The sequence below is a fragment of the Elgaria multicarinata genome, chromosome 1, assembly GCF_023053635.1.
Source record: "Elgaria multicarinata webbii isolate HBS135686 ecotype San Diego chromosome 1, rElgMul1.1.pri, whole genome shotgun sequence".
NCBI lineage: Eukaryota > Metazoa > Chordata > Lepidosauria > Squamata > Anguidae > Elgaria > Elgaria multicarinata.
In genome coordinates, this window is record NC_086171.1 from 87,960,349 (window position 1) to 88,032,437 (window position 72,089).

General features: G+C 44.7%; 1 protein-coding gene across 1 annotated transcript; it reads right to left on the bottom strand.

Annotated features, from left to right (window-relative positions):
* Nucleotides 1–4,172: 4,172 nt before the first annotated feature.
* On the bottom strand, nucleotides 4,173–47,077 carry LOC134402092 (transmembrane protease serine 11C-like). Its single transcript, XM_063131425.1, has 10 exons — nucleotides 47,006–47,077; nucleotides 31,334–31,455; nucleotides 29,996–30,114; nucleotides 23,440–23,507; nucleotides 18,740–18,903; nucleotides 16,893–16,931; nucleotides 12,458–12,626; nucleotides 11,448–11,713; nucleotides 8,027–8,169; nucleotides 4,173–4,394 (listed from the first exon to the last, which is right to left on the bottom strand). Exons 2-10 carry the CDS (start codon nucleotides 31,452–31,454, stop codon nucleotides 4,233–4,235), a joined length of 1,251 nt encoding a protein of 416 aa, XP_062987495.1. The 5' UTR covers nucleotide 31,455; nucleotides 47,006–47,077; the 3' UTR covers nucleotides 4,173–4,232.
* Nucleotides 47,078–72,089: the final 25,012 nt, after the last annotated feature.

Sequence of the window (72,089 nt, forward strand, 5' to 3'; positions counted from 1 at the left end):
TTTCCAGTCTTTTACTTTCCTTCCACTTCAAGTAGCAATAGAGTTGCAAAAAACAGCAGATTCATGGCATTTCTCCATTGTTACCAAGGAGAAACGCCGCAAACCTGCCGCTTTTAGCATGAGGTAGCAGCATTCCCAGGACTATTCTTAGGTTTGTTGTTGCTGTTTTTTAAAAAAGATGGCTTGAATGTTTTAGTAATTAATCCTACATGTGGAAAGCAACTCAAATGATGTTTCTGTTACAGACTCTTTTTCATTATTAGCATGATAACAAAGAGCAACTAGAGCCTTTGCATTAACGTGAAGAAAACACCCTTTTAATTTGCACCACAACTGTAGGAAATTCCTATCTTCCACTAGAGGCATGAATGCTAAGGCAGCATTTGATTGGGCTGATAAGAGATGAGAAAGACAGAAATACCTGATACAGGGAGCAACATTATGAGTTACAGCACATAAACAAATCAAGAAGGAAACTAATGATTTTCCCAGGCACTCTATCTCCTGATAAGCATGAATGAAGGGCAGGAGTATTTGCTTTAATAACCATTACTATTTGATCTGCTTAGATAATAAAATAATAACCTCTTAACACTTATCTGGCATTTTAGAGTATTCAAAGAGTTTCACCTACTGTATCTCAACAATCCCGACAAAAGCCTTTGTTAGGTCAGGATTATTATCCCCATAGTGCATGTAGATACTTGTAAGTTTGTGGCCAAAATAAGTTTTGAATGGGAGAATTCCCAGTGTAAGGGTGGGCTGACTTCACGTTTGCTGGATCTGCTTTGGTGGGCTGTTGGGTTTTTTACAAGAACTCCAAGATCCACCACCCAGAGTCAGGTGCAATAAACATACATTTAAAATTAAAGAGCAGGGTGCCTCTGAACGTATTCTGAGCCTAGGAACCGGACAAAGCTTGCAGTCCTTTCACACAACGGTAACTCCTGGTTACCCCAAGCTTTCTTTATTTCAGTAGCCAGATTTAGGAGGTAAAAGTCATATTGTTCAAGCTGTCATTAGGCACTTGAGAAAACACTTCCCAAGCTAGTGCAACTCACCAGAGCTCTACCAGTAGATATTAGTCTACATGTGCCAGGATTAAACCTAGGGTTTCAAAGCATGTTCTGAATCTGCACCCTCACTCAAATTAAGTGTTTCACCAAATTACTTTGGGGACGTGATTGCAGAGTATTATCTAGGTCAGTGGTACCTGCATTTGCCAATGTGCATCCAGACATCTCTCTTGACACCCATCAAGGTGCACCACCCCTCCCATTTAACCATCTAACCAGATTACTTTGTGGATGTGATTTTATCAAATTGTCAAATATTCCCATAGCCAAAAAAAGGTTGCCTGCCCCTGGTCTTGCTGATACATTATGGACAGTGTCCTAACAGGAAAGAGTGCCCAAATTAAAAATTAATGTCTCTTTGTATATCATGTGATCAGCTGCAACTATTCATGTCAACACTCTATGCAGGTCTGCTACAGCTGCACAGCCCTTTTGGAGGTTCCACATTTTTAAGGACCTAAATTTAAAAGGTACAGTGTGTATATTTCAAGATTTCCTTCCTGTCCTACTAAAACGATGGCTCATAAGAGTGCAAATGGCTTCCCCATAGACACCACTTTCACTAAAACCATATTTGTTTATCGTTCATTATAGCTGAGCACCAAGTGAATGTTTTGTTGTACAAAGGCAGTCATCAAAGGAAAGCATTAAAGTGACAGTGTCTTATTCCTAGAATATAAAGTCAGAATTACAGTGCAACAATAGGTCCTGAGTCTTCATTTCAGTCTGCAGTGGCAGAAAAATGTGGATCAACGACAAACCTATGCTTCCATAGATGTGAGCCTGTAAACATGTACACAAAGAGCCAGAGGCATCCAAGGCTGTTTTTGCTCTCCTAAGTCAAGTTCTTCTTTGGTTAGTTCTTTGCTGAGGTCTACTTTTCCTTCATTTCTTCAACTAGAATGCCCTTGCAGAAGTCCATTTACCAGCTCTAGTTTGTCTCATTGTGGAAAAGGCATCACTGGGACATCTGACAAGCAAAATGTTCATCGAGAGGGACATCTAATTCTGACCATGAAGGATGATGGTTAGGTGATGAGGCTAGGGAGTTGAATTAAGTTGTAACCTTGGATCTAGACTAGATCAAGATGAGACTGAGTGCCAGGGATTTGGTTGATTTGGGCCACCATGTTCGCACTGAAATGGAATGGAAGTCCAGTAATCCAGCAGGGCAGCTTTCTTGATTCCTTCTTGCTGTTTAACTGCAGCCCAGTATATTCAAGCATCCTGGCCATTAACATTTGTACGTTACACAACTACGGCAGTTTTCAGCAGGCTGAGAGGCACACATTGCGAAAAGGGCACATACAATAAGTGAGAAGCTAGCCTGTTCAACCTTAATTCTATCGCATCAGATGAAGAACTTAATGTGCAACTTGAATTTTAGGTCATATTTGGAGAATAGGAGACAAACAAGCAAGACAAAGGATCTTAGGTATACAACCCAGCAAATGAACACCCACTGAAAGCCATGAGAAAGGGAAACCAGGCTTAAATATGCCTCTGAGCCAGCCACTGTCCTATTTATGTGAACACAGTTTAATGTAGAATAGAGAGCAGAAGAGATGCAATACGGAGATGAATATTCTAACCAATGTAACTTTCATTCACCCTACAAAACTAATTGAAGCAAGAACCACATTAAATCTTAATGTGTGAAAATTGTCTTAGTTCAGTGGGTCTAAGAGTGAAATCCTATGCATGTCTGCTCAGAAGCAAGCATTACTGGGTTCAATGGGGTTTCTCTAAGTAAGCGGGTAGAAGATTTCAGGATGTATACGTCCAAATGACTTCAACATCAAGGAGGAAGATATATGAAAATGTATACTTCTGCTTCCTTATGTACCCTGAGTCTGCTTTGTTCCAGGCAAAAGGAAATGCAAAGAAAAGGACAATCCTGTGAGGGACAATCCTTTGTTTCCAAGTACTTCAGCAAAGATATTCAAGGTTGTTTTTTATAGCTATGCTGGCTATGGGGTTATTGAAGTTGTAGTTCAACATATCTGGAGGGCACTGAGTTTGGGAAGGCTGCCCTAGGATTTGGGAAGTTTAAAATGTAAAGCATGGACGTGGTCACAACACAATGCCCTTCTGCAGATCATGAAGGTCCAGCATGCCACAGATGAATGGCAATGTTGGCAAGTGGGATCTGGCACTTGCATTGCTGGAGGAATCAATATCCTTGGCCCACAAAGGGAAATAGTTGGCCCCGCCTACATGCTGTCCAGTTCACTGAAGGGTTGGACACAGTCTGTGCTCTGAAGCCCCCTTTTGTTAGGGCTGGCCTGGTCAAGCACTTGTCAAGGCCTAGAAGACTGTAAGGTGTCCCACCAACCCTATAGGAACCCCACCCACCCACCCAAACATGCTTGAATAAGATCAGCAAAAGCACTATTCTGCTTGGGTCTTCACAGGCTCACCACCACACACCAAGAAAGATGGTGTTCACCTAGAAACCTTTGTGACACTTTTGGCTGCAAGGACAGAGGATCAAAGGGGAAATACAGCAGGTTGGCCAACACCACAAAGGACTCTGTCCTTTTCCAGTGTGTGTGTTTGTAGGCCTCTCTCACCTCCACTGTTCCTGGGTTAAGGAGAACCGCTGATGGCCTCTTATTCAAGCCTCCCACCTCCACCCTGAGATACTGGATGGATACTGGTGACGATGCCATTTAGTCTTGAAAAAGAGAGAGGTCATAAATTGGAGTACTCCCAATTCCTGAAAGAGGATGTGAAGCAATTCCCCTTGTATGAAATAGTGAACTTTAACATATTGTCAGCCAGATTATCAAAACAGGTATGATAGTAGAAGGTCCATTGTAATCAAACAGGGTCCCAACAGTGCAATGGTTTTAAGGGTGGATATCTTAAAGACAACAATCAAAAGCCTTTTGCTGGCTGGGACTGTATGCCTCAACCTATTCCTTCTTTGTACAAGAGAGCAGTAGGGTTGATCATAGAATGAGGACACAACATAATCAGCAAGAAATGAAATTGATGACTCCAACAAAGACACCTGCGCCTGATCTGAAACCAGAACTGACCAAAATGGTTGATCTATCTGTATGAAAAATATATATATTTATATATGTATAGTCCAAATGTCTTGTGTTCTAGGCTCATATATTGCCTGTGAAGTTAATCCTTCCTGTAATTTCAGACTCCAGTACGGGCAGCAATCCAGTTTCGATAGTAAGTCACTCGGGTGTAGACCCCAGGCTTGTTTGGCTTTGCGCATTCATCTCCCCAGCTCACTATGCCAACAAGGTACCATATTCCTCTAGAATCAGGAGTCACCAATGGACCGCCAGAGTCACCCTAGGAGAGGAAATAAGATTGTTTTAGATATACAGAAAGGAAAATAATGTTCTCTGCAAAAAGCAGCGTGATAAGCTGAGCTATGTACAGGGCCGGCGCTGCCATAGAGGCCAATCAGGCAGCCGCCTACAGCGCCAAGGTAAGGGGGGAGCTGAACGCCATGCCCAGAAGTCGCCCTCCCACTCCCAGAGCCACTCTAGCCAAGCTAGGGCAGCTTCCGGGTGTGCCATTCCGAAGCTGCCCTTCCGCCCCCCACCCCATTGTCTCTGGCTTGGCTTTGGCTGGGCGCTCGCCCAGCCAAAGCCAAGCCGGGACGCTGGGGTGGTGGGCGGTTGGACGGCTCCACATTCTGACTTCCGGTGCGTGCCAGACGTCGGAACGTGGAGCCCTCCAACCAACCACCCCCCAGCATCCCAGCTTGGCTTTGGCTGGGCAGGACGCTGGGGTGAGGTGGGGTGAACGGACGGCTCCACATTCTGGCATCCGGGCATGCCAGACGTCAGAACATGGAGCCGCCCGCCCCACTACAGCGTCCTGCCAAGCCGGGACACACGTTCTGACTTCGGGCAAGGGAAAGGTAACGCAGCCTCCATCCCCGCCTGTCTCTGCGTACCTGGGACGGGGGTGGGGGGGGTATGCTGGGTGGTGGTGGGGTGAAAACAGCTCACCTTGCCTAGGGTGCAAAATAGCCTGGCACCGGCCCTGGCTACGTATACCAAAACATGTACCAAAGAAAGCTGACTTCCACCACCAGTGCTTGCTTGGAGGGGATATGAGAGAGCCAGCTGAAGACCCTGCCCTCGAGATGCCAAGCTCTTATTCAAACAAGCCTCCTGTCGCTCCTTGATGTGAAGCAGGACAAGCACCAGCAGTCTGTGTTTGTGTAGAAGGAGGCTGGGAAGCTACCTCTGTTTTGACAGTTAATTTTGAACTTGAATTGAGCAAATTAGCTTAACATTTTATTTTGCATAACGTAGTCTGCTTTTGCTAGTCACAGGTCACACAAAGAGTTATGTGAGCTTCTGAAGGACTGGAAATCTTTCTCCATCTGCCCTCTGGGGCTTTATTTAAATGTGACACCAAGTGCGTAACAAAAGCATTCTGTCTGCCCACCATCCTGTGCAAACTGGGTCATTTCATTTACAAGTGCATTGTTAAGGGCATGCCATAAATGTGTGGCCTCCGTGAGTGCTGCTTTCATGTGCTAATGCAGCATGCGTAGTGGTGGAGGGCCCAATTTAAACATAACATCGTGTGGTAGGAATGTGTCCTGCGTTACTTTTTGTGCTGCATTGACTGTAACGGTTAAATTAGGCTGGGGATTTCACCAGAGATCACCCACATTTCTAAGCATATTGATGCAACTCTAAGGGCTAGAAATTTGTTTTGAAAGGAAGGGAAAGGAGGGGAGGCATTCTGAGGAAGTTGAATTCTATGTTGCAACATAATTGCAACATAGAGCCCTTCTGATAATGACAGCAGAAGAGAAGGGACATCAGTGCTGGTATTAACATTCAAAGCCCTAAACGGTTTGGGGCCAGGTTATTTGAAGGAACGCCTCCTCCCATATGTGCCTGCCTGGACCTTAAGATCATCTACAGGGGTCCTTCTCCGCAAGCCCCTGCCAAAGGAAGTGAGGCAGGTGGCTACCAGGAGGAGGGCTTTCTCTGCTGTGGCACCCCGGCTGTGGAACGAGCTCCCCAGAGAGGTCCGCCTGGCGCCTACACTGTACTCTTTTTGTTGCCAGCTGAAGACCTTTTTATTCTCTCAGTATTTTAACACTTAATTTTAACTTACATTTAAATTTTACTGTTCTAACTCTGTATTTTAATCTTATATCAATTTTTGCTGTGTGGTTTTATCCTGGTTGTGCTTTTTATACTGTATTTTGTATTTGTGTTTTTAGACTGTTGGTTGTTTTATTATGGTTTTAATTTTTGTGAACCGCCCAGAGAGCTTTGGCTATTGGGCGGTATAAAAATGTAATAAATAAACAAATAAATAAATAAGTGTTTCACAATCAGACATTGCTGTTTTGAGATAGAAAAATCCTCTTTTTACACAACATGAACACGCACATGTCCTCATTGCCTTTCCACTTTCCCACAGGGTTGACACCCTGTCCTAGACAGTAGCTGAGAGTAAGGGCATTTCTACATGAGGCTTTTATCCCACAGCTTTACCTGGGCTTCTGCTTCCAGATTCTTCGTAGGCTTAAGAAAGGCTCTTTACACGTGACATTTTTTCTTGGTTTTTTTTTTTTCCCTGCCTTTTTATATGTTCTATTACACAACCACTAGAGGGCACTACTGGTATTTCAGAATTAGGGCTTCATCACACCAGCGTTATTATGCTCCACAATCCCAGCGAGTTCAATGCAATCGGCTCACATGACGCTTGCCCTAAAACCTGCATTCATGGTGAAGAACTCCGATGTGCCCTGCCGTGATTGCGCTTGAAAAACCCCCCAAAAAATCTGAACGAAAAAGGGAATGCAGAAAGAACGATTCTCATTAGACCTCGAGAGGCCACTGGGGGCGCAGAAGGATGATGTGGGGCAGAGCCGACCAGCTGCCTCCCTTGGTAGCCCCCAAGTGAGTGTGCCCGGGCCAAGCCACCGCTGCTTGCCCCAGTTCTGAGCAGGGGAGGTTGTGTTCAAATCTCCCCCCTCCTCCCCTTCCCAGCCCTAGATCCGTTCTCCTTCAAAGAGAATAGTGTGAGGGACAGCGCGAGATCAAACTTCCCCAAGTCTGGCAGGGCAGGCTGGCACCCTGTCGGCATCGAGGGCTCTGGAGAGAGAGGCCATGATTCACCCCCACCCCACCTGTGCACCCCCTGCCTCGATTGACAGCGTGCGCCAGAGACTTTGCCCGAGGCTTCGCTCCCTCTTCCGGCTCCCTCCCTCTTCCCCAGCAATTCTTCCAATGGTTTTGTTCGTCGCGCCCATGACAGTGCCGTGGAGCCCGCCCCAGCCCTCCCGGGTGTGTGATGGAGCAGAACAACAACAACTATAACAACCACAGGTTTCTTACGCTATGGGATAGTTCGAGGGGAAACGGGAAGGTGTGATGAAGCCTTTACATAGGGCTTTATAATGCCATTCAGAAAAAAATGTCACACTTTCCTTAGGAAAAAGACTCCCGTTATAATGGTTACAAAGCACTGGAGAGGCCCTGAAAGTCATGTAAAGGACCCGGAAACTACTGTGAGCTTTCTGTTCAGGGCCACATTCCCTTGTAGGTAATCTGTTGGGGGCTGTATGTCAGTGGAGAGTTGGGCCAAAGACAGCAGTGGGTAGGGTCAAAGCCAGAAGTGGGCGAGTCACCGCTTTTTTCTTTCCTTCTACCACTCCCTTTATCCCCCCCACCATATACATCGCTCCTTCCCAGAGAAGGGAGAGATTGTTCTTGTCTGAAGTCTGAACTGATTGCATGCAGAGGGATGTTGAAATTAGGCTGAGGGTGGCAGGTTACTCATGCCTGTTTCTAGGGCAATGTAGTTGGGTAAATAAGTGGCAATTGCCCCCAACTTAATGCTGTAAAGTCAGAATGTGTACAGAAGCCTTTTGTGGAGGTGTTTAACCCCCTCACGTTTAGTACTCATTCAGCGATACTTTGAGTTATTGCACCTACTTGGCAAGCATCATTCCCTCCTTCCAGGTATCCGGCACACAGCATCCCAGGTGAAATTACTCCATTGTACACAGTTCTTCTATTACAAATCTCATTACCGATAATTTTCACTTCTGTTTGACGAAGCTCACTGACACTTGGACCTGATTTTGAAATAATAATAATAATAATAATAATAATAATAATAATAATAATAATAATATAAATGAGACTGGTGAAATTTCACAGGAAGGCTATATTGTAACACCACAGCACACCCACCCCACCCCATGTCACACACAACACCAGGCATAACTATTTGAGTCACAACCACATAGCACTCGTTCATCCACAAAAGCACCCCATTCTGTCCAACCACTAATGCCTACACTGCACTTCATCTCCTTTCACGGGATGGAAGAGACATCAGCTGTGAACCAGGAAAATCTGGGTCTGATGCTTGGACCTAGCCTAGTGAGTTACGTTGGCTAGTGTGTGCTCCTGCCTGAGAAACTCCTTCAACAAAAGAGGCAGTTTGCAACATTACCATCTGCAATTGGTAGGTGGTATGACGCCTCTGGATTGGACAGGTGCAATAATAAATACTAGAAATCTGACCTTCTTCCCTTGTCTGCAGTCCCTCACTGTAGAGGTGGGGGACCCATTAAGATGGTCTGCCCCCAGGAACTTCTGGAATCCGAGCGATTCCTGGATGCTCTGGGGGAATGTTCAGTAGCCATACCTAGCAGACCACCTTCCCTTATATGCACCTGGACGACAGCTACAATCTTCAGAGGAGGGCAATTCCAAAATGAACGGAATGTTGCTACGTAGAACCTCAGCAGCAGGCCTTCTCTGTAGCAACACCCACCCTCTGGAGGACTCTCCTTCATGCAGTTCGGGGTGGAAAACTTAACATCTTTTAAACGCCTCCTGAAAACAAACTTTTTTACACAGGCTTTCCCTAGTTTTTAACTTAGCTGGTTTTATATTGCTTTTTTAACTTTTAATCTTTTTTAAAATTTATCTATGCCCGTTTAATGTTTTTTAATTATGCACTGCCCAGAGAGCTGCAGCTGATGGGCAGTATAAAAATGTAATAAATAATAATAAAAAAATGTCTTGCAGCATTGGTCTGTTGGATTTTATAGGAGAAGATAAAGAAGTGGCAGCACAAAAGCAATTGAGTGGGGGGAATATCAAGCACTTTGAAGAGAGGATGCTCTTGCCCCCAGGGTCCTTTGCAGGGGGCTAGCTTCCCCCTCCGTCAGGGGTTTTCGGAAATGCCATCCCTTGACTCTCCTGGGCTGCCTGGGGCTTCAGCGCAGCATGAGGCTGAGGACGTTTTGCAGCCCCAAATGATGAGCTCTTGGGTGCACCTATGATCTGAAGTTGCAAATGACAACTGCACAGCCAAGAAGATGTCCTGTGTGCGGGACCTCTCCTTGGCCATGGAGCTATCCTTTGCTGCTGGGGACTGTGGAGCCTTGTAAGTATCCCTGATCCCTGGCTGCAAATGTCAAGTTTTGGGGATGGTCTGTGTGTTCAGATTGGCTTGGAAATAAGATGAGCTATTTGCCGGTTTAAAAGGCAGTAGCTTGGCTAATTCCTGACCCAATCTGATGCAAGCTATGGGTTGCTCACCCATCTCTTATGAATTCTGGATAAAATAGGTTTTTGGAATGGTTCAGCTTGAATGGAGAGGGGGGAAGCAGTTGTGAGGAGGATACCTATTAGTCTGTGACATCCCCAACACACATGTCCTGCTCCATCCCAATCCTAAGTACACCTTTGCAACTGTTTTATGTTTTACTTTTGTGAAGATGTTCACCCACCCACTCCACCTAAAGAAATTAGGCAAACAGGTTCCCTGTATTTTAAAGGGCGTGGCAAGACTCTCTTGCCACACCCATTAGAAACCAGGTAGCCTGTCTGCATATTCTCAAGCTGAACCATTCCAAAAAACTGTCAACGCATAGGCATGCACAAGGGGTGTGCCAAGTAATGACTCACGCAATAAGTGCTGAATTGAGGGGGCCTTTGAGTAGAGATCCAGAGGGGGATCCAGACACTGCCCTGCGCTGACGAACTGATGTCTCCGAGAGAGCATCAGAGAGCAGCAAGAATGAAATGGGCAGTGTCACCATGAAGGCCCACCATTACTGGGGCTTGAGCAGGGCCGGCGCTGCCATAGAGGCCAGTCAGGCGGCTGCCTAGAGCACCAAGGTAAGGGGGGCACCGAACGCCACACCCGGAAGTCACCCTCCCACTCCCAGAGCCGCTCTAGCAGAGCAAGGGCAGCTTCTGGGCGCACCGTTCTGAAGCCGCCCTTCCGCCCCCCCACCCCACCCCAGCGTCCCTGTCTTGGCTTTGGCTGGGCGCCTGCCCAGCCGAAGCCAAGCCAGGACACTGGGGTGGGGGTGGGGCAGGCAGGCGGCGCCACGTTCTGACTTCCGGCACACACCGGTCGTCAGAACGTGGAGCCGCCCCACCCCCCCAGCATCCTGCCCAGCCGAAGCCAAGCTGGGACACTGGGGTGGGTGGGAGGGGGGGCGGGCGGATGGCTCCACATTCTGGAGTCTGGGCACACCAGCCGTCAGAACGTGGAGCCATCCGTCCGCCCACCCCCACCCCAGCGTCCCGCCCAGCCGAAGCCAAGCTGGGACGCACGTTCTGACTTCAGGTGAGGGAAAGGTAACATGGCCTCCATCCCTGCCTGTCTCCGCCTACCGGGGGTGGGGGTGGGGTACGCTGGGGATGGGGGGGTGAAAGCAGCTCACCTTGCCTAGGGCGCAAAATAGCCTGGCACTGGCCCTGGGCTTAAGGAGCATCTCCTCATTCCCACCCACCCCGGCAACGGCCCTCCCGGGGTCAGGCAAGCCGAATGCAGACTAGGGTATCAATATCTACAGCATTTAATAAATAAATGAATAAAAATAACATCCTTCATGAGTGAGTATTCAATAAATGTTCATCTTTAAATTTATATCTATCCCTGGGTGCACATCCTAATGACATGTGCTGAGCATGACTGTGTGTTAAAGTTGCAAAGCTGGGCTTATACCGCTTTCAGAACCAATGTTAGAAATCCACACTGTCAGGCGGCGGCTGAGACTCAGCACCTTGTGACGATCTGCCAACCCTATCAGAAAAGCAGCCACCATTGAAGGCTTCCCTGGATATTTGAGTCCCTGCAGGTGATCTCCACACTCATCTACGCCATGCTTAATGCCTGTGGTGGCAGAGGCAACATCTCCCATTCACTCCCATGGCCTCTGTCTTTGGGTGTCCAGTGACTGGGATTGGACCTGATGACGGACGGTTCACTAAGGAATGTAACCCCCACCCCCCACCCTTGCCCCAACCTCACCTAGCCCTGCCCTGATGAAGAACCCACTGGAGCTGCTCTTAAAAGCCAAGCTCTGAATAGATCATTGCTGACCGTCATCTTTCAAAGCGCCGTATCCCGTGACGAAGCAGGTGGTGTTCTCTGGAAAGTATTGTGTAGCCTCTGGAAGACAAACACGACGCACGGCTGCGGTGAAATCTACTGGGGACGAGAGCTGCACGACAGCGATGTCGTATTCATGGCTCATAACGCTATTGGCATAATACTCATGAACGATGATCTGGCGAAGGTTCCTTCTCATTAATGGAGGCCTTAAACGGGCCCCAAAGCTACTCGTCCAACCTTTGATATCCTTGACTCTGAAAGACAGTTGAGATTATAGATAGAGATTATAGATAGATAGAGATTATAGATAGAGATTATAGTTTGCTCTACTTCGCATTTATATAGCACTTTATTTTACTCCAGCCTTTCTTAGGGTAAAGCGTCAGAGTAAATTAACAGGAAGGCAAAAGGGGACATTTGTAGGGGAGGATTCTTCCTTTACCTATTGATTTGGCCCTCGAGTTCTGCCCCACAGGCCTCCAACCCCAGCTAGTTCTGCGACCGGACATAAGCCCAGTTTGGAAGGGGAAAGGCCTTAGGGAGTGGAGTTTGAGGAGAATCAGCAAGCTTGGAGGAAAGGATTAAGCATCCCTCTCCCACCTACAATTTCATATGTTTTAGAATATATGTAACAACATACAATTGGGGTCAATGCCAGTTCCGGGTTTTTAAGGCCCCTTAGGCAAGACTTCCATAATGGGACCGCTCTCTCAGGGAGACTACCATGTCCACTGCCATTGTCTGGGCCCGAGCAAAAAGTAGAACAAGGAGGTTGCTATGGTGAAGTGGAACAAGTCTAGGGGACTGTTGTCAGTCAGCCTTCGCTAGGGTGTGGACGCTCAGCAGGTGCCTGACCAGGCCTACCTTTGATGCAGCCCTGATTGAGGTAGATGGTGAATACATACGCATAAATGGGATTTTACTATTTTAATAAGTGTGATGATTGTAGTGTGTTGGTCAGACATCATATCAGAGTTCAGGCCTTTGTGTCTTCTCACCCTCGAAAGCAATGAGCTGCCGTTATAAGCCATATGTTACTAATGAGTGACGCCCCACAGCGATGAATGCCATTCAGCTGAAGACTGACTTGCCACGGCCATTCGCCTTCCCCTGCAATGCTTCCTCCAAAGATTCTCTCCTCGGATCTGTCCATTCGTGTTCCACAACCTGCCAAAGAATACCTTATTAACCCATTTTTTTCCCCAGAAAATAAAAAGACTTTTATTTTTATTTCTGTTTAGTGTGTGGCACAGAGTGGTAAGCGGCAGTTACTGCAGCCAAAACTCTCCCCACGGCCTGAGTTCGATCCCAGCGGAAGCTGGTTCTCAGGCAGCCGGCTCAGGTCGACTCAGCCTTCCATCCTCCCGAGGTCTGTAAAATGAGTACCCAGCTAGCTGGGGGAAAGGTAATCATGGCTGGGGAAGGCAATGGCGAACCACCCCGCCACAAAGTCTGCCAAGAAAACGTCAGCGAAAGCAGGCGTCCCTCTAGGAGTCAGCAATGACTCAAGTGCTTGCACGAGAGGTTCCTTCCCTTCCTTAGAAAATAAAAAGACTTCTATTTTAAGAAGGGATGGGCTCCGTTCTGAGCCTCTTCACACTGTTTTTCAGATCTTTTCAATCGAGTGCAACAGGAAGCCAGAGTTCATTTTGAAACAAAAAACCTGCTGCTCTGAATGGAATTTTTTCTCTCTGCCCAGCTTTAAGCTTGAATATGTTCATAGCTATCTGTGAACGTATTCAAGCTCTAAGCAACCCGTGTCCCCTATTTTCACTGGTATGTACAGGAAACACTTTATTTAATTTATGTATTTATTAGTAGAGCAGTTGCATTAATTAGGTGCTGTATATCAATTAGAATAAATACACAAGAGCAGCAGGTGCAGGCACACCCCAAGGAGTAAACACAGATGAGTGGCACATCTGACACGCGTGCATTTTGCCATATCTTCCCTGGGGTGGGTGGGTTGCTGTCTATATGCGGGGAAATCCCCGCAGTGGCTGTGGATCTACACCCCGTTGGTTAGACAATGCAGGTTCACAGTCACCACAGGGCTTCCCCCCTCCCCCCCCGAATACTGCATTTAGAAAAAGTCAGGGATTTACCCTGACTTTTTCAAACAGAGCAACATTAACACAGCGCATCAGCTGTGGAACGTTGCTCCGGGGCCAATCTGGTGTCAACTCAAGTGTGGAGCCTGGTGGAAGGCAACTGATGATGATGATGATGATAATGATGATGATGATGATAATAATAATATATTTCTTACCCGCCTCTCCACTTGGATCGAGGCGGGGAACAACAGTGAATATAAAACTCATTAAAAACTGATTAAAAACATAGTATACATGATTGAAACATCCTTAAAACATCCTAAAAACATTCTAAAATTTCACTGGATAGGCCTACTGGAATAGATCAGTCTTTATTGGTTTTTTAAACGCTAAAAGACTGTCAAGTTGACGAATCTCTTCCGGCAGGCCATTCCACGAATAGGTCGCATTCCACCAAGAAAAGGGCAGGGCAGCTCCAGAACCCGGGTGGACAGTCAGAAACCCCACACTCCCCTCCTTGGCATCAGGATCACCCAACATCGCACTGGGAGAGGGAAAGCGTAGGATGGAAGAGGGAGGCAGCGCCAACCCAGCGACGTGAACACAACCCCCAGATGGCGTTTTCTCTACATTCAGAGGAAGTTATTTCCTGGGATTCATGGGGCCAGCTTAATTCGTATCAAGAAAATTCTCAGAGAAATGCAATTTCCCACAGTGCTGTTTCAAAAATTTGCTTCATTACACTGGGTGAGTCTTCCCCACTCTGGTGCTCTCTAGATGTTTTGGACTTCATTTCCCATCAGCCCCAGCTAGCATGGATGCTGAGAATTGAAGCCCAAAATATCTGTAGGGCTCCAGGTTAGGGAAGTCTCTCCCTCCCTCCCTCCCTCTCTCTCTCTCTCTCTCTGTGTTGCTATGTTGTAACAAGAAACATTGTTCTGTTTGGCCCAAGCTGAAGTGTGTTGGCACAGGCAGGAGCCATTCTGACACCCATCCTCAGATGATTTTAATGTAAATGCTACAGATTGGCAGCATTTGGTTTAAAGTTGCTACTGAACAATGTTGGAAATATTACTGTGGAAATATTTATGTTGCAAATATTACCATAGTTACGTTCAGTTACTGGAAACGCAGAGGAGGAATACTAAGAGATGGAACGCTTCTCCCAACATGAACCTACCCATACACTGCACTCAACATCTAAGGTCCTCCTCCGAGTGCCTACTCTGAGGGAAGCTCGGAGGATGGCAATAAGGGAGAGGGCCTTTTCGGTGGTGGCCCCCCGACTGTGGAATGATCTCCCGATGAGGCTCGCCTGGTGCCAACGTTGTTATCTTTCAGGCGCCAGGTCAAGACTTTTCTCTTCTCCCAGGCATTTAACAGCGTTTAACAATGCTAAGTTTGTTTTTTAATGGACCCCAGAACTGTTGTTTTTTAAATGGATACTCTTGTTTTTATACTGTTTTTATGTTTCTGACAGTTTTTAAATTTTGTATACTTTTTAATGTTTACTGTTTTAACTTTTGTGAACCGCCCAGAGAGCTTCGGCTGTGGGGCAGTATATAAATGTAATAAAATAAATAAATAATGCACATGAACAGGTTAATTAAGTCCCACTGCATTTTGAGTCAAGAGACTGTTCCTCAAGAACAGCTAAATTAGGTTCTTCAGAGGCACTGACACTTTCTGACAGAGGGCGTCTCTACATTCACTACAGGCTCCTTCAGACAGTGACTAATGGTGACCATGTGATTTGTAATTGAAAACTTCCCGTTTGGGCAAGTTAAATGAAACAGCACCATCTAGCGGCAGGATTAATTATTTTAAATACTGCGTTATCTCTGGGGTGGGGGGTGGGGGAAGCAAGTTTACTGTGGGGAAAGTACAAGATATAGCCTGGAGGTCAACAACATCATATAAAGGATTCTTTATAAGATCTACAAGACTACAGTAAATTGTTCATGTAGGCGATTCCTTTGTCTTTGTCTCCAGTACTGGTGCCTTTTCTTCTCCTTATATGAAAACTGTTTCTATTACTTAGCTGTCAGTACTGGGGCAACAGCAAAACTTTAAGAGCAAGTTGACACATGCTGATCACTTCCTGCTGCGATTCTCAGGTATGAATTGCATGTGCAAATGAGCCACCACTGTGATGTCACTGACCTTCATGATCCCCTAGCCCAGAATATGAACAGAGCATTCTGATACGCCTGCCCTTCCAATGCATGAACCCTACATGACTCAGATTTTAATTCAAGTCAGAGAAGAACTCAGGTCCTCTTTCCCATCAACCCATGCACTCCTCTCCATATCCACTACAAGTGAGTCTGTGGGCTTCTCCACATTCACCAAAAATCCCACCACCTTGCTGGGGCTTGGTCTTCTGGAACCCATGCGGGTTTAACAATTGGCAAAATATCTGTGTTCCCTCCTCCGTGTTTTTTGCCAGTTCTTTCCCATATACACCAGTTGCTGGGGCACATGGGTGGGAGGGTGCTGTTGCACCGTGTCCTGCTGTTGCACCACTATCCTGGTCAGCAGCTGTTTGGCCCCTGTGTGAACAGAGTGCTGGACTAGATGGATCCTTGGTCTGATTCAGCAAGGCTCTTCTTAAGTTCTTATGACTCAATTCTACAACCAGCAGATGGCGCTGTTTTATAACAAGTTTTCTATTTATTACTGCATTTTCAGGGTTTTATAAAATGATAGATTCCTGCTTGAAAGCAGCAGGATAGGCATTGGAGATTGAAAACATCGTGAAAAGCACCTGCAAACCACTGTGAGTGACCAGTCACGAGCGTGCAATAAATCGCCCATGTGGAGAAGCTCTGCAACTCTTTTCTCCCTCCCCCACCATCTGCTTACCTTGTTGTTATTATTATTATTATTATTATTATTATTATTATTATTATTATTATTTATTTATTTATATAGCACCATCAATGCACATGGTGCTGTACAGAGTAAAACAGTAAATAGCAAGGCCCTGCCGCATAGGCCTACATTCTAATAAAATCATAGTAAAGCAATAAGGAAGGGAAGAGAATGGAAACAGGCACTGGGTAGGGTAAACAGGCACAGGGTAGGGTAAAACTAACAGTATAACAGTATAACTAACAGTCTAAAGTCTGAGCAACATCAAGTTTTAAAAGCTTTAGGAAAAAGAAAAGTTGTTGCTGATATAGCTCTATGGCTGAAAGACAGGCATCAAGAGTGATGGCACATATGTCTGGCTCACTGTATCCAAACCGTAAAGAACATGGTAGCCCACAAAGAACAAATAAGCTAGGAGACTACAACACTATTTAGGAATCACTGCGCTAAGCAATGCCATTTCTAGCAACCTTCTGTCCAATCCCAACCCAGTTTGAGTACTTACAGCTGTAGAGAAGGTTTTCACCTTTTGGTGCAGTAATCTCTGCAAAAGAAGGCAGAAAATACATTAAACTTAACATTTTCATTTTGACCTATTTCTATTTACAAGAATAGACTTTCAAAATTCTGTTGTAAAAACAGGAAAGTTACTGAGCTTCTAGTTGGGCTGTCATATCTGACTGCTGGGGCGGGTCGCACCCAGCCTTGTAAGTCACCAGTTGGACAGACATACTGCAAAGTGAAATTCATAGTAAAATTTGGGGGTCTTCTTCAGGCAAAACATCTGAGGAATTTCAATAGAAGCTAAAAGGCCTTTCCATAAGACCCATTCTGTTTCTTTGGGCAGGGTGGTGGCAATTTCACACATCTCTCATCCTAATGCGGCCGCCATTTTGAATATGCAATCCCCATTCAGGGGTTGTCATGTCTTACGACCCCAGCGACAGTCAGTTATGTGAGGGTTAAACAACTCACGCATAAACGTAGGACAGACCATGCGTTACGTGAGGGTTGATTAACCCATGCATAAGCCAAGCTTGCCAGGTTTGCATTGACATGACAACCCTCCCTCAGGGGTTGGAGATGCAACCTGGCACCCATGGGTCGACAGTGAGCCAGGGCTTGTCATCCAATCCCGGTCAATATAAACTTGTACTAATATTAGTGTGGAATAGTAATCTGACAACCTTGTTTGGCTCTAAGTTGTTGTCATCAGTTTTCCACAACCCCACAGTCACCTCTGCATATCCTATTCTCCATCCTGTCCTCATGGTTTATCTGCTTTGGGAGAATGAGAATTTCACTGGTACTTTCTGCCTCCTTAGGGAGGACGTGGCATTAAGGCTTGTGAGCCTTAACTCCCAATTTCCCTGCTTTTTGGTGCTTGGTTAAAACTACATCCTTAACGTTGTTTTGTAAACCGTAGGTTTTTTGTTTATTGAATACAGAAATATTCTCAGTTTGGCCATTCCCATAATGCAACCATGGGTTTAAAACAACAGTGAAAACATTTGTAATCATTCGGATTTTCATCCAGATCACTGATTAAGCCCAAAAAATACTATAAAGACTATATTGCAAAGAGTAATGAGTAAATCAGAGTAAATTACTAAATTAATTAGGCTATACATTTTTCAGGACGACTAGTTCCAATGTACATCAGTTCTTGTTTTGAGATGTGCTAAAATGTATGCCTAAATTTGCATCCATTAACCTATGCCATAGAGACAGGTTGCTAAATTTTACCAGCTGCCTATGCCTATCAGTCTGCTAGCCATATAAATGATATAGAGTTCAGGGCAGGACCTAAAATGGAAACTGTGGGAGAGTATAATTGTGCATTTGCACAGCTCCAGAGAACGTCCTAGTGAGTGTACTCCAATTGTCAGCTCTTGCTCCTTCTCTTCGCCATTGCAACCTGTTTGTTGACCTGCCTTTCACTCCGGCTCAGACAGCAAGAGAAGGAGGAGCATGCCTCCTTGCTTACTGGCTCGTTGCCGGTCAAACAAGCAAGTGGTGACAATGATGAGAAAAAGGATGAGGAACCCATTAATCTCTTAAGTTGTCATCCTTTGGTTCCATATGTACTGCCTTCAGCTGCAGGGCAGAGCTGATGAAAGTCTGGTAGACTGGAAGCTAGTGGGCTGTGGCAGAGGGAAGGGTCGGCAAAACAAGAAAATGGAGGAGGGTCACTAGTCCCTTATCCGCATGGGGAGAAAGTTGTGTGGACCATAAACATCTTAAGAGCCAAGAGGTGGGGGAAAATAGATTTAGGGCAATGTACACTTCAGGGTGCAACACAGAGGAAAAAAGCATTACAAAAAATATGACCACGTCATCTATGACACTTGCCTGTGAGCTTGTAAGTTGAAAGGTCAATACTCAAGGGCCACGTCGATAACTTCAGCCTCTTCAGCAAAATAGTGTTAATACTCATCCAGAGTGCCTCTCTATTATTCGTGCCAGTGAACCTAAACACCAGCACCACATCTGCGAAGACTCCACCATTGTCCGGCCTGCAAAGGAAGAAAGCCTCAGACGACCGCTCAAGCAAGCCAGGATACTTTCTCCTACAACTTCTGCACAGGCTACTCAAGATATTTGGGGCACGGGAGGTGGAAAATCCAGACGTCATCTCTACATGCCGCTAAGCAACATGAGGCAAAACCAGCCAGGATGTTCTCCTGCTCAGATCATTTCCTCTTTGAAATGAATGGGAGCTGTGCAAGGATGAAGACTGAGCAAAAGTTCTCAAATGAGAATGTTTGGTTCCAGTTCAGAATGTGCTCTCAAAACCGCTGGTAATTCGAGGATTGCGGCTTCTTCAAAAAGTTCAGGGGTCTTACCAAAATGTTTTACACACTATTTTGGAATGGAGCCTCCTTCATTGGCTCCTTCATTGGCTGCCATGTTTTTCCCAGAATGCTCAGGAACAATACTGCACCTGGAGTATTCTGGGGGCACGGGGGGGGGGATGGCAGTTGCCAGCTGCCAAACAACCTCTATTCTGAGAAGAGTAAAACAGAAACTTAAAAAAGAAAGAAAAAAGGCCCACTGCACCAACGATAGAAAGTCCCCACCACTGCAAACAAATTGAAGAACTTCCCCCCTCCCTGAAAAAATAACCAAAATTGACCTCCAACGAATGGGGCAGCAAATTTGGAGGAGAGGACATTTTCAACATGCCCTAATTTTGAAGAGGCTTGTGCAGCAGAACTTCCCAGTGGGTCATAGCTGTTTGATTCTCATGGGGTCTTTAGTTCTGGTGAATTCTCCGTTCGCTTACAAACCTACAGCTAGAATTATTTAACGTAAGCTGTGTTTGTTCAACCCAAACTATTGTGATCTTCATTCAAAGGGGATATAAAAAATAAATTAATCTTTTCTCCCCACACCCGTTCCACTTCATTTGTTTATTTATTTTTGGTATTTATATACGGCCATTTCACAGAATTACCAAGACAGCTAATATAAGCAGTTGCACATTTTAAAATCCATATAGCTCTTTGGCCAAAACACAAAGCAAAAGAACAAGTATAGGTTTGCAACACGAATGAATTAAATTGCGGCTTCTGTTTCCTCTTATGGAAGTTGGAATTCGAATTTGCACTGTGAAGGACTTCCCATTAGATCGTGAGACTAATTTTTATTCTTTCTTTTTTTCTTTTCTTTTTTTAAACATCATGCAAACTAACAAGCACACACACACACACACACACACACACACACGGGTCCTGATCTACCTCTCCTAATGCATAGCTAATCACATGCAACAGGTAGTTTCTCTATGCCCCACTGAAATGGTTGGGTGTGGTTTTGATGTTGATACCTATTCTCATCTGCATCAAAATACACATCTAGGCACACGGGACCAAGTGGCACCCAGCTAAGCATCATGCTGCAATTGCTTCTGCACATCCTTGTTAGGTTGGAGTGAGGTTTTCAAGGTCATCAACCAGCACGCCTGAAGGAATAGGCTTCCAGTTGTTCCAGTTCAGATATTACATAAAAATGAGAAAAGAAAAACCACATCTGCTTTCCTCATTTTCAATGTAACTAGCACAGAGGGATTATTGTAGGATGGTCTGTGAGCTCCTGGGTCATTTTAGGTACTGTTACATTCCTTTCATTCAAAGAGCTTGAAGTGGTTTACATATGACTCCTTAGTAGTCATATGTAAGGTTTACATAGATAAACCTGCGTCTATCTTACTAGACTGTAAACGTCTAGGCAGGTTTACATAGATAAACCTGCGTCTATCTTACTAGACTGTAAACGTCTAGGCAGGTTTACATAGATAAACCTGCGTCTATCTTACTAGACTGTAAACGTCTAGGCAGGTTTACATAGATAAACCTGCTTACCTTCAGCAGTTTGGTTGATTACATTTTCATCCCACACATTTTCCAATTTGCTCAGCCTGAACCCAGGGAACACAGCATACAGACTTGGCCTTTGGGACGCAGCGTTTGCCCAACTGCTGGTCTTGCCATGGATATTTCCCCAGGTGGACTAGTGTACATATGCAGAAGAAGGAGATCGGAAGGTATTCCCAGTTCTCCTCAATCATCAGTTCCCACCACAGTGAGAGTCAAGCTCAAGTAATTTTATTAACAGCTAATGGAGAGATAGATACCGTATTTCTTCAATTCTAAGACACACTTTTTCCCCCATATAAACATCTCTAAAAACGGGGTGCTTCTTAGAATCGCGGGTGTGTCTTAGGGTTGTTGTTTTTTCGGTTGGTGGTACTGAAATTAGGGTGCATCTTACAATCGATGGCGTCTTACAATCGAAGAAATACGGTAGATAGATAAAAGTGCCGTGGACTGCAAGAAGATCAAACCAGTCCATACTCCAGGAAATAAAGCCAGACTGCTCACTTGAGGGAATGGTATTAAAGGCAAAACTGAAGTACTTTGGCCACATAATGAGAAGACAGGATACCCTGGAGAAGAGGCTGATGCTAGGGAAAGTGGAAGGCAAAAGGAAGAGGGGCCGACCAAGGGCAAGATGGATGGATGATATTCTGGAGGGGACAGACTTGACCTTGGGGGAGCTAGGGGTGGCAACGGCCGACAGATAGCTCTGGCGTGGGCTGGTCCATGAAGTCACGAAGAGTCGGAAGCGACTGAACGAACAAACAACAACAAAGATATGGAATGATTCATGGTTTAAAAATTAGCCCACCCACTTTTAAAATCCATCTGCAGGCTTTATTATGGAGAGGTGGGTGGTATTTCTATTTAAATTCTCTGTGGGGAAAGTCCAAGGAAAGAATATTTTTTAAAATAATAATAATCAGATGTCACATTACAGCAGAGAGCAATCAAGTTAATTAGCCTAATGCCAGCAATCAGTCCCAGCAGCTGCAGCAGAGAGAACAAGACCCAATTAGCCTGCGTCACAGATCGTAACTTTCTTGGAGGAAGTGTGGAATGAAATACACAAAATACTGCTGAAGGGGGCGGGGAAGCATGTCTGTAAGCCAGCCTTCCCCGACCTGGTGCCCTCCAGATGTGTTGGGCTGCAACTCCCATAATTTCTAGCCAACATATCTGGAGGGCGTTCAGAATTAGGAAGGCTGTTGCAAGAAGGCTGTATACTGCCCGGAAACTTATCTGTAAGCTGCACTCTTTGGAGAAAGAGCAAATTATACATTGAATATCAAATCATCATCCTGTCATACAGTATATATTATATGTGCTAATAGTGAATAAGCCAAAATAAGGCTACTCAGATACAAAAAAGACAGGTGTTGGCCTCTTTTGGAGAATTCCCAGGGTCTACAAAGCAGAAAAACTTGGGGGGAACGGACATAGTGGGCAGCCCTCCATCCAAACTGCCCAATGAGGGTTCAGCATACTCAGTGACCACAGAACGCCAAATGTCTGTTTGTGAGGGAGCAAGGGAAGGGCAGAAACAAAACAAAAAACAGAATGAGGGGCAATGGAATGGAGTGTCCAGAAAGCAGGCCTGGCTGCCTGGCTCAATGAACAGGATCACCCAACATTGGGGTTTTGTTGTTGGTCCCAGGTGTATAAATAAATGGGGGATGCTAAAGTAGAAGACCTGTAGTAGCTAATGCCTCCACAATACCTTCAAACAGTAAGAACCAGTAGGAACTCATGGGTCCTGTAGCTCAGGGGTCCCCAACCCCCAGGCCACGGACCGGTCCCGGTCCGTGGCCTGTTAGGAACCAGGCCATGCAGGTGAGCTGCTTTCACCCACCCACACCCTCCCCAGTGTACCTGGGAGCAGGGCGCCATCTCGCCTGCCCAGCGAAGCCAGGACGCTGGGGTGGGGTGGGGCAGCTTTGGAATGGCGCGCCCAGCCAGAAGCCACTCTGGGAGAGCGACTTCCGGGCACACCGTTCCGAAGCCGCCCACCTGCCCCAGCGTCCTGGCTTCGTTTGGCCCACCCAGCTGAAGCGAAGCCAGGACGCTGGAGTGGGGCAGGAAGGCGTGGCTTCCCAAAACCATCCCCTCAACACCCCCCCTCCTCGGTCCATGGAAAAAATTCTTCCACAAAACTGGTCCTTGGTGCCAAAAAGGTTGGGGACCGCTGCTGTAGCTCACTTCAGGGAATCCAATGGTTTCCCAGCATGTTACCGGTGGTGACACATGCTATAAGGTAAGGCCAAATTATTGCCTAAAGTTATCTTGTCCATAAATTTGATTTATGGACAAGTTCCTTCCCAGTGTCATTGTTGGCAATTGGTTACACATGAGTCCCTCAACTGCATATTCATAGCCTTGTGTGGCACAGAGCGGTAAAGCAGCAGTTTCTGCAGCTGGAACTCTCCCCACGGCCTGAGTTCGATCCCAGCGGAAGCTGGTTTCAGGCAGCCGGCTCGGGTCGACTCAGCCTTCCATCCTCCCGAGGTTGGTAAAATGAGTACCCAGTTAGCTGGGGGAAAGGTAATAACGGCCGGGGAAGGCAACGGCAAACCACCCCGCTATAAGGCTTGCCAAGAAAACATCAGTGAAAGCTGGCGTCCCTGCAAGAGTCAGTAATGACTCAGTGCTTGCACGAGAGGTTCCTTTCCTTACCTTAGGTTTACAACATGAGATTTGAGCAATTTCTTGTTTAAATGCGTAGCTTGAAATGCCTGGTTAATCTGTCGAAAGGAAGGAAAAGTACAAGTGTGTCAAATAAAATTATTTAATAAAAATAACACAGATAAAAATACTACTACAGGAACACACTAAAACAGAGGTGCAGAACTGTTTAGGGGTGGGTGGGATGAGGAGGTGGATTGCACACACACCTGGCACACTACAAGCCAGTTGACACACCTTTTTTCTTTTCTTTTTTCATTCTTTTCTTTTTTAATTCTGCTTCACATAGAGCGGGAAAGGAGGAGATGGAGGTCATGGAGGAAGGCATTGTTAAAACCTTCTTTTTTAGGAAGGCCTTGAGGCCACACGCATGTTAAACTCCTTCAATTAATTATTTTAATTTGTTGGAGGCTGTTTTAATTACATTGGTTTTAGTAGCTGGTTTTATTCTCTACTTTCCCCGCTTCAGTCAATAAGCTTTTATTTAGGGTGACCGTATGAAAAGGAGGACAGGGCTCCTGTATCTTTAACAGTTGTGGAGAAAAGGGATTTTCAGCAAGTGTCATTTGTATGCATACAGCATCTGGTGAAATTCCCCTCTTCCTCGCAATAGTTAAAGCTGCAGGTGCCCTCCTCTCTTTTGTATCTGGTCAAGAGAGTAGGACTCCTGCAGCTTTAACTGCTGTGAAGAAGAGGGAATTTCACCAGGTTCCCCATATATACAAATGATATAAATGACAAAATTTCACCAGGTGCTACATGCATTCAAATGACACCTGCTGAAATTCCCTTCTATACAACTTTAAAGATACAGGAGCCCTGTCCTCCTTTCCATATGGTCACCCTATTTGTTGCTATCAGCCAAGGGTAGGGTGACCATATGAAAAGGAGGACAGGGCTCCTGTATTTTTAACAGTTGTATTGAAAAGGGAATTTCAGCAGGTGTCATTTGTATATATGGAGAACCTGGTGAAATTTCCTCTTCATCACACCAGTTAAAGCTGCAGGTGCCCTGCCCTCTTTTAAATCTGGTCACTCTAGTATAGCTCCTGCACTTTAACTGTTGTGAAGAGGAGGGAATTTCACCAGGTTCTCCATATATACAAATGACACCTGCTGAAAATCCCTTTCTATGCAACTGTTAAAGATACAGGAGTCCTGTTCTCCTTTTCATATGGTCACCCTAGCCAAGGGTCACTGAAATTTCCCAAAAATTAAAAGATACCCCAGCTAGCCATCTATCAAAAGTATGTTATGATACGTTATAAAAACGAAGAGATTGAGTTACTCAGGTTCTAGGCTAACACGTGAAAACCTTCCGGTCCTTCTTCTAGCTCATACTTTTTAAAATTCTGCTGTCAGGGCTGGGCCTTCCACGAGGCAGAATGAGGCGATTGCCTCAGGCAGAAAATGCTGGGTCAGTAGCAGCAGCAGCAGCCTCCAAACTGTTCCTCCTGGGCTTCCTTGCTGTCAGGGCTGGACCTCCCATGAGGCAGGGTGAATCCCCCACCTCAGGTAGCGGAGCGGGAGGGGTGGTGAACTGCACGTTCCCCGCCCCCACTGCCACCAAGAGGGCCTCCCGCAAGTGATGCCAGGCAGGCAAGTGAAGGAGTACTGCCGAATGGACAAGTGCTGCTGAGCAGGGGGGAACTCCAGAGCCCCACCAGCTGCTTTCCTACTGTGGCATTTGCCTCACCAGGGGAGCAGAGCTAATGAAGCTCTCCAGAGCTGCTGTCCTCCTAGCAGCACTGCAGAGGTTGCCCCAGAGAGCCTCGCTGGCCCCACTCTCCTACCGTTGCACATGCAGTAGGAGACCAGCCAGTGGGGCCGTGCAGAGGCCAGAGTGCCCTCTGGCTCACTCTGAAAATCCTTTCAGAGGGAGCCCTGGAAACCACCTGTACCATGTTTTCCAGCCTATGTGGCTCTTCAGAGAAGCTGCCTGCCCAACTGGTGGGCAGGCAGCTTCTCTGAACAGCTGCCTTGCCTTGCCCGGAAAATGTGGTACACCCTTCCTACAATGCTCGGCTCTGAGAAAGGACCCTCTCAGAGCCAGGCATTTTGGCTTGGGTGGTTCTCTGGAGAGCCCCCCGCCCCAGGTCCTTTCTCTAACCAAGCCCCACTCTGAGGGAGGGAAGGCAGCAGCAATGGGGGTGAGGAGGGTAGAGAAGATGTGGCGAGATGCCAAGGCCGCAGCAGCGGCAAGAACAAGGCATGGGGGGGGGATGTTAGCTGTCCCGCCTCAACCCTGCCAGCTGATTTTGTCTCTTACAGCTGTTCCTGTATGCTTGGGCTCCCTAAACTAGCCTGCTATCACCAATGTTGAAGAATAACTGCCAGTCTTCTGTATATGGAATGGGAAGGAGGCACCATCTTGTGCTTTACTTCAGGCAGCAAAATGTCTTGTGTGGCCCTGGCTGCTCTCCTTCAATGTTTTGAATTATTTGTTGTTTATTTAAAACATATATTCCCCATCTTGCCTGACAAGAATTCAAGGCAGCTGACATCAATATTAAGCACTGTTAGCCCCTCGAAGTCTGCTCAGGAATGGTAGGAACGACATATTTTAAATAAACAACAAACACGAATAACAGTCAGCACGAATAGCAGTTAGCTGATTCAATAGTAGTAGCCGTTTATCCCTGAGGTACATAGTTAGTATCTTTTACAGTTTAAACAGTCCTCCTGAGGATAATACAGAAAAAGAGATTCTACATTTTTGGGTTAAACGAATTTTGACGACCATACAGGTCAGTCTTTGTTATGTTTGTGTCTGTGGGAGAGCAGAGAACTAGGAGAAACTGGCAGCTAAGAACTATTTATTAAGGGAAGCTTTTTTCATTTGGCGAGTAGATAACCTCTGGGCCGGGGAGTTATGGTTATACGTAAGCTTACACAGCACAGTAAAAATATTGGAGTTATAGTATAGGCTCCCTGGGTTCATGGCAGTGGAATCCTTTGAGAAAGATGGGTCGATTAAAAACTGATCGCTGAAGGGCATTTGCTTGTATGAGTGTTGTTCTTTGTTTGTATTGTATATTGAAGATAATATGTAAAAAGTATGTCTATTTTTAAAGAGATGTTTTCTGATAGATTGTATGATTTGTTTGCAGCTCCTGATGAAGGACCTAAGGGCCCAAAACGCTGAGCTAGTGTACGCGTCAATCTGTCTTATTTGAATTTACATATCATTTTTTATTGAAGAACTCATTATTAAGTATTTTAAACCTTACTTTGCACCAGAGTACACATCTCCCTTTTTCTTCCCTGGGCAAATGTGAGTCGTTCTGAATCATGTGAGAGCCACACAACAGCTAAATGGGGGAGGGGGGGAGGTGTCGGTCCATGTACCAGTTCATTTGATCAGCTTTGGCTGTGCATTATCGCAAGTACTGCTGATGGAAGGGAATCTTCCCAGACTCTTCTAATGGAATGGTACTACAGTATTCCTTCCAGCTCTGAAAAGTGATATATAGCCACAGCGGTCTAAATTCTCAAATTAGTGTTAATAGCTTTGAAAAGGGACAGTTCTTTAGATTATTCATTCTCTGGTACAGTTGCCAATCTAAACTGAATTTTCACAGTAAATTTGAAAGCTCCTGCTGGAAAGAAATTAGAGAGAATTTCAAGAGAAGCAGAAGTAATTTTCTTGGCAGGGGTCCACATGATCCTACCTGGTCCATAAGTTGCCACCTACCTTCCCCCCCCCCAACAGTTAAAGGACTTTATACAGAGTGGGTTACAGAATAAAGACGATCACTCAAATCCCCAAATAGTTAATTACCATCTTTCTTCGATTCTAAGATGCCATCAATTGTAAGATGCACACTAATTTCAGTACCACCAACAGAAAAAAAAGCGTTGATTCGAAGAAATAATAAACGCACCCGCGATTCTAAGATGCACCCCGTTTTTAGAGATGTTTATATGGGGGGGAAGTGCGTCTTAGAATTGAAGAAATAGGGTATGTTCTCTGATGCCATTACTGACATCCTGAGCTTTTGGCAATTAGGGAATGTACAGGAATGTTCTGAAGTTAAATACTCTGGAATTAGTTTTATGTGAAATACATTGTCCAATTTTTAGGCAGATTAAACACTATACAAAGGAATTCTGCTCTATGTACCCTGAGGCTTTTTTTCTGGATGGCCAGGAAAAAAAGACATAATATACATAAAATCCATAAGTAGACATAATTTGAATCCCAAAGCTTTAGCCTTAAGCACCAAAGAAAGCTCTTTTTTTAGTTCTCCTCCCCACCCCTCCACCCACCCCCAAATCCAGGATTTTTTTAAAAAAGATAGTTTACTCCATGGCAAAGAAAGCTATCGGCACCCACACGTAGATGTTGGAAATACTATAGTACAAACTTCTGGGAATTTGTCTGATCGTTTCAAGGTAACCAGTGAAACTGCAAGACCTACCATGAATCAGTATACTAGATGCCTAGAAAGTCCCCACTACCACCTTCCAACATAATCTGCAATAATTTAATGAAAACAGTAGATTGGGCCATTTTGCTTCATTCAGCCTTACATTCATCTGCAAATCTAGAACATATTCCAGGCAGCACTTACAATAGCTGGGGGAAAGACTGCATTTTTCCAGTAACAAATTTCGAACGTGAAAAAGTGGGCACACTCTCCCTGGCCTACTTCTCAGGGTTATAGCCTCAAGAAGGGATATAATGTGTTACATGGCTGTATAGATATAAAGAAGAGCACTTTTAAGATTTCTAATTGGTTGGTTTTTCGAAAAAAAGTTTTCCCAAAAAGTTTTTTGAAAGAGTCCTTCAAGAAGGCTTTTTGAAATGGTTTTTATATAATAAAAAAAGGTTTTTTTTCAAAAAATAATTTGACAATGTATTACAAGAGTCTTGCAGGGAAATGACAGTGTATGTTTTAAATTAAGTTTTTAATTGTGTATTCATTCAGTAGGAGCCAGGACAGAGAGTTTTGTACAACAAATTTGGCTGCTAGCATAAGATATATAGATATCTTAATTTTTATTGTATTTGTATAGGTGTTGTCCTCATTCTTTTTCTTTATACTAAATAATGGTTTTGTAATCTGTTTGTTTTAGCTCCTGAAGAAGGATTCTTTCGAATCCGAAATGTTGAGCTTTTCACATCGTGAAATAATAAAACGTCCATTGCTCATTCGTACACAGCACCAGAGCTCATATCTTTTTTCTCCACTTTCCATTGGTGCTATATTCCCCCTTACCCAGCAACGCTACTTCTCAGGGGCCCGAGCCATCTGCTTGACCATGGTTGAAAGAAGGATGCTGGCCTTGACGGGCCTTTGGTTTGGTCCAGCGGAGCAATTCTTACGCTTTTAGTTTGAGATATTGCACTCTACATGGGGCTGCCCTTGAAGATCAGAAGTTGCAGCTGGTGCAAAATGCAGCAGCTAGATTGCTCACCAGAACATCCTATAAGGACCATATAACACTGGGGCTCTTCCACATGTCGTCCTGAGGCCGCTTCTATGTGACCCCAGTGCGACCCCAAAACGATCGTGTAACTTGCCTTTGGAAGAGCTGAGGGAGAGGCGTCCTTGCCGCCGCCGCCATCCACAGATCTCCTCGCTGACCGGGACAGAGAGTTCAGGGGAAGAAGGCGGGGTGGAGAGCTCCACCCCGCCTTCTTCAGTAGAGCTCTCCGTCCCAGCTGGCGAGGAGTTCTATGGGTGGTGGTGGCGGCGGCGGCAGCAAGCTTCCTCGGCTCTTCCAAAGGCAAGTTACACGATCGTTTTGGGGTCGCACTGGGGTCACATAGAAGCGGCCTCAGGACGACGTGTGGAAGAGCCCCTGGTCTTATACATGCCTGCCTGAGATTTGAGACGCGTTAGAGGAACCCTCCTCTGCATCGCCCCAACGCAGGTATATGGTGGGGCATGTGAAAGGGCTTTGTCTGCGGTGGCACCCCGGTTGTGGAATGCTGTCCCCTTGGAGGCCTGCTGGTGCTGATGCTAGCTTTGTTTTGGAACCAAGTTAAACATGGCTTTTTATCATAGCCTTCAAGGGCTAAATTCTCTATCGTTGCACATAGTTTTAATTGTTTTTAATTGTTTCTATTGCTTTTTAAAAGAAGTCCACTGGTTTTAATGTGTTAACAATTTAATACGTTTTAAGCTGTGTATATTATTTATTGTTTTACTTTGTTCTGATTTTATCTGTATGGTACTCTGAGATCGCAGTGATATAGAGTGGGATACAAATGTTTATATAAAAGAATAAATAAATAAATAAAATAAAGCAAGAATCCCTTCCTTTAAGAAAGATACTGCACAAATAAATAAAAACATAAAAACATTGCATGAAGAGTTTTTTAGAACAGGGGTGGGCAGAAAATAGTTCTCCAGATGTTTTATTTGTATATTACATTTCTATTTATTACATTTCATTTTGGACTCTGACTATTCCAGACCACTGGCCATGCTGGCAGGGTTTTCTGAAAACCGAAGTCCCAAACTTCTAGAAATCTTCCTTCTGCCTACCCGTGCCTTAGAAGACCTTCCACAAATAGAAAGAAATCATTCTCACTTACCAAAGTCTCGATGTTTGTGCTTAGATCTCTATAATTTGTTGAAGTCTGTTTTTCCAAACTAGGGTGGTATTGCACATTATTGATTCTAAAGGAAGCATTGTAATAGAACAACCTCTGATCTGCAAAGGGAAAAGATGGGGTGGGGGAACAAGTTAACATTTTCTTCTTCTCTTTTTGCACATTGGTCATGGTAAATATTTATCTGCAATAATACAGCACAGTTAAGCAGTCGTTGACAGAAGTACTTCTTGAAGACCTTAAGTTTGGGAGGACCCAGTGTCAGGAGTAAGGCACATTTTAATCCCAAAGTAGGGCACTTCTGCATCTATCTGGCAAGATAGAGGGAGGTAGAAGGGGGGGGTAAGGCTGTCCCAGACAGTCCAGGAAGCTAATCCCCAGATAGTTGGAGTTCCTGGATTCTGTAGGCACCAGTCTGGTTCAAATACTTCCCCTTCCATGGGGAAGTATATCAAAAATATTTCTCTCAAGCAGTACTAAGAGCTGTGCTTAGGATCTGAAGGTTTGAGCTGAAGTTCCAGGGTTAGCCTCCTTCTCAGTGTCTTCAGGGAAAGGACTAAAATGACAAGGTGAATGGCCAAATTGGGGTGGTCTAATAATTATTATTATTATTATTATTATTATTATTATTATTATTATTATTATTCTAGTCTTGAACATTTTGTCATTTTCCATTCACATACATTTCCATCAGGCTCTGGCCCTGAGGAACCAGACACAGCCACTTGACCCATCAGGTGCTGCCTTCACTAGGCTCTGCCCTTAATCTGTCTGGCACCACCAGCAGTCTTTATGCTCTGTCCCATACATCTCACTGTCTAAGCCTCAGAAGATCTGGCAGCCCTAACAATGCTCCACAACAAAGTGGCATAACCCTGCCCTGAGCGTTTCAAAAATATGGAGATTGGAGACGGGGAAATAGGACTCTGGAACCCACAAGGGCAGAATCTACGCTACTACTTTAAAACAGTTTATAACAGTAGAGACAACTGTTGGGGTCCAGGATACACTCCATATACAGTTTCCAAAACGTTTTCAAAGTGTCATATCTTGCTTGGTGTAGATCCGGCCTAGGTGAAATGACTGCTTCGTGGACATCTCCAGCTGGAGAAGGTGGCCATACATAAAAGCAGACTGGGTGGACCCTTGAGGAAAGAGTATCTCCCCAATTTGGGCCCTTTTGAAACTTACGACAGTGCATGTCCTGAGGTGAGGCTACATTTTTATCCCAAACCTGAATGACAAAGTTGTAACTGCTGAAGAATTTGAAACGGGAGAACAGTTCGGGGCAAACAGACTGATAATAATTGATGCACTCACCATATATCAAAAAATATACAAGCAACCCGATGATCGTGGCTAGGACCACCAACACTGCTAGGACAATCAATGCAATCATCCATGGCTCCAGATATTTCGTTCTTGTTACTGACCTAGCCATTCTGAGAAGAATAGGCAAAAATAAGTTTTTTTATGAAAGACAACAAAAATCTGTTAAGTGGACAATTGGTGAAATAATCAGAAATTAATGACATGCATTTTCAATCACATTAAAATTGGACAGCATGAACACATGCTCACTTTGTAAGCAAGCCAAGGGCTTCTTTGGAAGTTTTAAGTGTACACAACATTTCATAATTCAGGGAGTACATTTAAGAGGGTCTTCCGGTCAATAAATTATTTATCCATAATACTTAAATGGAATTGCAGTGACTTTTTTACTTGGATCCCATTTGTTTCAAAGCCCTATTCAGACATTATTCCTAAGGCAATGGCCTATCACAAGAGGTAGGGGCAGGTGAAGAACATCACAGGCATACTGGATCAGACCAAGGGTTCATCTGGTCCAGCATTATGCTCACACAGTGGCCAACCAGCTGCCTGTGAGAAACCCACCAGCAGGATGTGAGTGCAACAGCACCCTCCAACCCATGTTCCCCAGCAACTGGTGTATATAGACATACTGCTTCTGATACTGGAGGTAGCATATAACCATCAGGACTAGAAACCATTGACAGCCTTATCCTCCAAGAATTTGTCTAACCCCCCTTTAAAGCCTTCCAAATTGGTGACTATCGCAACGTCTTATGGTAACGAATTCCATTGTTTAACCATGTGCTATTTAGGGAATATTACATTTATAAACAGCTATATCCAGTACTTTAATAAGCCTGTGTGTAATTGATAGTACTCATTTTCTAGGATCAAGCAATCAACATAAAAGGTTATGAATGACAGGGAATGCACATTCTTGATGGCAATTAATAGCACTTAGGGCCAGATCTTCAACTGATATATATTAGCATCACTTCATTATAAATAATAAACCAGCATTCTAAGGGGCCAAAATATAAACTGGCTTTCCTCATTGATCTGACACACTCCTGTTTTCATGCATTAAAGACTCCCCAAATCATAGAATCATAGAGCTGGAAGGGGCCTACAAGGCCATCGGGTCCAACCCCCTGCTCAAAGCGGGAACCCACCCTAAAGCATCCCTGACAGATGGTTGTCCAGCTGCCTCTTGAATGCCTCGAGTGTGGGAGAGCCCTCAACCTCCCTAGGTAACTGATTCCATTGTCGTACTGCTCTAACAGTCAAGAAGTTTTTCCTGATGTCCAGCCAGAATCTGGCTTCCTTTAACTTGAGCCCGTTATTCCGTGTCCTGCACTCTGGGAGGATTGAGAAGAGATCCTGGCCCTCCTCTGTGTGACAACCTTTTTAAGTATTTGAAGAGTGCTCTCATGTCTCCCCTCAATCTTCTCTTCTCCAGGCTAAACATGCCCAGTTCTTTCAGTCTCTCTTCATAGGGCTTTGTTTCCAGACCTCTGATCATCCTGGTTGCCCTCCTCTGAACACGCTCCAGCTTGTTTGCGTCCTTCTTGAATTGTGGAGCCCAGAACTGGACGCAATACTCTAGATGAGGCCTAACCAGGGCCGAATAGAGAGGAACCAGTACCTCATGCGATTTGGAAGCTATACTTCTATTAATGCAGCCCAAAATAGCATTTGCCTTTCTTGCAGCCATATCGCACTGTTGGCTCATATTCAGCTTGTGATCTACAACAACTCCAAGATCCTTCTCGTTTGTAGTATTGCTGAGCCAAGTATCCCCCATCTTGTAACTGTGCATTTAGTTTCTATTTCCTAGATGTAGAACTTGGCAATCTCACAGAAAGGCAAAATATGGACAAAACAAGAACAGTCATTTGCCAGGAATGCATACCAGAAACGAAGAAATGGCCTTACTAAATAAAGGTATCAGAGGGGGAAAGCAGGGCTGTCTCTACTGTCCATATTTTGCAGAAGGTGGGGGAGGGACATCCACAGAGGGGTAGGCTCCCACTCTGAGCCCTGATCATAGAGAGTTCTAAATCACAGGGGAGCGTACATCTATAGAGCAGGCTTCCCTATACATATAGAAGTGCCCCCACAATGCACAGATGGCAGGGTTGTTATCCTTATAAAACCTTGTAAGGTGTGTCAGAATGATGATCTCCGTATTGCAAGCAGGATCTGAGAGAGATCTTGCCTAGGGCCAGCTACTGAGTTCATGGCAGAGGCAAGATTTTAATCAGGAATTTCCTGATTCTTCACTGCTTATGCTATTCCAATTTGCACGGAAGAGAAACATAACCCTACCAGCTACATCTCCCACTCCAGTATGACTGAGTGTGGAGGCATTCCCAGGAGTAACCCTGCAGGGCGTGCTGTCAAGTATCAGCCAGGTCAGCTCCCAGGTGTCACGTTCCAGGACCCAGGCAGCTGGCTGAATAGGAAAGTGGGCCAGAAAAAGGCACATGGTCCAAAACAGGCAGATGTCAAAGTCCAGAACAGCAAACATGTATCAGAGGGGCCAGAGGTGTGCTCAAAGTTAGTCAGAAATTGGGATGCAAGGCAACCATCAGCAAAAGGAAGCAGAAGTCGGGAATCCACACGGTAAAGGCTGGTTGCTCGGTCAGGAGCTAGCTCTGAGAACAGGGTTTTACAGTACCAGATAGACAACGGTTGGCCCTTGGGGTCAGCTGACTGTAGGCTTGGGCTAGTACTATAGCCTAGATGGCACTGTTAAAGCCAGAGATTAGTCTACCACAATTGTAATGAGAAGACCGTACTAGTGGCACAGGAGATAAGGCACCAGAACCTGATCTGCCTGGAAGCTTCTGTGAGATTCCCCTTCTCCCACTCCCAGCACCCTACATCAGCTAATTCAGGCATGTTCATGAGCTGCCTTTCCACAAATGGTGTGCAAGGCTGGAAACATAAAATCTAGATTAACAAATTTTTAATTAAAAAACCTACCACAGGAACAACTAAAAACACATTTGAAAAATGCAACAATGTATGAAATAGACAGCGCCCAACCAATTAAAACTCTCTTCAGCAAACTCCCTTTTGCTCCTATTTTTATTTTATTTACTTATTAAAACGTTTCTGTCCTGCCTTTCAACCTCAACTGGGCTCCCAAGAGACCAATTAAAATCAATAAACAAGCAATAAAACAAGCAAAACAAAAAACCCAAATAAACTAAAATCAATAAAAGTCACAGAAAGTGCATGGGGGTGGGTGAGTGGGTTTGAATTAGTTCAGTGAAACAAAACGAAGTTCCACCTGAATGCTAACAAAGAGGGGATAGAGAGGGCTGCTGATAGTAGGGAACTCTACAGCCTGGAGGCCACAATGGAAAAGGCCCTGTCCTGTTTCCTGGCTAACAGAACCTCGGGAGAGAATAGGAGCTCCAGGAGACACACTCCCTACTGTCACTTCTCTGCCTGTGTTTTCATTCCTCAGTTACTTCCTCTTTCAAAAGCGGAAGTACAGAACCAGCACGAGGCCCATTGAGTCCGCTGTTCTAATGGCGCTGCTTCTCCTGCACACAGCAGGAGAGAGCAGCAATTCCAAGTTTAAAAATACATCGGACTTAACAAGGGTGCTTTTTTTGTTGTGAAAAGAAGGCCAGAAGGGGCGGAAGGAGTGCGGGAGGCAGACGACGTCATGTGAGGGACCTGAGAAAACTCTGTGAGTGCCCAGTAACGAGCGTGCAATAAAACGCTCATGGAACGGGAGATTTAGGATGCAAAGCAAGGCCTCTAATAAGGATTCCAATGGGTGGGGGAGGCTCTTGCGAGAGAAGGTAGTCCTTCAAATATCCTGCTCCAAAACCATTTCAAGCTTCATAGACAACACTTTGGATTGTGTTTGGAAACAAACAGGAAGCCAATACAGATTGAACAAAGTCCTGGCTGCCACATTTTGCACCAGCTAAATTCCCTCAGAAGCAGCCTCACGCAGAGTGATTTGTAGCAATTTAACCTGCTTGGGACCAGGCATGTGTGACGGTGGCCAGAACTGCCTTTCTCTGGAAAGTCTGCAGCTGGACACATGAGGCAGAGCTGTAAGAAAGTACCCGTGGTTACAATAGCTACCTGATCATCCAGGAGCATCCCCTAAACTATGAACCTGATCCTTCAAGGGGAGCGCACTCCCCTCCAAAACAGTTTTTATACCTAATCCTGGATCAACTCAACCAACTGCTCAAGAGCACCTCTATCTTGTCTTGACTGAGGTTCACCTTATTAGCCCACCTCCTTTCTACTCACTCAGCATCAGTTCAGGCACTTCACATCCTCTCTGGGCTCAAATGGAAAGGAGAGAGAATTTTTGCTCCCTGGAATATACCAGGGGCAACACCCCTGCTGCATAGGGAATGTGCACCTTATTTTAATGCAAAATTGCACTACCAGAAGCCCTGTGAGGACAGCATGATTCTACATGCACCTTGTTTTAAAGGGGAAATGCCCCCTTTTCCCTCACTGCTGCTACACAGCATCAACATTCAGTGGCAATTCAGTGGAATAGCAGCAGCAATTTCATAGAATCATATAATCATAGAATAGCAGAGTTGGAAGAGGCCTACAAGGCCATCGAGTCCAAACCCCTGCTCAATGCAGGAATCCTGACAGAGGGTTGTCCAGCTGTCTCTTGAATGCCTCTAGTGTGGGAGAGCCCTCAACCTCCCTAGGTAACTGATTCCATTGTTGTACTGCTCTAACAGTCAGGAAGTTTTTCCTGATGTCAAACTGGAATCTGGCTTCCTTTAACTTGAGCCCGTTATTTCATGTCCTGCACTCTGGGAGGATCAAGAAGAGATCCTGGCCCTCCTCGGTGTGACAACCCTTTAAGTATTTGAAGAGTGCTATCATGTCTCCCCTCCATCTTCTCTTCTCCAGGCTAAACATGCCCAGTTCTTTCAGTCTCTCTTCATAGGGCTTTGTTTCCAGACCCCTGATCATCCTGGTTGCCCTCCTCTGAACACGCTCCAGCTTATCTGCGTCCTTCTTGAATTGTGGAGCCCAGAACTGGATGCAATACTCTAGATGAGGCCTAACAGAGCCGAGTAGAGAAGAACCAGTACCTCACATGATTTGGAAGCTATACTTCTATTAATGCAGCCCAAAATAGCATTTGCCTTTCTTGCAGCTATATGCTCATATTCAGCTTGTGATCTACAACAATTCCAAGATCCTTCTCGTTTGTAGTATTGCTGAGGTAAGTTACTTATTTCCAGGACCGGTGCCAGACTATTTTGCGCCCTAGGCAAGGCAAGCTACTTGCACCCTCCCCCAATTGCGCAGAAGTCCGAATGTGTGCGCCGAGTGGAGAGCTGAGACTGGCTCACTTCGATTTGGGACCGAGCTGTTTGGAATTCACCGGGACTTACTTCCGTGCGAATGGAACCCGCTATGCAGCCTGGTGTCCCGATCCCCTCCGCACGTTTACTTGGGGGAATAAGGCTTCCGAGTAAGGAGGCATAGGCAGATCGGGCCACACTGGTGCTTCCCGGTGCAACGCTTTCTCGGATGCAAGTCCCGTTGATCCACACGTGCAGGATCGGAGTCCACACGTCCCTTGCTTTCCTGTGGGAAGGGAGAGGGAGTCCCGCTTGCCTGGACATCGCGGCCTGTTTGAGGAGAGAGGCGAGGCGACCCGGTGCCCTTTCCTCGGGAGTAAGGCAGAGGCTGGCTTGGGAGGGCGGCTTCTGGGCAGAAGTCCAAACGTGGAGCCCCCCCCCCCCAGCATCCCTGGCTTCGCTTCAGCTGGGCGGGTGCAGGGCGCCATCTCGCCCGCCCAGGCCCATCTGAATCCTTGGCCAGCCCAGCCCGGATCACAGCCAACAATGCGTGTGAGTACTGCAGCACCCGGCGCCCCTCTTAGTTTGGCGCTCTAGGCGGCCGCCTGAGTGGCCTCTATGGTAGCACCGGCCCTGCTTATTTCAGAAGTAAGTTCCAATGTATGTATTTATTTATTTATTTATTTATTACATTTCTATACCGCCCAATAGCCGAAGCTCTCTGGGTGGTAGACTTACTCCAAGAAAGTGTGCCTAAGATTGCAGCCTTAAGCTGTCATCTGAAAAGGGAACTACCACCTCCCAAATAATTACTTTGAGAACACCTAATTGAAGAAAGTAGTTAACTTCTCAAAAAGATCAAAGACTGTGATAAAAAAAAAAACTGATTCCAAGGTACCGACTGATTTATATGGGGAACTTGCCCCATAAGTTTGTGGAAGAGGATGGGAATTAAAGGGAGAGGAGAACTGAAAACATCAGGAATGGGCTTGTGTAAAGTTATCCAAATTATCCTTGAACAAAGAGAATTAAACAAGAAGAAACCAAGGAAAGAAAGCTTTGGGTTAGGGCTGGATCTGGAATTCTCCCTCTTCCCAATTGTGTACAGTATTTTGCTCAAGCACACTTTGCTTCTTCTTTCAGATCCTTCTGTTCATTTATGCCTTTTTCACCTCTACACCTCTATGCATTGAAAAAACACTACATAAAAGAAATCTTCAGTGATACATATACATGAATCAAGGTTCATTATCTGTGTGAATGTGTGCATCAGTAATACAGCACAGAAAAAGATGCAAATGAGCTGAAGGAACTGAAAGTTGTGGTAAAATATCCATGCTTTCAATTCCAGAATTAATCTGAGAAATCATCCTGAATTCTATTTGGATGTACTAAAACATGTGCTTACACTACATGGAGTGAGTGGGGCCATTCTCACCAGCCCAGCCCTTGCTGTCATGTGTACCATTTCATGCCATACATTGAGATAATGCTCTGTGATGTAATCTGAGTTGCAAGGTTCTGCTAGGGTCTAATCTTTAGCAGAGGTCAGGTTAGGTCAGGGTTTTTCAGGGAAGCAAGATAGGAGGGCAACCAGGATGATCAGGGGTCTGGAAACAGCCCTATGAAGAGAGACTGAAAGAACTGAGCATGTTTAGCCTGGAGAAGAGAAGATTGAGGGGAGGCATGATAGCACTCTTCAAATACTCAAAAGGTTGTCACACAGAGGAGGGCCAGGATCTCTTCTCGATCCTCCCAGAGTGCAGGACACGGAATAACGGGCTCAAGTTAAAGGAAGCCAGATTCCGGCTGGACATCAGGAAAAACTTCCTGACTGTTAGAGCAGTATGACAATGGAATCAGTTACCTAGGGAGGTTGTGGCCTCTCTCACACTAGAGGCATTCAAGAGGCAGCTGGACAACCATCTGTCAGGGATGCTTTAGGGTGGATTCCTGCATTGAGCAGGGGGTTGGACTCGATGGCCTTGTAGGCCCCTTCCAACTCTGCTATTCTATGATTCTAGGAAGAGATCCGTACAACATAAAGTTTTGAGTGATGCTGGGGCTGGAAGCTAGACAGTGTTGTCTCTGTATGTTACACCAACAAAGAGCAGATCAAGACTGAGCCTTAAATAGGATATTGACTAAATTTCTGCTGGTTGGCTGTGCTTCTACATAGATTGAGGTGTTGTCCCTTAAAGTGGGCTGACCTGCAAGTGGCTGTAGATGTGAATAGTTGTGCCATCCAAAACTACTTGTGGTATGAAGATGGCAAGGCAACCTCCTCTGAGCACAGGAGAGCCATCTTCTGTGGAGCATCCTTGGAGGACAATAGATCGGCATCATCTGAGGATGAGGGTTTTGAGTCTTGGTCCATGACACCTTGTCCCCTGCAAACCCTGCCCTCCCTCCACTGTCCACAATTGTAGGAAGATCTGAAGAGGGGTACCTGCTGTACATGAGATGACTGGGAATTCTGCACAATCATGGTTCCAAGTCATGGGGCCAGCCTACACATGAAGAGCAGGCTACTCTCTTAAGGCCTTCTCCGAATGCATGGAAAACATTCAGCATGACACAGCAAACATAGCAAGGCAACAAGCACATGCAGCAAATGTAGCCCCACTCTTCTCTTCCCAGCAATTGTAATAATGTGATTTAGAATGCCCAAGTAAGACTTAAGACAGGGCTGTTCAACCACAAGCCCATGGGCCAAGTATGGCCACCTGTCGTCCAAATCTGGCCTTCTGTGGTCTCCCAATTCTAAAAGGGCAAAATGCCTCTCCCAAGGCTAACTTGCTGACAGTAAGAGCTTTAAGCTAAGGTATGCTTAATCTTTTGGCTCTGCCGCTTTTGCTTTCTTCCCCACCCACCATTGGAATGAGGCTCCCGAGAGCTGAAAAAGGTTTGGCACCCCCTCCTTTAGGGCAGAGCAAACCAACGGAAGAATAAACACCAGCTCATCCCTATTGTGCTTCTAATATAAATAAGAAGTGCATCTTCTTCCAAAAATGGAAACTTTCCCAGCCATCTTATATGATTTGCCAAAATATGGAAAATGGAAGCTATGGTCTCTGACACTTAGAAATCAATGATGGTCTAATACCTATTGTGTTCTTACTTGACATCAATATTCTGTTCTTGAATAAAGGCTCATCTACACCAAGAAAGTTATTCCACCATGAAAGTGGTATGAAAGCGGTATATAAAAGGCAGGAGCCACACCACTGCTTTATAGAGGTACTGAAGTGCACTGATAATTGTTTATTTATTTATTTAGAATATTTATATACCGCTCCCCATTGAAAAAATTCAGAGCGGTGTACAAGATAAAATGAAAATAAAAACAGAATAAAACAGTTAAAACAAAATTTAAAAGAAGCAAAAACAGAGATTCAAGGCTGCATATTAAGGAAAGGCTTCTTGGAATAAAGATGTTTTCAGGAGGCGCCGAAAGGAGTACAAGGTTGGTGCCTGCCTGACTTCCAGAGGCAGGGAGTTCCACAGGAGGGGCGCTACCACGCTGAAGGCTCCTCCCCTGGTGGATTCCAATCGGAGGATGGATCTAGGTGGAACCACCAGGAGCAGACCCTCGGATGACCTCAGTGACAAGGCAGGTTGGTAAGGGAGAAGGTGTTCTGTTGGGGCCCATGGACACATACCATTTACTGCTTTCATACCACTTTCATAGTGATATATCCTCCTTGGTGTAGCAGTGTCATGGGCCCCAACAGTTGTCAGTGCACATCAGTACCACTAGCAGTAGTGTAGATCCTGCAGTGCACTGCAATACGATTATAAAACAGTAGTGTGGCTCCTGCCTTTTATATACCACTTTCATACCGCTTTCATGGTGGAATATCCTGCTTGGTGTAAATGAGCCCCAAGAGACAATTATTTAAGATGAGGCAACACCACTGCAGATTTACTCAATTCCTTAAAATATGGGCTCTCTGGAAAGCCTGGAATAACCTCCCTGAACTAAGTTCAACTTCTGATTTGTTTACATTTCAAGGGATGAATCAGAGGTTGAAGCAAGCGGCAGAGGAGTCAACGAAGCCTGGCAGTTTTGGGGACTATTGACTCAACTATCTCACCTTGGGATTATCGCTATTCCCTAACATGTATACAACATGTTCAAATATTCAAACTGCTTCTAGGGTTGTTGCCTCATTAAAAGAATTTTAGTCAATTTAATTAATCCATTTAATTTAATTTAATCCATTAAATTTAATCCATTAAAACAAGAATCTTGTTTTAATGGATTAATTAAATACATTTGCACATGAATTAAAAAAACTAGTTCTGAATTTTTTAAAAAAACTCCTTTCCCATTCACTGTCCCATTACCAGGTGATAAATTTTGGTGTCCCATTTTCATTTAACGTGGGTACATTTTTAAAAGGATTGGGTGGGTGCGTAACATTACTGGCAGAAGGGAGATTTTTTTCTTATAATGTTGATTTTAAAACTACAACAACGAGTTTCTCTCAGAGCTCCATCACACCAGCAATTTATCACACATTCGCCATGCCTTGTATGCGGTTCTGCAGCTCAGTACTCACATGACTTCGCCCATGTCCTGCACTCATTTCACTTCTTCCCCTCCATGTTTCATTTCTTTTTGGAGGGGGGAGAGTCTGGTTTTTCCCCCTCTATGCGAAATAAATACACTCTTCCTATCCTTGCGCTCTATCAGACCATCCCATTCTTTCTTAGGAGCATGTGTGTCTAAGGGTGGTCTCCCTGACAAAAGAGGAGGCTGGTTCTCTGAGCTTCTCAAGAGGTTCTCTGCTCATCTACTCAACCGTGAAGGGAGAAGGAGAGAGGTCCCATTTAACTCTATGAACTTAATCCTCAGTAGACATGACCAGGGGTACATTTTCACCTTAAAATAAATGCAGAAAATGCACCGGGACAGGAGTAGCAGTGGTTCACTTCCGTGCCTCCCTAGAATTGTGAAGCTTCACAGTGAAAGACTTGGTTGTTTTTAGAAATTGAGCGAGGCACCAGCGTGCCCGGTCAGGGCCAGCACTGCCATAGAGGCAAGTCAGGCATTGCCTAGAGTGCCAAGGTAAGGGGGGGCGCTGAACGCCGTGCCCGGAAGTCGCCCTCCCACTCCCAGAGCCACTCTGGCCGAGCAAGGGCAGCTTCTGGGTGCGCCATTCCGAAGCCACCTTTCCGCCCCCCACCCCAGTGTCCCTGGCTTGGCTTCAGCTGGGCACCTGCCCAGCCAAAGCCAAGCCGGGACGCTGGGGTGCTGGTGGGGGGCAGGCGGATGGCTCCACATTCTGACTTCCAGCGCGCACCAGACGTCAGAACGTGGAGCCCTCCAACTGCCCCCCCCCAGCGTCCCGGCTTGGTTTCGGCTGGGCGAGGGCCCAGCCAAAGCCAAGCCAGGGACGCTGGGGAGGGGGGCGGAAGGGCGGCTTCGGAATGGCGCGCCCAGACAAAACCAAGCCGGGACACTGAGGGGGGCCAGAACGGACAGCTCCACGTTCTGACTTCCGGCGCGTGCTGGACATCAGAACGTGGAGCCGTCCGACTGCCCTTCCACCCCACCGCAGCGTGCCGCCCAGCCGAAGCCAAGCCGGGATGCTGGGGGGGGCCCCGCCCAGCCAAAGCCAAGCCGGGACGCTGGGGGGGGGGAAACAGACGGCTCCACATTCTGACTTCCGGCAGTCAGAACGTGGAGCCGTCCATTCGGGCCCCCCCCCCCCCCCGCGTCCCGGCTTGGCTTTGGCTGAGCGGGACGCTGGGGTGGGGGTGGGGGCGAACGGATGGCTCCACGTTCTGGCATTCGGGCATGCCGGACATCAGAACGTGGAGCCACCCGCCCACCCGCCCCACCGCAGCGTCCCAACCAGCCGAAGCCAAACCGGGACGCACATTCTGACTTCAGGAATAATATGCCCACTCATCCTGCATACCCTTCTCAACAGATTCCCCACAGATTTGGAAACTTGTTCCTTTCCTTCACTAACGTCAAGCCCAGTGTTCTTTCTAGAGGGCTTTTAGGTTAGCACTATAATAAAAATACTTCCTGAAGAAAAAGAGCATACTTTGTTTTTAAGTTATACATGCATGCGCTGCACCTTAAAATGGGTATACCCTTCTAAGTGAGAGAGAATGGGGAGCGGCTTGTAGGCCATTTTGGTGTTTGATCTGACATGGCTCATTCATTTGAGGCTGCAGACACGAAGTAATGAACATGGCATGCGTGAACCGGCCTGCTGAGGAAAATGGTCACCCTTGCTGCAGAAGTGCCTTGAGGCCTTCTTGCCAATCTAAAATCAAAGTCAGGATACTGCACACCATAAAGACTATGGAATCTTGAGCGAAGGAAATTGCTGGTGTCCACGTCACCAGAGTGCATGACACTTTGGGTTGGAATATAGTACTTGAATACTTGGCTTTGATTGAACTTTAATGAGGGCAATAGACTTCCCCTCTGACCCATCCAAGGGATTACAAAGCTACCTGGAGACACACAGCACTCTGTGTTGTGCAACTGTGAGTAAATCCTTGGTGTGGGCCTGCCCGTATCACCTTGCAAGGTATTTGGTTCAGAGAGAAGATAGAAATGTCTCCAGGAAAAGAATCTTCACAGCTAAATTAATGGGTGAAATAGCACAATAGGGCCTACACGTTATTTATTTTATTTTATTTATTTATTTATTTATTTATTACATTTCTATACCGCCCAATAGCTGGAGCTCTCTGGGCGGTTCACGTTATCCAGTTTGAGCAGAAGAAATAATTTTGAATTTTGTGACAAAGCAAAACAAAACTGAAATTCATGTTCTTATAACAATTATGAATGTTGCATTTAAATTCACTAAGCATTTTGCTTGTTAATTTGCAGTCCATTGCTCACGACGTTGTAATGTGCACCTTGTGAATTTGTAATGCAAATTCCTCATTATGCCCAAACAGCTTAAATAACTTGAATTATTTACCCTGCTTGGCATGCGTCACAGTGGTATTTATTTAATTATTTATTACATAGTTGTTGGCTTTGACTTTAGTCAAGAGTTTTACACATTAATTACTTGGAGCCAGAATTCTTGAGAGAAATTACATGTTTGATTTGCAAGTCTGAAGACTGAGACTTGCTTCAACTTTATATCTGATATACTTTTTTAAAAGAGAGGTTTCCATCAAAGTGAAATGTTGTAATGTACTAGACTATTAAGCATAAACATGCAACGAATTAGGAATAGTTTTTGTAATCCTTTTTTTAGGATTCTGTGCAAACACGTGACAAGGCCTAATGACTGCTCCATGAATGTCAGGTCATAGCATGAGACATTTTCCTGCTGCCATCACATAAACCAGAGTACCCAGCTGCCACAACACTGCATCACACAACACCACCTCCAGGCATTAGTCTTTGGGATCAAATATGGTGGTTCCACAAATCCTTGCGGTTTAAAGTAGCCACAACCCTTCCCAGTATCCCAGTTTTTCGTTCGCTATACTGCATTTCTGTAACTTGTCAGTCAAACATTGGCTAAGGAATAGCAAATGGTCACTTCCCAATCATATTCTTCTTTACATGGCTAAATTTTATTGTCCAAACTTGTTGCCCTGACAATGCATTGAACTATAAAAGCCTGTTTTTCTCCACTTTTCTTTTCCCCAGCTGATGTCTTCATATTTTGTCACCCAAAAAATAACCAACATGTTTTGTATTTAAGTATCATTTATTTATTATTTATGAGATCTTAATGAGATAGGGTGGGATACAGATGTTTTAAATAAATAAATAATGATACTTAATAAATTGCAACATGCTCTTCCTATCCTTCTCCACATCTCTTTGTGAAGTGAATGCATCGGAAATTTAGGGATGCAGAAAAGATCAGGGCCAGTGGATGCCCGTTGTGGTTGGTGGGACGGAAGGCAGAGCGGTAATTATAGCCAGAGCTAAGGGATCGCAGTAGCAAAGGGGTTGCGCCAGAGAAGGAACCCATTACACAGAAAGGGCAAACTGAGGCAAGTTAAAGTAAAGCAAGGCAATCACGATTGGCTGTAGGAGCTGTGCAGCAGTGCCAATTTTCCCATTCAGCCTGGTCCTCCTCATTGACTCCTCATTGACTTCTCAATGGAAAACAATAACTCCATATATGGAAAACAGGCATATGTCTTGCCTCCATCTGCATGCCCATTGCTTTTTGAGTGATTTTGGACGCACATGCAATGTGCATGCCCAGGGCTGGCACTGCCATAGAGGCAGCTCAGGCGGCAGCCTAGAGCGCCAACCAAAGGAGGGTGCCGAACGGCGCACCCAGAAGCCGCTCTCCTAGAATGGCTTCCGGGCGGCTGTTCCAAAGCCACCGCCCTGGCCAGACCCCAACCCCAGAGTCCTGGCTTCGAAGCCAGGATGATGGGGTTGGGGGGGTGGCGGCTTCAGAACGGCGCAACGGGAAGCCACTTCCGGGCACATCGCTTCAAAGCCTCCGCCCCATCCTGCCCCCCAACCCCAACGTCCTGGCTTCGAAGCCAAGATGCTGGGGTTGGGGGGCGGCGGCTTCAGAATGACACGCCGGGAAGCCACTTCCAGGCGCGCTGCTTTGAAGCCTCCGCCCCAACCCCAGAGGCACACCTGCCTAAGGTGCAAAATAGTCTGGTGCTGGTCCTGTGCATGCCCAAAGCAGATGATGACCTGACACAGGAAGCCACTGTTCATGTGCAGGCAACGTTAGACAACAAACACATGAGCCAGAGACTGGGTTATGCATTGTGTGCTCACAGTTCTGCTATGCTGAGTAAGCATTTAGTGCACGAACCGTCATGGGGCAAATTTGTTGGGGCTGACAGGCAGGAGGGGCTCTGCCCTGCCCATCCTTAGTGATGTCCCACCCCTGGAAAACATATCAGATGCTGAGGACAAACCACCAAGGGAAAAGTCATCACTTTCATATCCTACATGTAAGGTTGTAAAAGGCATCTGACTATCCGCTATTGGGGACGGACCGCTGGACTTGTCTCAACTTTTAGTCTCAACCAAGAAGTCAATTATTATCTTCTTAAGTCTATGAATGCCTCAGCATTTAATTTCTAATTGGGCACAGTCCACTGGAAAGTTCTCTTGTGCAAGCCCTATGGAAGTAAATAGGGGTCTGCTAAGAGCACCCATTTATTCCAATAAGACGGGCAGAGGAAAACATTGTGGTGGATTTTGCCCATTGTGAGCAACACCTTGCATTTGCCCATGAATGCATTCACGCACCAGTCCACAATTTTGAAAATGGTTCAAAAAGTCATGACAGTCTGAAAATATTGCCAAATGAAAGATTTGCTGCCTTGAAGAATTTAAATAATATTAAAGGAACAACTATCACAAGTTTCAAGTACAATAATCAAGGGGCTGTCTATACAGTTTAAAAGCCGCGAGATGGCTGCATGGTGGCACTGCGTCAGTTATATAACGCAGCAGCCACCACGGGGCTTTCCCACAAAGATGTGTGCTGGAAAAGTCAGGGACTTACCCTGACTTTTTCTGTCACAGCGAAGTCACTACAGCACTTCTGCCATCTGTCCTCACTCCGGCACTGTGCCAGGGGCCATTCCCAGGCAGAAGGCAGCCTCTGATTGGTCACCGGAAGCCAGGCAAGGGGTGGGCCTGGCAACCGCATAGCCACCAGAAAGCCCGCGCTGCTTCTTCCTGTGAGGATTACTCACCACCACCTACAGCAGCAATACTGTTTGGTGGCAGAGCAGTGCCAATGCAGCACCGTGAAAGTATGAAAAAAGGATTTATCTCACAAGTCTGCAAATCACTTTTCTTCCTGAGTTGTTTTTTTCCGGGTAAAATCCAACGTAAATCCTACTTAGAGTAGACTTAAGTTAGTCCTGATTAAGTTAAGTCCCATTCATTTCTGTGGGTCTAATCTTAAGTAGGGTTTATTTTACATTTTACTCAGCTTCTCCTGTCTCCAGCCCCATACCCCATTCAATTATTTGTTGTTGTGGCAGAAATCAACACAATTAATAATAGCCTGGGGTGGATCTCATCCTCAGTGTAATTGACAGATGCTCAGCTGTGATATGGCCACAAGACAATGTCCAACTCAGACCTGGCCAGAGTAACCAAATTTGAAGGAGGACAGCAGGGCTTCTGTTCCTTTAACAGTAGCATGGAAGAGAAGATTTCAGCAGGTGCAGCTTTCCTTTCTCTCTTTGATTCAACCATTAAAGGATCAGTTCCCTTGTTGTTTCCTATACCTTGTCCCCCTAATAGGGCTAGCCCTCTTCTTTGTTTCTAGAAAGCCTAAGAAAACTCCAGACATTTCCCAGTTTGGCCATATGGCCATCCCCCATTTATAAACAATGACCCTGGGTAGAAACCACCTACCGGATAGCATGGGCCACTGTAGCAGACACGTCCTCAGTAAGAAACTACCTCTGGGCCCGGCATCACCCCAAGATTCCTTCTGAGATATAACACAGAGGCTGTCACACAATGTGTTGAGTTGTCACTCTGTGTTTTGCTCCTCCCTTCATCCGGGACCAGACAGCCTGCAGCTGAAGATCTCCGTCTGCAGTGACAGGACCTGTTCAGGGAGGTGCCAGATCTGAGGATACATGAAGAAGCATTTCAGGAACCGGCATCAAAACATGACAAATGTTGTAACAACACAAAACCATTCCCTATTTGTAAATTGTGACCCTGGGTAGCACTGGGCAGCATTGACCACCAAGGCCTGAAACAGCAAAGCAAATGTTCACAATTTCCCAGACAAAAAAGCTATAACCAAGTTGCAGTTTCATTTATAATTAATCTATTCAACATGGCTGTTTCTCAGCCAACAGAGCAATCATAATATTCATTATATTCATAATATTCATTCAGAAATCCAAATCCTAGAAGCAATAGAGTGATACACGATATGGTAACAAATGCAGGTAATTTTCCTATTGATACTGCAGTGCAGTAAATGCAGACATTATATGGAGAAGAAAAATGGCACGCCATGAGCGCACCCATAACCACATTGCATTACAATGAGGCCTAGAAAAACCCTGCCTGTTACTAGCTTATGAGAAGCTTTTCCTGTCTCGAGTTGCCTGCTCTCCAGAAGTTAGCACATTTTTCCTGGCATGGAGATAAAGTGATGGGGAAAGCGCCACATGCTTAATTTTTGTATGTCAGGATGCTATTAAGAGCCACATGAGATGGTCAGTAAAAACGTCAGTTGCCACCTCATCTGTTATTAAAGGCTACTTACTAAAGAGACTACTTTCTAAACCACCTAAAAACGAAGAATTGTCCATCTGAAAAGATGTACTCATGGAAGAGGTCAACAGCTGTTTTTGACACTGGAGTCTCAGGGCTTGTCTATACTGTTTACCCCAACCTAAATGCGCATATTCACGTTTCAGGACACATGACGCAGCCTTCCATTCACTGTAGCGCCAGGTTTTTAACGTGATAACGTGCATATTCGTAGTGGCAATTTACCGCGACTTTTGGATCACGTCCGAGTTTGCACCGTGTTATGGTTATGTGTCTTTGGGGGAGTTAAATCGCATTTTGACATGTGGGAGGAGCTTTGAGGGTAGGACAACATGATTGGCTGATTTCCCACCTATCGGCTGTCTCGTTCCTTCGTGTTGTTTTTAGCTTGAATTCTCTGATTCTACTGCCTCGTTCCTTACCACCACCATCCTTCCCAGTTTGTCTGTATATGAATCTGCGGAGCTGCACATATACATTTTTTAGCTTCCATCATCTCTACTCCATAGCATTGTACCATCGTATATATGTATATGCACATGTGCGCATTTATAACTGCATTATAAAAAAATCAGGACATCAATCACTGTTGCTGCTGCAGTGTGACGCTCTTTACCTAGATTCGAATAAATGAAAATTCGGGTTTATATTTAATGAGGAGCCATCCCATTGTCGTATAGACGGGGGCTCGGTATAGAACGAGTGCTCAAAAGAAACCTAGAGTGTAATTAGTTTCTGGAACTCATTACAAAATTATAGTTGAAGACAATGATTAAGCAAGATTCAGAGAGGGACTTGAATCACAATATTTTACAAAACACCTTAAGGGTAATCATGAATCATGCTACAAACCCCTTTGGAAGGGATTATGCTTGAAGATATACATCAGAGTAATATCTTTAAATTAGGATTGATGATGAGGCTCCTGTTGTGGTCAGACCACATTTACTGACTGACTGACTTTGCAACTTGGGAGCCTAATACAAAATGTACTGGATTGCATGGGTAATCTCAATATTAAGGAGATATTAATGAATTTTAAAACTAATCTTGAGAAAGCAATTTTATTTCCTTTCCTTACTGAGAAGTACTAATGAAACCTCACTACATCTGTTTCTCCAGGGCTGAACACTATTTTTCTGGCCTGACCTCTATAGCTTAAACAGCAGCCTTAAAGAAATGTTAGGGCATGAATGCACTACTATATGTCATGATGTAGGCTACTATGCAGTAAACAGGGCATTTGTGTTCAGACCACAAATGATCATCGGTCCCTGGTTAGCTCTCTCTTCCAGTGTTGCCTTGTAGTCTGCTGTTCCTAATTAAGTCAGGAGCAAGAGAGGTAAGCCCAAACAGACCTCATCAGGGCCGCCATGTTGGCTATGGCTGGTGGCAGTGACAATGATGGGGATATGAAGGGGATTACAAGATTCCCTTGCCAGAGGAATAGGAGACTGCCTGGCACTGAGCAAAGAAACGTACGTGTTTTGCTCTTAAAGCTCGAGCTTTGAACTTTTTTTGCAGTTTCAAAGTTTTCTGTGTGTCTACGCTGCTCAATTTTATTGTTTTGTTTTGTTTTTAAAAAATGAGCAAAATCAGTCTAGTTATAAGTCTTACCCTACCAAATTCTTATAAACATACTTAGTTTTCCTATCTGAGGGCAGCCATCCTAGGGCCCCTAGAAAGCATCTTGAGTGCAACAGGATACATTGGATCCTGGTTCTGAGGTCAGAGACAGCACTGCGACCTTGGACCCAGGAATCTGTGCTAACTTCCCCTCCCCCTCCCCCTATTCTCCTTTCTCTCCTCTCCCTCACAGCCATCATGGAGACCACTGTGCTGAGGTAAAGGGGCCATTTTGGTGGGTGGGGAGGGGACTGAAGAGCCCAGTTTATGTGTTATCCAGAGGCCTCTCCAGCCTCCTTCCATCTAGAGCAGGAAGTGCAGTGAAAGCAAGGATGACCTCCACTGTGCCTTCCGCTCTGCATTGGATACTCTGGCTGAGTTCGGACGACACACTAATCAATGTAATTGATTAGGGGTAATAGGAGCAAAATGGAAAACAGCTGTTGATTAGCATGTCATACAAACTGAGCCTCTGATTTCACTCTGCATTGGATACTCTGAGTCACAGTCCAATAAAACTGTTATATAAGAAACCCAATGCAACTAATTAAGAACTATAAATTAGAGCAAACAAATACTTTGCAGATAGGTCAAGGAAATATTCTTCCTAACTTTACTGAAGTCAGAAAAAAATTAGCCACTGCACACAGTAATAAATGAGGAATCATCCCTTAAACAAAACAATATGAGGTCTTCACTAGGAGCAGATCTACACTAAGCTGGATATACCACTTATAAACGTTTTTTTTATTGTGTATTGAGTCTTATCTCGCTACATGACGCTTGCCTTGTAACGTTGTATCGCTTACCCTTTCTATCATTCTATTTTCTGATCTTATCCGTTTAAGCCGTTGTATTTTCTCTTATGTGGCCAATTGCATCATAAGAAACCTTCCTTCTTCTTTTTCATATGCTTTTCCTTAGCCAATCACCTTCCTCTGGGCGTGTTTCTTGTGTTTCCATGCCCAAAGTAGCAGCCATTTTTCCTCTTTCTTGCCCCATGTTCCTCTTTGTAGCCACAACCTCCCTCCCCCCTTCCATGAACTGCATGTGTATGGGCATTGTTCTATATGTGTTTACTCAGAAGTAAGACTCTATCTGTTCAATGGGCTTTCCTCAAAGGTAAGCCAGCATGTGATGTTAGCAGTTGAAATCAATGGGATTTACTTTTGAGTAAGGGAACCAGCACACCTGCAGTTCATGAACTTGAAGATGCAAGCAAGCAGGGAGGGAGACAGGGTTAGGGGATTTACTTTACTCAAAAGTAAATCCCATTGATTTCAACTGCTAACATGACATGCTGCCCTTTGGTCTGTGCTTAGGAAAAAGGCGCAGAAAGAGGGGAAATCTTTCCAGCCCCCCCCATTTCTCTCCCCTCGAAGCACAGACCATGGGGCAGCAGGTCACGTTAGCAGTTGAAATCAATGGGATTTACTTTTGAGTAAAGTAAATCCCCGCACCCTGCCTGGAGGCTCCCTCCCTCCCTCCATGGCTTCAGCTTAGGAAAAGCTCCCAGGTGTGGAAAGAGGGGAAATCTTTCCACCACCACCCTTCACTGTTTCTCTCAGAGGAGGGAAAAGAGGAAGTGGGAGGAACAATAAGCAGACGGGACTTGAGAAAACAAAGATAAAAATACATTGTGTGGCCCAGATCAGCGGATACCTACGAACAACACAACAGTAAGAAATATATTAATAAATACATGTGCCCAGGGATATATAAAATCGTAATAAAATAATATGTTTAATGACTCAAAAAACGATGTTTCATATATCTGTGTAGATCCACTCTAGATCTTTCCAGGAGAGATCTTAACAAAGGAGAAAACAATTTCTCTCCACACTCTTTGTACAATTCATAGTGAAAAAGAACATGGCCAATGGACTTTATATTCCTGGCTCCACACAGACACAGACCTTTCTTAACCAGAATCTTGCTAAATCAGCTGCTTAACAATACAGAGGGCAGCACATTGAAAGGTGTAAGCTGTCCTGTATTTGAAAACAGCTAGTGCAGATAGGAAGTGAGGAAGAACTGATTATTTTTATTCTCACAGGCATTTGGATTTGAAAGAATGGTATTTTAAACACTGGAAAAGAGTTTTTTCCCCTCCCTATGACTGAATTGTTTTAAAACAATTGTCATGTTTGTTTATTGATCTAATGTTACTACCGTATTTCTTCGATTCTAAGATGCACTTTTCCCCATATAAACATCTCTAAAAATGGGATGCGATATAGAATCGCAGGTGCGTTTATTATTTCTTAGAATCAAAGCTTTTTTTCTGTTGGTGGTACTGAAATTAGTGTGCGTCTTACAATCGATAGCGTCTTAGAATCGAAGAAATACGGTATATATTGTATAGTTATACAATAAATAAATCTTTTCTGAATTAGTCTGGGATGAATTTTATGAAGAGGGAATATGCAGGATGTCCCTAAGCTCACCCTCTGTACCAGAGGACTGGAAGATGGCCAATGTAACACCAATTTTCAAAAAGGGATCCAGGGGAGATCCAGGAAATTACAAGCCAGTTAGTTTGACATCTGTTCCAGGTAAATTGGTTGAAAGCATTATTAAATACGAAATTAGTAAGCATATAGAAGGGCAGGTCCTGCTGAAGAAGAATCAACATGGCTTCCGCAAAGGCAATGAAGTGGCCAAGTTTGCTGAAGACACCAAATTATTTAAGGTTGTTAAAATTCAAAGGGATTGTGAAGAGCTCCAAAGGGATCTCTCCAAGCTGGGAGAGTGGGCATGCAAATGGCAGATGCGGTTCAATGTAAGCAAGTGTAAGGTGACGCATGTTGGGGCAAAAAACCCCAGCTTCAAGTATAACCTAATGGGATCTGAACTGGCGGTGACCGAACAAGAAAGAGATCTTGGGATTGTGGTGGACAGCTCGATGCAAATGTCCACCCAGTGTGCAGCCGCTGTAAAGACAGCAAACTCCATGTTAGGCATTATAAGAAAAGGAATTGAGAATAAAACGGCCAGTATCATACTGCCCTTATACAAATCTATGGTGTGACCACACTTAGAATACTGTGTACAGTTCTGGTCACCACACCTAAAAAAGGATATTATAGAGCTGGAAAAAGTGCAGAAAAGGGCAACTAAAATGATTAAGGGGCTGGAGCATCTCCCCTATGAGGGAAAGTTACATCAGCTGGGATTGTTTAGCTTGGAAAAGAGGAGGCTAAGGGGAGACATAATAGAGATATACAAAATTATGCATGGTATGGAGAATGTGGATAGGGAGACATTTTTCACCCCCTCCCATAATACTAGAACCCAGGATCATCCCATGAAGCTGATTGGTGGGAGATTCAGGACAGGTAAAGGGAATCACTTCTTCACACAGCGCATAGTTAAATTATGGAACTCACTACCACAAGATGTAGTGATGGCCACGAATTTGGATGGCTTTAAAAGGGGATTGGATAAATTCCTGGAGGCAAAGGCTACTAGCCCTGATGGTTGTGTGCTATCTCCAGTATTCGAGGCAGTAAGCCTGGGTGCACCAGTTGCTGGGGAACATGGGTGGAAGGGTGCTGTTGCACCATGTCCTGCATGTTCATCCCTGGCCGATGGCTGATTGGCCACTGTGTGAACAGAGTGCTGGACTAGATGGACCCTTGGTCTGATCCAGCATCAGGGCACTTCTTATGTTCTTATATTCTAACATTTCCTAAAGTAATAATAATAAAAACTTAACACTAAAAGGTTAAAATATAGGTTTCTGTCTCCTGATGGGTAGGGAACATCCTTCTTCTAAACTTCCATTTGCCACCTGTAGCAGGAAACACAGAATTTAGAAGAAGGATGTTCACTGCATGTCTGAGTGTGTGTGTGTGTGTGTGTGTGTGTGTGTGTGTGTGTGTGTGTGTATGTGTGTGTAATAAAATGAACAATTAATCTGAAAAAAAACAAGTTATTGTTCCACAATAACAGATACTTTATATATTGTAATTAGCATGATTTGTTGCCAAAAAATGAATGCTTTCAAAATGCTTGGCCAATATTTGACTGGTCAAATGCCCAAATCTTTTTTTGACCAGCCAAATGTCCAAGTTTAAGAAAACTGCAATGGACTTCTGCTTTGCTTTGCTTTTCCATGCACTACATGAAGTAAACGCTTGCCTACAAAAACAAAAACCTTGTGCTACCATAAACATGCTAGTCAAGGTGTCACAACCCTCTTTGCCCTTTTTTGCTGAAACTCTTTGAAATTCAAAAATTTGCAAAGCCAAATCTATGCAAGGACAAAATGGCAGAAGGAGAAGATTGCAAGCCAGATTGCAACCAAGAGGACCTGCCTGTACCTAGGAATGACTTATGCTCACCCCAAAAATCAGTTGCACCACTCAAGCATTAAAGTCAAATGCTTGGAAACCCTTGACGGGGCTCTCAGTGAATCCTGCTCGAATACCTGATACAAGCAATACTCTGCACCCTACCCACCGTCTCTCAGCCAAAGATTTTTTTAAAAGAGAGAGTGTCGCTGCTTGTTTTTGAATCCTACATGGGGACATGTTTTCATTGCTCATGTATTAAGATGTTTGCCTGTGAATAATTTAAACCCTTATAGAGGATATCCTTTGATGTTTTTGCATGTTATACCAGGACAGGATCCAAAGAAGTTCAACAAAATGAGATATTACCAGATACTCGTAGTACCTTAATGGTATATGTACGTTTCAGTTGTTGGCTCTCTTGTTGGGGTTGATTGACTATTAACCTTCAGGCATTGTACATTTGGATTTTATTTCATGTATAACTTAAATATTATTGTAATAAAACGTATGTGTGCATAAGTCTAGCATTACTTTTACACTTTATTACGGTCCAAGACCAGCACAACATTAATCCAGCAACAACAACCATACAAAGTGGTACAGGTCCTTAGTTCCCATCTCCCAGAGATTTAACAGTCCTCCGAGGTTAATAGGTTATGACGTGTCCTCATAACCAAGTGGCAGAATTTAGCAACCTTATAAGTAACTGAGGGGTTTCTATCGGCAAGGAGAAACTTGGTGTAAAATCCTTCAGTGTTACCTGGAAAGTCCTGTAGTAGAGGATGGATTAAGCCTGACCGGGCCTCTGAGTAGAACGAGCAGTGTAAACGCACATGAGAGGATGTCTCTATCTCACCTGAATCACATGGGCATAACCTTTGAGGGACTAGAATTCCTTGATATCTGCCTTCTATGAACTTGGAAGCGAGCCCTAGTAAACGCCCATCTATATTTATAATATGTAAGGGAACTCAGATAGGCCACGGGGCCACCGCCCTGTATATCTTGGGGAGAGCGGTAAATATATAGGATTTGACTTAGATCATTCTGCAGTTCAGTATCCCATATACGCTGCTTAACAAGGTCTTTGGCTTTTTCTAAACCTATGGCTAGTAGATGTTCTGTAGAGCGCCCATATGTGCGTAGTTTCTCTTTGATGATGTTCCACCGTTTCATCTGGTAATTGTCTTGTAAAATTAAGGGAAGCAGCCCCGCTGGGGTCAGCTTAAGTCTAAGCCAGATAAATATAGTAATTTGCCACACATTAGCTTCTATTCTAATTAATCCAAATGATGCTCAAACACATTTTCTTGCCAAGTAGAGACTCATCTGGAACTCTCCCACCATTGCTAGAGAGCTCCACCACCTGCTCCCCTACCCCAGTTCAAGAGTGTGGTTATCCTTGAGGGAGGATAACGGGTAGCAGGCAGCAGAGTGCAGAGATATGAGCAGGGGTGCCTGCCCTCCTCCACCTCCCTTCCTATGTTTTTAATTTTCCTGAGGCAGAGAGAGTTGGTGCCGCTTTATCGCTCCACTACTTTCCTCACACGTTTTCCTGTGGCATGAGGGAAACAATCAAGGATTAGATTAGGTCAATCTGACATCCAGATGAATGTGTGTCAAAAGGGTGGGCCTTTAAAACTTTGAGGAAGAGGAAGTAGCAGGATATAGACGTGGCCCCTAGAGATGTGTGGCACTGGAGATGTGAAACAGAGATTACTCACTCCTTAAAAACAAACAAAAAAATCCCTCTTTAACAGAAAGCTCCTTGTAAAGCTCACCACCCACCTGTGACGGCCAGTCATCAGTTCGCCATTTTCAAAACAAGCCTGGGCAAAAGTCTAAACATACCTGTGGGAATAAACCGCATCTAGATTTACCCTTTTCTGAACAGGAGAATACCCCTGAAATTAGGTCAGTTTTGTACACAGAGATCACATATGCAAATGAATGCATAATCGAATGAAAGATATTTTTTTAAAAAAACCCGGAGGGCGTATTCCTTACGAAAGAGGCAGCACATGAAGTTTGAGAGAGCATCAGTGCCTAGGTCACACAAATAAAATTTAACCAACTCGGCTGCTTCAAAGGGAAGTTTTTTTGCGGTGGGTTTTTTGGGGAGGCAATTAACAGAAGAAGGGGCTCTACAATGTTCAGCGGAAAGGACACCGAAGAGAATGGAAATCACTTTCCGTAGTTGTAGAATAAAATATATATTTTGCCGGAGGTAGACATCGCAGTTATTCTAAATCAGAAGTGGCTTGCTAGGAGGTTGCAGCAATGATCTCTTGGGCAGGATCTACACTACTGCTTTAAAGCGCTTTATAACAGTTTTGACAACTGTTGGGGCCCAGGACACACTCCATACACCATTTTCAAAACTGTTATAAAGCACTTTAAAACGGACAGTGGCCCCACAATAATCACAGCTGCAGACGTGTGCTTTTTTAAAAAAAAGAAAAGAAAAGAAAAATGGGGTGGGAAACAGTTCTGCTGATCTGTGGGCATGGAAAATGCTCTGCAATGGCTAAGGGCATGGAGAGAAATGACTTACCATATTTCTTCGATTGTAAGACGCCATCGATTGTAAGACGCACACTAATTTCAGTACCACCAACAGAAAAAAAAACCCTAAGACACACCCGCGATTCTAAGACGCACCCCATTTTTAGAGACGTTTATTTATTTATTTATTTATTTATTACATTTTTATACCGCCCAATAGCCGAAGCTCTCTGGGCGGTTCACAAAAATTAAAACCATCATAAAACAACCAACAAGTTAAAAATACAAATACAAAATACAATATAAAAAGCACAACCAGGATAAAACCACGCAGCACAATTGATATAAGGTTAAAATACAGAGTTAAAACAGTATAATTTAAATTTGAGTTAAAATTAAGTGTTAAAATATTGAGTGAATAAAAAGGTCTTCAGCTGGCGATGAAAGGAGTACAGTGTAGGAGCCAGGCGGACCTCTCTGGGGAGCTCATTCCACAACCGGGGTGCCACAGCGGAGAAAGCCCTCCTCCTAGTAGCCACCTGCCTCACTTCCTTTGGCAGGGGCTCACGGAGAAGGGCCCCTGTAGATGATCTTAAGGTCCGGGTAGGTACATATGGGAGGAGGCGTTCCTTCAAATAACCTGGCCCCAAACCGTTTAGGGCTTTAAATGTCAATACCAGCACTTTGAATCGGGCCCGGGCCTGGACTGGCAGCCAATGAAGTTGTAAAAGGACTGGCGTAATGTGATCTCACCAGCCAGTCCCTGTTAGTAAACGGGCTGCCCTGTTTTGTACCAGCTGAAGCTTCCGGACCGTTTTCAAAGGCAGCCCCACGTATAACGCATTGCAGTAATCCAAACGAGAGGTTATCAGAGCATGGATAACTGTAGCTAGGCTATCTCTGTCCAGATAAGGGTGCAGTTGGTATATCAGCCTAAGCTGATAAAAGGTGCTCTTTGCCACTGAGTTCACCTGTGCCTCAAGTGACAGTTCTGGATCGAAGAGCACCCCCAAACTACAGACCCGATCCTTTAGGGAGAGTGCAACCCCGTCCAGGACAGGGCAAACATCACCTCGCCGGACAAATGAACCACCCGCTAACAGTACCTCCGTCTTGTCTGGATTGAGTCTCAGTTTGTTAGCCCTCATCCAGTCCATTACCGTGCCCAGGCACTGGTTCAGAACAGTCACTGCCTCACCTGGGTTTGATGAAAAGGAAAGGTAGAGCTGGGTATCATCCGCATATTGATGACACCTCAGTCCACATCTCCGGATAACCTCCCCCAGCGGCTTCATGTATATGTTAAACAGCATAGGGGATAAAATAGAGCCCTGCGGAACCCCATGGCTTAGGAGCCACGGCACAGAGCAATAATCCCCCAGCACCACCTTCAGGAATCGGCCATCCAAGTAGGAGCGGAACCACTGCAACGCAGTACCTCCAACTCCCAGCTCAGACAACCTATCCAGAAGGATACCATGGTTGATGGTATCGAAGGCCGCTGAGAGGTCCAGGAGACCCAACAGGGTTACACTCCCCCTGTCTCTCTCCCGACAGAGGTCATCCCACAGGGCGACCAAGGCAGTTTCCGTTCCAAAACCAGGCCTGAAACCCGATTGAAATGGATCTAGATAATCCATTTCATTCAAGAGTGCCTGGAGTTGTCCTGCAACCACCCGCTCAAGCACCTTGCCCAGGAAAGGGATATTTGCCACCGGCCTGTAGTTGTTAACATCCTCCGGGTCCAGGTTAGGCTTCTTCAGGAGTGGTCTAATTACCGCCTCTTTTAAAGAGGTCGGCACCACTCCCTCTCTCAAGGAGGCATTTACAACCTCCTGGACCCAGCCGGCGATCCCCTCCTTATTTGATGTAATGAGCCACGAGGGGCAAGGGTCAAGCACACAGGTGGTCGACCGGACTTGGCCAAGCACCTTGTCCACATCCTCGGGCCTCACCAACTGAAACTGGGGGAGAAAAGTGCGTCTTAGAATCAAAGAAATAGAGTAACCCACCGGAACCTGCCAAAACAAGTATGACGTGCCCACTGAGTTGGTTGGAGCAATTCAAGTTTGGGGAGAATGAATGCCCATGAGTAGTCCTGAGCACAGCATGGACACTGGGCAGGCACCCAATTGCAGATACAACGTCTTGGGGTCGGGGGGCAGGGTGAGGGGAGACGGAGAAATGAAACATTTATTTATTTATTACATTTTTATACCACCCAATAACCGAAGCTCTCTGGGCGGTTCACAAAAATTAAAACCACGAAAAGCATAATAAACAACCAACAATCTAAAAAACGCAAATACAAAATACAATATAAAAAGCACAACCAAAATCATTTTAAAATCACTGTGGGGGCGACATTAGCAGAGTGTCATGTGACTGGGCAGTGCTGACAATGCTGGTAGGACAGCTTATTTGAGGAATGTCGATCCCCACTAGGAATGAGGAGCGCTACCTTTTGCAGGACATGCCTCAGAAGCAAGCAAGACTGAATCACACTGCAGCCTCCTCACAAGGCCTCGCACCCTCTCAATCGCATAGAAAAGCTTATCTCTGATCAACAGTTCCCTCTGAGCCCTGAGAAAGGGAGCCTTTTTCAGTGCCCAGCTCCCCACCCCCCCCCCCACCCCCCAAAAGTCCTGGCTTCATAGACCAGATTAAAGAGCTCAACGGTCCAGTTTAGCCCCATGGGAAAGAGATTCCTTGCCCCTAGCATAGAGACTGTCATATATAGAATGCAGTAGAGCATTGATAAAAAAAAATGATGACATATATCATATAGGAAGATGAGCAGGTGTATGGACTTCTAATGTTGTGGATGACATTAGGAACAGAAAATTCAGTTGGTCGAATACAGGGCAGCAAGATTGTTAACAGGGACAGGTCAACATAATCACATTATGCTGGTATTTCTCCATCTGTACTGGCCTGATTCAATGTGTTGATATTAACATTCAAAGCCCTAACCAGCTTAGTACCATGTTACCTAAAGGATCGTCTCCTCCTATATGTACCTGCCTGGACCCTAAGATAATCTTCAGGGGTCCTTGTCCAGAAGCCTCCACCAAAGGAAGTGAGATTGATGACTACCAAGAATAGGGCCTTTTCTGCTGTGGCACCTCAGTTGTGGAATAATCTTCCCAGAGTGGCTCACCTGGGGCCCACAATATCCTGTTTTTGCCACCAGGTGAAGTCCTTTTTATTTTCCCAGGCATTATAGTTTTTCAATTTCTGTTTTAAATCTGGTATTGTATTTAAATATTTGCACTATGACTGTTATTTGGCTATTATTTTTAATTTTTATACTGTAGTTTTAAACTTTGATGCTTTTATATTGTATTTTCTTGTTTTGTATTTTATGGTTTTAATTGTTGTGAATCACCCAGAGAGCTTTGGCTATTAGGCGGTTTAGAAATGTAATAAATAAATAAAAATGAACCAATTGGGTTATTTTTAACTGTAGGTGTCTCTTTATCTTTTAACTGGTATATCACTGTATTTTGGCCTGCACCTGTGTTTAAAAAGGTGAACAGTGACTCTTTTTGTGTTATTATTTCATTTTGCTCCAATTTGTAATTAATTATATTTGTTATATTAAAAATAAGACTTTATAGTACATTGTTATAGAAGATAGCCTAATTCTTTAAAAACAAAAGCTTTATGGACACAAATAAACTCCCAACTTTGAATTATAGTGAAAACCATTGTAATTTGTAGAATCTGAGTGTCAAGAACTTTCCAGTGAGGTGTGTTTCATGAGAATCGGTCAACAAGAAGGCAGTCAAAAAGGGATGGCCAACTAATTCCCAACTTTGAATTATATATATATAAGATTAAAAAATAAAAAATAGATTATTCCTGGGTACCAGCTTGGCCCTTTTTATCTGTTTTTTCACTTTGGGTGGGTATTGTAATCTGAGAAATGCCTGATTTAGATCCTTAAGCTGTGAGTCTCTGTCAGACGAGTCTGAGCAGATGTGGCTGCATCACAGGGCTTGGCTGTAGACAATGGATTTTGTGTTGTATTCTAGGTAGAAGCTGAAAGAATGTACATGTGTGTGGCGGTCTGTAGGTTTCTGATATAGGATGGTGCTTCTATGTCCCTTATTGTTGTTGCTCTATTGTATCCTGTTGCATGAACTGTTCTAGTCTCAGGCTGATGGTGGGATGGACGTTACTGAAGTCCTGGTGGAACTTTTCCAAGGCCTCCTGTCCATGACTCCAGATAATAAAAAATGTCATCAATAAATCTCAGGTAGAGAAGAAGCTTTTTGAACAGGAGTAGTATACAGATCAGGAAGCCACTGTGCATGTTGATCAAGTGACTTATATATTTGCAGTAAAACTTTGTGTAGAGTTGCAGCACAACTACCCACCCTCAGAGGAGTCTAGTCTCTGCATCCCTTCATTAACTACTGTTCTGGACTCACCTCCTTACAGCCAGGAGTCATATCCAGAATAGCAACTCATGAAGAAAGGTTGATTGTTTCTCTTAAATACTCGAAGTATGCCATTTTGAATGTATGAATGAAGTGTGCATTCGTTTTTAAATGAAAAAAAGAAGTGTAGTGTGGCTATATCACTTGTCTGAGAAACACTGATACTAATCTATGGGTGCTTCTGGATGAGACATTTAAGGCACGATCACCTTGCTTCATTCAGAGAAGTTTACGAGAGTCCAGACGATGGCCTCTTCTACTCATAACCCTCCCGTGTTTTACTTAATGTGAGAAATCTATTAAGGAGAAAAAAGGAACCAGTTACCTAGGGAGGTTGTGGGCTCTCCCACACTAGAGGCATTCAAGAGAGCTGGATAACCATGTGTCAGGAATGCTTTAAGGTGGATTCTTGCACTGAGCAGGGGGTTGGACTGGATGGCCTTATAGACCCCTTCCAACTCTACTATTCTTTGATTCTATGAAGGAGGAACAGTTGCACAATGCCTTCCGACTGCTATGGCTGGGAGCCCTCTGTCTGGAAGCACCTTATAATATATATGTGAGGGTGAACCTGCTTTTTCTCATGGAAATTATCTCAAGACCAGTGTTACATGCAGCTTTCTCTGAATTTGCTTTCTTGGAGTGGGGGGAGAAACAGCTTGAGGGAAGACTGGAGGGTGGGTGGTGCCAAGGTGCTGAACCTTTTACTTCCCTGCTGATTTTCTGCTCAGAATCCCCACTCTCCAGCTGCTTTTCCACCTTCTGGACAAGAGATACAGACACCTATTTCTTTTCCCCAGCAGGTAGAAAGGCAACTGGGAGTAAAGAGAGGAAACACTAAGGCATCTTCTCTGCTGCCACTACCCCTCTGATCACCGTCACCATCTCCTCTGGCTACTCTTTGTTTTTAAGAAGAAAATGTCAAAGGAAACTTAAATATATGTGTGTTGTGCAGTTTTGCTCTGTATGGAGGAAAATGTACAAAGAGGCCAATTAAAATAATGACTAGGAGGGGCTTTTAGTTCCTATGACTCATTTTGCTTGTAATGCCGTGACTTATTTCTCAAGCCCTTTTGGAGAGGTATCAGTCTCCGAGGTTGCAAAAGTCTAAATGCACCAGTATGTCTGAGCCATGCTACCTTGATTTTTTTTTAAAAAAAAAGAAAAGGTAATACAAAGTTCTCTCTCTTTCTTCCTCCTTGGTTTCATACAATGCAGAAATGAAGGGGCTTAATGTTCTGCCTTGATATCACTGCTGTCATTTTTGCACAACAGTTTTACTACTGCCTAAGAATAGATACATCTTGACGTGCAGCTATGTACTCAATGGCAAGTGAATTCTCTCTGCAAAGGCATTCTGACTTTCCTCTGCACAATGGCATATTAAACAGAACCATGTAAGAAAGGGGGTTGACAGCAAGGCCCTAACCTCTCCAAGTTCCACCCTTAACTCCAAAGCAATTTTAGACGCTATTTTAAAATAGTCGGCACGAGGCATCACACGAAGTGAAACCTGGCCTGCCACGCTTTCCTTCAGAGTGTATCTAGAGTTAAGCCTAGATTGGGGCTTGGAACGTTAGTCTGTGAGGCTTTTATCCTGCACTTCTACTATGGCTTCTGCTTCCTGGAGGGGATCTACACTAGTCTAGTTAGAACGTGTCTTACCGGTTTTAAGTGTGCATTTCGTAGTATTACGCCACATGCCGTTCAGGTTTTGACATTTTATTGAGGTCTTTTCTCCGGTTTTTGTTTTGAACTTTTCTGAAATAGCTCGTTGTATTTGTTATGATGTGGCCGATTTCGCCACATTAGCTTTCCTTTACTTCCTAATTAGCCAATCACATTGGGGGTGGGCGTGTTTATTTAATTTCCGTGCCCAAAGTTGGCGCTGTTTTTTTCTGTGAAGCCTTGGACTTCAACTCCCATCAGCCCTACCTAGCAGAGCCAATGGTGAGGAATGCTGGGAGTTGTGGTCAAAAGATCAGGAAGACACCAGGTTGGGGAAGGCTGGTCTGAAGTGAAAGTAATACAATCCCACCCAAACTGTTTGAATTCTAAATGCAGGCGCAGTTGCCTAACATAATACGGAGGAGGGGCAATTGAAGCAGAGAGAAGAGGAAGTGGGAGGGGAAATTTGCAGACGGGGAAGTAGAAGAAACAGATGTATTTTCTTAGTGTGGCCAAAAGGAATGCGTTCCCATGGAAAGAGAAAACATAAGTAAACGTTTTAAAACCAGCTACATTTTAAATTGTTCAAGAATAAAACATTCAATGCCTGTGAAAACGTTTCATATACTAGTGTAGATCCCCTCCAGATTCTTTGCGAGATTAAGATGCTTTTTAAAGAGATTTTACATGCTTTTTTCCAAGGGGTGTGTGTCTTTCTCTGCCTTTCTACATGTTGCTTTATACAACCACTAAACGGCACCGTGGTATAGCAGGATTGTGCAATTTCACAAGACTCTCATTCCACGATTTCAAAATAATACCACCCTTTCCTTGTTAGGAAAAAAGTGATAATGGTCACAAAGCACAGGAGAGACTCTGGAGGAAGACTATGTCCTGTAAAGGACTAGCAAACTACCATGAGTGAGCAATCATGAGCACCCAATGAATGCCTCAAGAAGAAAGGCTCTCAGCCTTCACAACTAGAAATCACCACCACCCATTTCTGGTCAAAAGAGGATACTGTTGGAGGCTTCTTTGTCAACAGGCCAGGGCAGATCAGGTGATTATGCCCTGACCCTATAAAACTTCCAGATCTGGCTTTCTTACTTCTGTGAGCGGCTAGGAAACCTATTTTGTCTCCCTCTGCTTCTTATCTCTTGGTAATTGCTGACACCTGACCTAGGGACTGCCAGCACCTGTACACAGGATATTTAATTTGTTGAACTGAGGAGACATATCCTCCAGAGTTCTTGAAGACAATTTTAAAGCTAGCAAGTAATGAAATTTGTACTGACTATACTTGGTGTTATTTATTGTTTATTTTAGAAATTTAATTATGTATATTGTCTCTTTTACATCCCTTGAAAATATATGGGATGAAATATGTTGGGCATTATTATAAATAAAAGTAAAGATTTCCAGCATCTTGAGACACCGTCTATGTCTGTGGATCTGGTCTTAAAGCAGTAAGACATAGTTCTGATCTGCTCATCTGTGCAGATTACAGAGTTGCTTTAGGTAAGTCTTTACCGCTCAGCCAAGCCTGTCTTACAGGGTTTGTTGCAAGGATATGATGGGTGATCCCGATGTACCATGGGAGAACTACCTAAAAGAAAACCTGGGTATAAATGTGGGAAACAAATTAAGAGATCATGACTGCAAACTCTCTCTTTCACTGTATATCCAAGTATTATAAAAATTCTGAAGGATTCTCCTCTCTCCAATTATACCAGGGACTCCAATACCTATCAATGGTAGCACCCATCCTCCTTCTTCTCCCTAGCAATTGGATCCTCCATCTGTTCTTGGAATGAGATTTAATCGTTGGGAGTGTGAATCAGAAATGACTGACTCAGTTGGGGATAAGAGTCAGAGGCAGCTGTTGACCCACAAGAGGGCGCAGTCTCTTCACCCTGGAGGGCGAGAGGTAGGGTGACGATATGAAAAGGAGAACAGGGCTCCTGTATCTTTAACAGTTGTATTGAAAAGGGAAGGTGTCAGCAGGTGTCATTTGTATATATGGGGAACCTGGGGAAATTTCCTCTTCATCACAACAGTTAAAGCTGCAGGTGCCCTGCCCTCTTTTAAACCTGGTCACTCTAGTATAGCTCCTGCAGCTTTAACTGTTGTGATGAAGAGGGGATTTCACAGGGTTCTCCATATACACAAATGACACCTGCTGAAATTCCCTTTTCTATGCAACTGCTAAAGATACAGGAGCCCTGTTCTCCTTTTCATATGATCACCCTAGAGGAAACACTCTGGGCACCTTTGCAGTGTGCTTTCTCATCTATATGAGAAGTTCCCCCCACCCTTCGTATCCTTCATATCCTGTTTATATATATTTTTCTGAATTTCTTTCATAGATAGATCAGATACCAACATAGAATACAGGCAGCCATTTGATCCATACCAACCTGAAATGCCACAAAATACATGAACTATACTAGGGCATCTCTATAGCACAGGTTAACATTGGCTTATTTGTCATACCTTCTCTCCAGGGGACTCTATAAAATGTAGATCTGCAAATTTAGGCTAAAGATCTCTGCAAATTTTCAGTGACCTCTCCAAGTTACAATTCCCAGATTTCTTAAACTGGGATAAAACTGTTAGATGTTTCCACTGTGGATAAGCCCTGAATAAGAATGTTCATGTTTAAGCAACCATTTGCACGCTCCCACAGAAAGCAATCCAGATCCGATTATGGAATTGTCTTTTGGGGGCTGCACACAATATTGTGTAAAGTGTTCTTTCTCAGTAAAGCCACAAAGGGCCAAAACAAATACTTCCAGGGGGTTCCTGTTGGATGGGATGGTATCATGACACTGTCTGCATCCTGAGCTCAGACTGAAATCCAGTGTATTAGACAATCCACCAAGAAGGTCTTGACACAAGCCAAACTTAAATGAATGGGAGCAGCACATCTTGTAGTTAATAATTATTACTAAGTCAGACTATTATGTAACATGCTTTTTATGTTTCTTCCTAATGTGCCCTATGTTCTGATTTTAGGCCTCTAAACAGTTCCTTGGTTATTTAAAAGTTCCCATTGTACCAGGGTGCAAGCAATGAGGAGAGACGTGCTTCTGCCACCAGTGGCTGCAGACTGGAATATCCCTTGTGAGGTGTACCAAGGCTCCCAAAAGACCCTGCCTATCAAGGCCAGCTAGGTGCTCCCCCTGGCTTGGAAACACCACACACTCCAGGTCAGGCTGGGGTTTTGCATGTGTAGGTGACAACAATATTTCCTAGTTTCTAGCTTTCACTCAGTGGCTGTCTAAGGCCCAATGGTGATAATGACAAAGCCTTAGGATCGCTACTAATTTGGTTGTCTTGGTAAAGACAAGACAAATAAGCACTGAATTAGAAAGCCAACAGAGTGAAAATGGAGAGGTACGCGTTGGCAGGATCTACACTACTGCTATGAAATGGTTTATAACAGTATTCACAACTGACACACTCCATATACAGTTTTCATAGAATCATAGAATAGCAGAGTTGGAAGGGGCCTACAAGGCCATCGAGTCCAACCCCCTGCTCAATGCAGGAATCCACCCTAAAGCATCCCTGACAGGTGGTTGTCCAGCTGCCTCTTGAAGGCCTCTATTGTGGGAGAGCCCACAACCTCCCTAGGTAACGGATTCCATTGTTCTACTGCTCTAACAGTCAGGAAGTTTTTCCTGATGTCCAGCTGGAATCTGGCTTCCTTTAACTTGAGCCCGTTATTCTGTGTCCTGCACTCTGGGAGGATCGAGAAGAGATCCTGGCCCTCCTCTGTGTGACAACCTTTCAAGTATTTGAAGAGTGCTCTCATGTCTCCCCTCAATCTTCTCTTCTCCAGGCTAAACATGCCCAGTTCTTTCAGTCTCTCTTCACAGGGCTTTGTTTCCAGACCCCTGATCATCCTGGTTGCCCTCCTCTGAACACGCTCCAGCTTGTCTGCATCCTTCTTGAATTGTGCAGCCCAGAACTGGACGCAATACTCTAGATGAGGCCTAACTAGGGCCGAATAGAGAGGAACCAGTACCTCACGTGATTTGGAAGCTATACTTCTATTAATGCAGCCCAAACCATTTCAAACCCTTGTCAATGTGTTATATCTTGCTTGGTGTAGATCTGGCCTAACATTTGTTACTTTTTGACTGACTGTTAAATCCAGTAGCTATGTTGACTACGCTGTAAAGGTCCTACCCTTGAATATTTCATAGATGAAAATAAGGTCAGTCCCATCTGCTGCTCTTATCTTGGTGCTTTATTGCATTGATTTTTTTATGGTGCACACTGTCCTGAAATCCAGTATGATGTTACATACATGTTTTAAATAAATTAAGTAAAAATAAATGATTGGGTGGGAGAAGGGCTGCTCTTAACACTATCCATGCATTGTTCTCCTGCTGCAAAGTAGATGTGGAATTGCAATTTACCTTCCATACTACTGGGGCTATTGTACTTGTGTGTGAATACCCTGCTGTGGTCTGACCACAGTAGTAGGCATGACATAGCCACGTGGGTAGGGAAAAGGAGGGTACAATTCACCTAAGCAGCAGCCTTTTAAAATTCTTTAAAAAAGAAACTTTTTTAAAAATCAAGCTTCTGGATCTGATGCTCCCAGACCCCACTGAGCTCCCTTCCCTGCTTTCAGGCAGATTAGTCAGCCTAAACCACCTCTGGGTGATCACTATGCCTTGCCCAGGGTCAGTGCTGCCACTCTCCTCCTCCTCCTCTGGCAGACAAGCAATTCCTGAACATAAGAAGTGCCCTGATGCTGGATCAGACCAAGGGTCCATTTAGTCTAGCACTCGGTTCACACTGTGGCCAACCAGCCATCGGCCAGGGATGAACAAGCAGGACATGGTGCAACAGCACCCTCCCACCTATCTTCCCCAGCAACTGGTGCACCCAGGCTTACTGCCTCAAATACTGGAGATAGCACACAACCATCAGTGCTAGTAGCCATGGATAGCCTTTGCCTCCAGGAATTTATCCAACCCCCTTTTAAAGCCATCCAAATTGGTGGCCATCACTACATCTTGTGGTAGTGAGTTCCATAATTTAACTATGCACTGTGTGAAGAAGTACTTCCTTTTATTTGTCCTGGATCTCCCACCTATCAGCTTCATGGGATAACCCCAGATTCTAGTATTTTGAGAGAGGGAGAAAATGTCTCCCTATCCACATTCTCCATACCATGCATAATTTTGTACACCTCTATCATGCCCCTCTCAGCCTCCTCTTTTCCAAGCTAAACAATCCCAGCTGATGTAACCTTCCCTCATAGGGGAGATGCTCCAGCCCCTTAATAATTTTAGTTGCCCTTTTCTGCACTTTTTCGAGCTCCATAATATCCTTTTTTAGGTGTGGTGACCAGAACTGTACACAGTTTTCTAAGTGTGGTCACACCATAGATTTGTATAAGGGCAGTATGATACTGGCCGTTTTATTCTCAATTCCTTTTCTTATAATGCCTAACATGGAGTTTGCTGCCTTTACAGCGGCCGCACACTGGGTGGACATTTGCATCGAGCTGTCCACCACAATCCCAAGATCTCTTTCTTGTTCGGTCACTGACAGCTCAGATCCCATTAGGTAATACTTGAAGTTGGGTTTCCCCCCCCCAACGTGCATCACCTTATAGTTGCTTACATTGAACTGCATCTGCCATTTGCACATCCATTCTCCCAGCTTGGAGAGATCCCTCTGGAGTTCTGCACAATTCCTTTGTGTTTTAACAACCTTAAATAATCTGGTGTTGTCAGCAAACTTGGCACTTCACTGATCACTCCTAATTCCAGATCATTTGTGAACAAGTTGAAAAGAATTTGTCCCAATACCAATCCCTGTGGAACCCCACTATTTACTTCCCTCCATCAGGAGAATTGACCATTTATTCCTACTCTCTGCTTTCTGTTCTTTAACCAGTTACTAATCCATAAGAGGACCTCTCCTCTTATTCCATGTCTACTAAGTTTAATCAGGAGTCTTTGGTGAGGGACTTTATCAAAAGCCTTTCAGAAATCCAAGTAAACAGTGTCTACCGGATCATCCCTGTCTACATGTTTGTTGACACTCTCAAAGAATTCTAGAAGATTAGTGAGACAGGACTTGCCTTTGCGGAAGCCATGTTGATTCTTCTTCAGCAGGACCTGCCCTTCTATATGCTTACTAATTTTGTCTATAATAATGTTTTCAACCAATTTATCTGGAACAGATGTCAAGCAAACCAGCCTGTAATTTCCTGGATCTCCCCTGGATCCCTTTTTGAAAATTGGTGTTACTTTGGCCATCTTCCAGTCCTCTGGTATAGAGGCTGAGCTTAGGGACATGTTGCATATTTTTGTGAGGAGGTCCGCATTTTCATATTTGAGTTCTTTGAGAACTCTAGGATGGATGCCATCTGGGCTTGGTAATTTATTTGCTTTCAATTTGTCAATAAGGTTGAGAACTTAATCTTTTGTCACCACTATTTGCCTCAGTTCCTCAGCCTCCCTTCCTGAAAACATCAGTTCAGGCACAGGCATCTGTCATGTATCCTCTGCAGTAAACAATGATACAAAGAATTCATTCAGCTTCTCTGCAATCTCCCTGTCCTCCTTTAGTACTCCCTTAACTCCATTGTCATCCAACGGTCCTGCTCCTTCCCTAGCTGGTTCCCTGCTTCTGATATCTTTAACGAATTCTTTATTGTTGGACTTGATATTATTAGCGATGTGCTCTTCAAAATGCTTTTTTGCATCTCTCATTGATTGCATCTCCTTTGTGCCAGCTTGTGCTCCCTTTTACTTTCCTCACTTGTGCAAGATTTCAGTTTTTTGAAGGAAGCCCTCTTTTCTACAATAGCTTCTTTGACACTGCTTGTTAACCATGCTGGTGACCTCTTGGACTCGGTGCTACCTTTCCTAACCTGTGGAATACATTTTAGTTGAGCTTCTATTATAGTCCTTTTGAGTCAGCTCCAAGGATTTAACTCTCTTGATTCCCCCTTTCAACTCTCTTTTCACCAGTTCCCTCATTTTAGAGACGATTCCTCTTTTGAAGTCAAGTGTGAATGTTGGATTTCCTGGGCAATTTCCCACAAGAGTATAAATTGAATCTGATAGCACTGTGGTCACTGTTACCGATTGGTTCAACAATATTTACATCTTGCATTAGGTCCTGGGCAGCACCACTTAGGATTAAGTCCAGGTTTGCCTCCCTTCTGGTCGGTTCCATGACCAACTGTTCCAGGGCACAGTCACTTAGGACATCAAGAAATTTAACCTCTTTGTCATGACTGGAATATGAATTTGTCCAGTCAATGTGAGGATAATCGACTGGACAAATAATAATTGATAATTATTACAACACTTCCTCATTTGGAGACCTCCCTGATTTCATTCTCCATCTCAAGGTCACTCTGAGCATTTTGGTCTGGGGGATGATAGCACGTTCCTAGCACTACATTAGTTTTGGGGCCCACAGCACTTCTGTGGAAGATTCTTCCCCATTTAAGTGCTCTAGTCTAGTTGACACAATGCCCTCTTTGATGTATATAGCAACACCACCCCCAGTACATCCTTCCTTGTCTGTCATGCCCTTGCTAGAGGAATCCTCCTTGGAGGAGGAAGCAGAGCCCCCAGAAACCAGGGAGACACTACATCAAGCACTGGCACCCAAACAGGAGGAGGAGCCTGGGCCTTCGGGGGAAGATGGTTCCAGGTCCATCCTTGACAATGGGAGGGAACTCTGACTCTGGAGCAGAGGCTGAGCAAACCCCTGAGCCCCAGGAGCGTCGTCACCTCAAGCAACAAGCCAGTAGGCCTCCTGTAAGAAGGAGTGTTTGTTTGCAAAAATGGTCTCCTCAGGAGAAAGCTACTCCTCTTGAGTAGGGCTCTTGCCAGGAAGCTTGATGGACAGCAGGTAAGCCTGGGTGGGGCTCAGCAGCCTTTGTGAATAAAAGCCAGCAGTGAGAGTTTTCTGGTTGCTGGAAACAATGTTTCACCAGCTTCTCCTGCCTTGTCTCCTGTTTTCTTGACCCTGCCTTGTTCTTCAACCCCCGTGCTACAACCTTGGACTCCTGCTTGACTCTACTATTGGATGATGTATGTATTGGACTACCTAGCTGTGTTTGGCCATTTGCTTGTTTGACCCCTCCTGCTTTGCCTGACTCTATATCTTGTACTGGTTGCCTGTGCCTTGACCCTGTGCCTGTTATCTGGACTACTTCTGCATTTGCTTGAACTTCCTTGCACTGAAAACTTGTCTGCTGGAACATTGTTCTGGGTTATTACTTGGCCTTCTGGTCAGCCAAACAACTAAGACTGCTACACTCAACACAAGACACTGTCCTTCCTATATAATTTATATCCAGGGATGACCATATCCTACTGGTTCTCTCCGTTCCACCAGGTTTCTGTAATGCACAATATATCCAGGTCCTCATTTGAAACTGAACACTCCAATTCTCCTATTTTGGCTTGGAGGGCATAGGAACACCTATACATGGTGTCTCTCCCCAGATGTCTCTTCTGTGTCCCTTTTTTCCTGTTGCACTTTAGCCTCTTTGATTGGCCATCATGTTCTATCCTGTACTCATGGCCTATTTGCTACCCTTCTACATTGGGACAATCAAAAACATGTTCAGATTCATCTCCTTCAGATGATTTAACCCGAACAGGATGCTTCCCAGCTGCTGTCGGCTTTCCCCCAAGATTTAGTTTAAAAGCTACTCTGCTACCATTTTTATGTTTAGCGCCAGCAGTCTGGTTCCATTTTGGTTTAAGTGCAGCATGTCCCTCTTGTACAGGCCCGGCTTGTCCAAAACTGTTCCCCAGTGCCTAACAAATCTGAACCCCTCCTCTCTGCACCATCGTCTCATCCATGCATTGAGACTTCTCAGCTGTGCCTGTCCAGCTGGCCCTGCGTGTGGTACTGGTAGCATTCCAGAGAAAGCTACTTTGGTGGTCCTGGATTCCAACCTCCTGCTTAGCAACCTAAATTTGGCTTCCAGGACCTCACGACTACATTTCCCTACATCATTGGTACCAACATGGACCACGACAACTGACTCCACTCCAGCACTGTCTACCATGCTATATAGATGGCGCATGATATCCGCAACCTTCGCACCAGGCAGGCAATTTACAATGCCATCTATACACCTGTCATACGGGTTCTTTATACAGCTGGTTTTTCTTTTTATGCATAACACTATATGCCATTTGCAAGGATGGATGGAGCGGGGCAGGTTGCTTTCAGTTGTCTACCCCTCTGGCATAGCTCCTCCCCTCTCCTGGCGTGAAATGAAATACTTCCTCACAAGTTCAGATGTCTGCGCCATTGGAGATTCCACCCCCCACTGCACCATGCAAGTCAGTTATGTCCCTGAAAAAGCAACAGTAACACTTTTCTCATTTGTATATACACTGGGAGAGGGAATTGAGTTAAAGGGGTCTACACTTCTCTCTTGTGTGCGTGCATGTGGGATTGAATGAAAAGGGCTAAAAGTTTTCCGAGCAGCACATGTAAATCAGCCCCCATCCCATTGCTAAGCACTGATTTTTCACAAGTACAGAAACAAACTTCAAAGTGATCCTGATAGGCTGGAGTGCTGGGCTGAAAACAACAGAATGAAATTTAATAGGGATAAATGCCAAGTTCTACATTTAGGAAATAGAAACC

What these genes read in the sequence shown, in the direction of transcription:
- LOC134402092 (XM_063131425.1), bottom strand. Translation starts at nt 31,454, where the DNA reads ATGGCTAGGTCAGTAACAAGAACGAAATATCTGGAGCCATGGATGATT. An exon ending in TGTATATTTTTTGATATATG is followed by an intron (nt 30,115 to 31,333) that starts GTGAGTGCATCA and finishes TTCCCTTTGCAG; the next exon opens with ATCAGAGGTTGTTCTATTAC. An exon ending in GAGGGAATGATGCTTGCCAA is followed by an intron (nt 4,395 to 8,026) that starts GTAGGTGCAATA and finishes TTCCTCTCCTAG; the next exon opens with GGTGACTCTGGCGGTCCATT.